Source organism: Psittacula echo (assembly GCF_963264785.1).
Source record: "Psittacula echo genome assembly, chromosome: 12".
Lineage (NCBI taxonomy): Eukaryota > Metazoa > Chordata > Aves > Psittaciformes > Psittacidae > Psittacula > Psittacula echo.
Genome location: NC_137747.1, coordinates 9,079,468 through 9,148,629, shown reverse-complemented (window position 1 = coordinate 9,148,629; position 69,162 = coordinate 9,079,468). Strand labels below are relative to the sequence as shown.

General features: G+C 54.5%; 3 protein-coding genes across 8 annotated transcripts in view; 1 reads left to right on the top strand and 2 right to left on the bottom strand.

Moving 5' to 3' along the window:
- STK35 (serine/threonine kinase 35) overlaps positions 1 to 4,606 on the top strand; it is a 15,274-nt gene extending 10,668 nt beyond the window's left edge. The window contains exons 3-4 of one of the 2 annotated variants that reach the window (XR_013957883.1): positions 334 to 453; positions 4,443 to 4,606. The gene's annotated coding sequence lies outside the window, so the exon portion shown is untranslated. Of the gene's footprint in view, positions 1 to 333 lie in introns of both variants that reach the window. The other variant, XM_080628110.1, reaches the window with a different exon arrangement.
- Positions 4,607 to 15,861: 11,255 nt separating this feature from the next.
- On the bottom strand, positions 15,862 to 46,133 carry HELZ2 (helicase with zinc finger 2). 3 transcript variants are annotated; one of them, XM_080627619.1, is made up of 20 exons: positions 46,035 to 46,133; positions 36,436 to 37,575; positions 36,160 to 36,343; positions 35,444 to 35,551; positions 34,336 to 34,859; positions 33,340 to 33,972; positions 31,558 to 32,341; positions 30,814 to 30,889; positions 26,077 to 29,578; positions 25,239 to 25,324; positions 24,745 to 24,876; positions 24,348 to 24,515; positions 23,956 to 24,097; positions 23,156 to 23,272; positions 22,505 to 22,697; positions 21,727 to 21,861; positions 21,370 to 21,588; positions 20,913 to 21,069; positions 20,308 to 20,475; positions 15,862 to 19,725 (listed from the first exon to the last, which is right to left on the bottom strand). In XM_080627619.1, the coding sequence occupies exons 2-20, from the start codon at positions 37,434 to 37,436 to the stop codon at positions 19,601 to 19,603; spliced, it is 8,454 nt and encodes a 2,817-aa protein (XP_080483745.1). In that variant the 5' UTR covers positions 37,437 to 37,575; positions 46,035 to 46,133; the 3' UTR covers positions 15,862 to 19,600. The 3 variants fall into 3 exon arrangements, with proteins under 3 accessions (XP_080483745.1, XP_080483746.1, XP_080483744.1); XM_080627620.1 differs by lacking the exon at positions 46,035 to 46,133 and adding an exon at positions 42,155 to 42,241; XM_080627618.1 differs by lacking the exon at positions 46,035 to 46,133 and adding an exon at positions 41,821 to 41,909.
- A 1,638-nt stretch (positions 46,134 to 47,771) lies between these two features.
- On the bottom strand, positions 47,772 to 63,195 carry GMEB2 (glucocorticoid modulatory element binding protein 2). 3 transcript variants are annotated; one of them, XM_080627947.1, is made up of 10 exons: positions 63,106 to 63,195; positions 60,231 to 60,375; positions 56,604 to 56,701; positions 55,746 to 55,873; positions 54,098 to 54,201; positions 52,650 to 52,807; positions 51,030 to 51,101; positions 50,348 to 50,485; positions 49,688 to 49,810; positions 47,772 to 49,580 (listed from the first exon to the last, which is right to left on the bottom strand). In XM_080627947.1, the coding sequence occupies exons 2-10, from the start codon at positions 60,359 to 60,361 to the stop codon at positions 48,934 to 48,936; spliced, it is 1,599 nt and encodes a 532-aa protein (XP_080484073.1). In that variant the 5' UTR covers positions 60,362 to 60,375; positions 63,106 to 63,195; the 3' UTR covers positions 47,772 to 48,933. The 3 variants fall into 3 exon arrangements, with proteins under 3 accessions (XP_080484073.1, XP_080484074.1, XP_080484075.1); XM_080627948.1 differs by lacking the exon at positions 63,106 to 63,195 and adding an exon at positions 61,833 to 61,893; XM_080627949.1 differs by lacking the exons at positions 60,231 to 60,375; positions 63,106 to 63,195 and having other exon boundaries at positions 55,746 to 55,868; positions 56,604 to 56,634.
- Positions 63,196 to 69,162: the final 5,967 nt, after the last annotated feature.

Below are 69,162 nucleotides of genomic sequence, written 5' to 3'. Positions count from 1 at the left end.
CAGCAGGGTTGTCACTGCAATGAATCCCATGGGATGAGGCTGCCTTCAGCACCAATCCGGTTACCTTTGCACCTTCCTCCCGGTGCAGTTGGTGTGGGCATTGCTGTTTGGGGCTGGGTAATGAGAAGCTGTGTACTGGCTTTGAGTCCTCCCAGACCTTCAGGATGCTTTGATTAAGACTTGGGAATGAAAGGAGAGGTGCAGGGAGCACATGGAATGAGCAATGCCGATGCAGTCTGGGTTGGTGGCAGGGCGCTGATACAGTGCAGTAACTGACACAAACCCACGGACATACCTGACCCCCCTCTTTCTCCTCTCTTGCTTTTCTTGCAGGTTTATTTACCAGGGACCCGTGATCTCCATTATTTACGTGCAAGGGGGGAAGTTGAAGCTAAGGGAAGATGAGGAGGATGATGCTACAGAAGATCTCTGGTGTCCAGGATCTCTGGCAATGTGAAATCTTTGGGTGTTACTTTTTGTTGGGATGGGGTGTTCTGGGGATGTGGGAGGGGGCTGCAGGGGCCTATGGAAGAGCAGCAGTCGTGCTCATGAGACTTAAACACAATCCAGAGAGCAGAGTTGCCCTTGCCCAGCCCTCCCCTGTCTCCTGTGTTGCCATTTGACTCAGTAGATGTTTCTAGACAAGATCCGGTTCCGTAAGGAGGTGGGAATCAGCCGCCAGGCACCAGCTCTGGGTCTGGTTGGGCACAGCTTTGGGTTTGAAGCTATTGCTTTTGCGGAGGGGAAACGGGAGAAAAGCGATTGCCAGGTCTGTACCAGCAGTGCAGTGCTTTAGAAACAGAGCCTCTCCTTTTAGGTGTTACAAACAGCTAAATCATTTCATAGCCAGGCAGCTGCCGACTGGGGGGATGCTGCCCTGGCTGGGAGCAGTTGACTTTAGGATAGAGCAGCATAACCAAGCTGGGAAGGCATTTAATTGTGATGGGCAGACATTTGTTCTCCCCAAGCTGGGATTTCACTCATCATGCTTGGTACCTCATAGAGGGTGATGGGGGAGCCCATAAGCATGTTTTCAGTGGACAGAAACAAAGCAGTCCACTGCTCTGATCCATTGAATGCCAACCTTCAGCTGTTAGGAACTTGAGAGGGGAGGAGGTTTGGCCTAAATGGCTCAGGTGCTGGATTCTAGCCTCCCATAGAACCCTCTTCCCTGCTAGCTAACCATCTCTAGGAAGCAAATGCTGCTGTTTAGGTTTGGTTACGTACAGTACAGCTCAGGTAAGGAGATTGCAACCTCAGGCTGAGCAGTTAATACTCGATTTCCTTGCCTATATTTAGAGCAGCACTAATATTCCAGGGCTGACCCCATGTTGATGGTCTTTAGACTTTGCTCACTGTAAATGCAATGTAAAGCAGCACCTCTTCACCACCCTGCGGGTTCTGAACCAACTAAAGCCATTTCTCATCAGGCTAAAACACCAGGTTGGTCTGACCTGGGTGCTCAGCCGGGGCCATGGGCAGCACAGGGTCCCTGTGACCCCTCATCCCTGGCTGTGGGAACTGCTCCTTGCCTGTGTGCAGGCTGCAGCTTTCCTGTGCCATCACTGGATCACTGAACTGGCAGCACCTCCTTGTATCCCCTCAGTGTTACCTTGCTGACCTCATGGGAATGAATGGGAATGGGGGAAATTCAGGTGGGTTGAGGCAGGGCTAAAGCAGGGAAAGAGGGATGGGTTTCTCTTTCTGTCTTCCATCTATTCCAGGACACAGAGCTAAGGCTGTCACTGCAGGAAGGCCAGGTCCCTCTTAGGAGGATGATGCCAGGAGGCTCCAGACCCATCTGTCTGTGACTTGTGAAGGTTTGGACAGCACAAACTCAGCACCAAGCCCCTGTTCTCACACTGCTCTTCTGTTGTTCCTGGAGATGCTGCTGTGGTCTGTGGCCAGCCACAGCCAGCCCTTGCCTGTACCCATGACCAGGCTGTGAGCAGTGTGGAGCTGGGCAGCAGGCACTGAGCAGCACTCTCAGGGGCTTTGGCTGCTCTCATTTCTCTCTAATGAGCAGCAGATCCCTGCGGTGGCTGTGCCAAGCTCCAGAGCCCTGCATCCCACAGGAGGGCTGGACCCACAAGCACAGTGTTAATGCCCTGAGCACTGGACCACCCTTCCTCCACCTGACAGAGCCTTTGCTCCTGACTGTTACAACTGTTAGAGCTTAACCTTGGCTTGAATGGGTGCAGCAAGAGGGCTTCTTTACCCTCCCAGCCCTGCTCATGTGGCTTTCCCTGCTGGAAGAGCCGCCCCTCACCAGGCATTACATCCCAGCTGAAAGGAGCTTCCTAGCAGGAGGTTTCCTTGTGTGGAAACCAAGCCTGAAACATGGGACATGGAGGCTGGTGAGTGAGCTGCTCACTGGGACCACTGCCTCCAGCCAGGTGCCTGTACCTGGCAGGCAGCTCCCATTTGGAAGTGGGCAGGAAGCATCCAGGCAGGCCCTGGGAGGGTCAACCCTCTTGCTCCACCCCTTTTTACAGGCCATCTTCAAACCACACGTCTCCACCTCAGCTTTTGCATTGCAGATGTGTTTTTCAAGCAGCTTGATGTTAGTGAGCTAGACCGTAGTGCCTTACTTAGGATTTAGCAAACACTTCCAAGGATGAGTCGCAGGGCTGCCAGCCTTTCCAACGTGGATGTTCCCCTCATTAGTTTGTTCTAGGAAGAGCATTTTCTCCCTGAATGATTTTGCTGCTGTTTGTGCTCGACTCCCCAACACTGTGCAGGAACAGGAGCCTGCCTTGTTTACAGCTCCCAGCATCTCTCCTCCCAGTTATGTTGACCCAGCCCAGCATTCCCTCTAGAACAAGGTGGGAACAGCTCAAACCTGTGTGTGCTGTGGGATGGAGGATGTTTAGGCTTCTCTTTCCAGGTGGGTCTATCTGGGCATCTCCTGCCCAGCTCCTCCAGGCTGAACTTCTCCCTCTGCTGTTGGTGTTTGACATTAGGATGCGCCGCTGGGAAAACTCAAGCTCAAGGCAGCAGCACTGAGCCTGAAGCTCATTGCTCAGCCCAGAGCCAGGCTCCTTCCATCTCTTCCTGGCCATGCTGAGCCTGAGCATCCAGGGCAGTGTTAGGGGACCCTCTCATGAGCCCCAGCTGGTGCCTGCGCCCAGGGAGTGATTGTATGAAACTGTTTACTTCTGACTATGCTGTTTACAAGAGGGATTGGGGGGAGGGGGGAGCAAGCCAAGCCTCAGGAGGATTGGGAAACGTGTTATCTGCCCCTGCCTGCAGCCAGGCTGACACCATTGGCATCACACAGGCGTCGCGGGGATCTTCCAGCCAGCTTTGGTCCATGGGGAGGAGAGAACAGAGGTGGCTCTGGCCTAGAGGGGTTAGATTAGCTCCCCCTTGTCCTCTTGCTGCCGTGTTTGAGGTTCAGCAGTGCTAGTGACAGATAAGAGTTACCCCTGTGGTCTTCCTTTACTCCTCAGGACCCAGCTCCTTCACATATCAGAGGCTCCCAGAGCCCTTCTGGAGCAATAAGACTGAAACTGAGCATTACCATCATTGTGGAAATCCTCCGTGGTGTGCATTGTCTGTCTCCTCCGTATGCAGTACTGAGTCTGGGTTTAAGCCTGCCAAGAGCCATGGAGCAGCTGCTTCAGGGCACAAACTGGGATATGTTTCCCTGCACTTTCTGCAGGTCATGAGAGCAGGGAAATGTTGCTGCTTCCATTCATCATCCCAGGCCCAAGCATCACACTGCAGCTGCTTGGGGCCAGGGGTTCCTGGTCCCTTTTCGGTGGTGCTGCTGCAGGATGGGTGTGCTGGTGGGATGGGATGGCAGTGTGTTAGCTGTTATCCTCCCATCCCATCAGCCATGCTCTGCAGAGGGGCAGCAGCTGGGAAGGGGAGCCCCTGCTCTTGTGCTGCTGCAGCAACAGCTCCATCACTAAGGGAGGTGTTGCTGGTGGTGGGGAGAGCAGCGCCTGCAGCTCTTCTGCTTAGCTGATACCAGCACATTCCAGCACGGGGTCCTTTGCATCCCAGCCCATTCCACCCCTCGGAGAAAGGCACTGGGCACTGCTGGAAGGGAAGCACAGGAGCTGCTGTGTTCCAGCTGTGACAAGTCCTGTTTCCTTGCAACCTGCCCAAGTGCTTTTAACTCCGAGGGTGATGCCCAGGCTGCTGGAGGAGCGCACAGGAGTGCTTGGTGTCCCCATTCTGCTTGGCCCCTCCAGCAGCTCCTTCAGCTTGTTCCTCCAGAAAACAGCTTTTGCAGTTGAGCTGCTTCCCTATGGAGGGAGCTGCTGGAATCCTGGAGTGAGCCCTGGGCCAGAGACACCCTGACCCTGCTCTGGGGTCTCCCTGCAGCCTCTGGGCTGAGCAAGTGGGAGCCAAGGTTTAAACCCAGACTCCAACCTAAAGATAATGGTCTTAGTAAAGGAATCTGTATTTCTCTTTCTTTTTGTTTTGCACAGAAGCTGGTGATTTAGGACCTACGTGTGAACAACTTTATAGACATATTTTTTGTACTTGGTTTACTCGCATTGGTATGAGACGTTCTATTTAAGTTCTTTGAACACTGTGGTTACCCTGATGTGTATGAGTGGCAGAGGCTTTGTAAGTTAAAGAGACGTTTGTGTGAATAAAAGCTATTTGATGGGGTTGAAAAGCCACACGCAACTTGAACACTGGATCTGTGTGTTTGTTCCTCCACCAGCACCAGGTTTGTAAGGAAGGAGAGGCCCTGAGCAGTGATAGACACACCAGGGCTCTAAACTGGTACCAGCTCCATGCTGCAGAGCTAAGCCTAGGTCTGGCTAAGCCCATCCTGGGCTATCCAGCCTGACCCAGGGTTTAGGGCATTGAACCAAGGCACGGTGGCTGGTGCCAACCAGAACGTGGCTCCCTGGTTTGCGGCTCCACTGCCGTTTATCCTCACTGGGATTAGGATTAGCCCTGCTCTCACTGCGGACACCAAGTAGGCCACAGTGATTAGTGGCACAGGCAAGCTCAGCCTCTGCCTGCACACTGCCCCTTCCCCGGCAGCCCTGTGCATTGGGAGCCAAGGGATGAGAAGCCTCTTGCTCACCCACTCCAGAGGTGGCTGCAGACCTAGCCAGCAGGAGATGCTCTGCAGAGCTGCTGCCGTAGGAGCCACAAATAATCCCTTTGCACAGATCCCAAATTGCAGATGCACAGACCCAAACCAGGCTGCTCACAGCAGCTGGGAGCTCCCATAGCCCCATTTCCAGCGGGAATCCCAGTGCCACGGCTGACATCCACAGTGGGAAATGCACAGCACGGCTGAGCCGCATCCTGCAGCCATGAGAAGGTTCCCTTTGCGCAGGGAGCAGCAGCCAGCGCTGTGCTGGGTGTCGAGCACCCGGAGCTGACGTGGGACTCGGGATGCCCCAGCACACGGAGCCGTGCCCTGTGCTCACCACTCCTTGTGTAACAGCCCCAGTGCCTGCACTGGGACGTGCTCAGCAGCCTGTCCCCTCCTGCTGCCCCCCGGCAGCCCCAGCACTGCCGCCGCAGGCTCCCCCCGCACCACATCAGCATTGTGCTCCCTAATCGCTGCTGACAGGCACCTGAAATGGGTGGTTTCGGCACAGTGGGGCCCCACTGGGGCTGGTTGGCCACAGTCAGTGCGATGGCTGAGAGGCCGGAGCTGCCCTGTTCACCCACAGGCAGCAAATGGGGGGCAAGCTGGGTTTCCAGTGCACTCCCAGCTTCCAGGTGAGTTATCTCAGGGCTGAAGGGCACCAACTACATGGCACCCACTGTGAGAGCAGCGCTGGGTACTCAAGCATCTGCCCCAGTCCTGCCCAGAGCATTGTTCCTGCAAGCAGGGCTCCAGTTGCATTGGGACAATCCCTGATGTAGTCCCTATCCTGGTGACAAGTGCGGATGCAGAGTGGCTGTGTGATGCTGCTGTTCCCCCCCCTCCACAGTCACCTCCAAACTCCCCAGCACAAACGCTGCTGCTGCACCTCCCTGAAGGCTGGGTTTGCTCTCAGGACTTGCCCGGTTTAAGCTACATCAATGGCAAGGATCATTTTGCCGCGTTCCAGGTTCCTGGCACCCATCAATCCCCTGCGGCCGGACACGCAATGTGCTCCCCGAGCTCCTGCAGCCCCTCCTAATGTGAAGCTGAAATCCAGCAGGAGCTGGGGTGGGAGATGCTCAAGTCCCACGTGCGCCGCAGGCGAGCAGGTGACCTCACAGCACGGGAGCAGCTTTCACCATCATCATTAGCAGGGCGGTTGGTGTCAGTCACCACGAGGAATGTTTCACTCCGGATTTGCTCCCTCGGGACCTGGCATTTCCTATGCAAAGAGGTTCTCTGAACGCCACAAAGATGCTTCACGTACGTGATCGCTGACAGAAGCACCCCAGCACCAGCCCTGTGCTCCGTGGGGACCGGGAGGGGGCACGTGCTGGGGTAGAGCTGCACGTGGCTTTGCCGCAGGCAGGCAGAGCATGGGGCAGGCAGGAAAACCCGACCACGAGGCCACTTTTGGCCCCGGGTACCAGCTGGGCAAGGACCATCCTCACCCTGGAGGGATTTAGCATCAGGTGGGTGCTGCAACCATCTCCTTTGCTGTTCCTCTCCCTCCTTTCACACACAGGAAGAATGTTTTCAAGAGCCTGCTTTCCGCAGATCCCTGGCTTTGTGTCTCACAGCAAAGCACTAAAGTCAAAGCCATATTTCTTGTGAGATCTCTTGAGCTCCTCAAGCAGCAGCCACTTAAGCACCAGCTACTTGAGCTGGGAGGAGGAGAGCAAAGCCTGGTGTATGGGGACAGGACATTCATCTGCCTCATCTCTGCATTGATGAATAGCTCTGGTTTACCCGTGTCAGGCTCCAGCAAAGCAGAGGCTGAACACTAAAGCTGCGCTTGAGCCCACACATTCCATTTAGCCGGGAGATGACTCAGACGAGGCTCTTTGTGCGGGTGGAGGTGATGATGAAGCGCGAGGGTATGGAAGGGAGTGGGGGCCCTGCTCTCCCCACGGGCCACAGGGAAGGATGGACCCTGCTCTGCTGCAGGACAGTCCCGGGGGTCCTCATGCAGTGGAGATGGCATCAAGCCATCACTTATCAAATACCTTTTATCCCATTGCGCATCACATCCCAACTCAGACAGCAGCAGTGCAGCCACCAATGTGTGTGGGATGGCTGTGGACACTCATGCTTCCCTCCTGCTGAAAACACAGGCAGCTCCAGGGATGCAGCCCCAAGGACGCATCTTCAGGGATGCAGTTCCAGGGATGCCACTGCAAGGGTGCAGCCCTTCCCAGCATCCCACGGCTGTATTAGGGCAAGCAACATCATCCAAACCAGCCCCCAGTTCCAGCCAAGGCTTCAGGAAAGAAAGATGCCCAAGTCAGGAAGCCCAATACATGCTCTGCCTGCTGGCTGCCCCGAATGCCCCTATGAGGCTGCACAAGGCACTCACCCCACACACACTGCCCCGGCCTCTCCCCACAGCAGCACCGCACATGGCAGGGGCAGCAGCTTCTCCCCCGAGCCACCCAGGGCAGCCTCAGCTCAGGAACAAAAGCCACTTCTCATCTCCAGCTCGTTAATGGCCTGAGCTCCCCTGGGGATGGGGCTCTTGTGAAGCCGAGCTGGGAGGCGAGCAGCAGGGGGGAATGGAGCCCTCGTTTCCTGTGCAGGGCTCAGCTCTTTAAACAAGCCCAGAACTTTGATTCCATTCCTCTTTTCTCACAGGTTGTGCAAAGGGGATCTTGTTCTCCAGAATTGCATCCGCCTCCAGCCCCACTTAGGGCTGCCAAAGCTTCTGCTTCCCCCGGGACCAGCCTGCGAGCAGCGGAGATGGAGGAGCTGACATGGGCATGACTTCACCCCTGCTGCCCTGCTGCCGGAGCCAGCGGCTGTCGGCATTCCCAGAGCCACCCCCCCGTGCTGGCAGACCCCAGCTCCCCCTTGGATCAACCACATGGAGCCCTGCCCGATGGAGCTGCAACCCCCCCAGCCCAGTGGCAGGGCTGGATGCGGTCCTTGGGGTGAGCATCCCTGTCAGCATCAGCAAAGCCTGGAGCAGGGGCACATGGCTCCAAGCTCTAACTCTGCTCCCTCTGCATGGATCCAGCACCATGGTTGCTCCTGGTTTAACCCAGGAAGGGGCCAGTACCTGCAGTCTTGTGAAAGATGCTTGTTTTCCCTCTTAAAAAGCCTTGTGGGAATCAGTGAGAGGCACTAAACCGGCTGTGCAGGATTCACCTCCCCTCTTCCACACCCCCAAGCAGGTCATTACCTTACTGTGAGCCTCAATTCCTCCTGTAACACAGTCTTTGCCCCTGTCCCTGTGCTTAGGGAACACAGACAAACGTCCCCCAAACCACCATAGCCTCCAACAGCAATAAATCAGTGCCCCTGCCTCACTTATGCCCTGCGGGGTTTGCAGCCCCCCCCTTTGCTTGGAGGCTGCTGTGGGAACCAATGCTTTGGGCTGATTTATCCTGCACATTGGCACTGCAGAATAACACAAGGGGTGGAAGGGAGTGGGAGCCAGGCAATAAATCACAGTACGTGGCTCCAGCCCTGCTGTGGGCTCTGCCCACTGGTACCAAAGGTGCCGCTGGTCGCCATGATCCCAGTGGGATAAATGCTGGAATTTTGGAACTGTTTTCATATCCCAGGCTTCAGGGAGGGTGGACGCAGGGCTCCTGGCATTATCCTGACCGTGCTCCTGGCCAGCCCCAAGCAGGTGACAACAAGGGACAAGGATTCAGGCCCAGCAGGTTTCCCACTTCCCATCTTTGCTCTGTGCCACATCCAAGCCAATGGAACCCCTGCCAGTGAGGGCTGTCTCATGGGATGTGGGATGAGACAGCCTTGAACTCAAGGATGTTTGCGTTGCAAAGCAGAGCACAAGGACATCTGAATGGGCTTTTGATGCACTCCCAGCAGGATAAAGGAGCTTCCATGACCCCCATCCAGCTCCTGAGCTGGCTCATCAGCAAACCAGCCCCTGCTGCAGGCTGCATCCCACACACGTGTCAAGGACCTCGTGTCACTGCTCCAGAAAGCAGGGTCTGGGCCCTGAGACTCCCTTTGTGCCCACCCATCAGCACCAAGCAGGGGAGGGAGGCAGAGCTGACAGAGAAGGCTCAGCCCTGCAGCAGCAGATCTCAAGGATGGGCATAGACTGAGGAAGATTCTTACCCCAAAACAGCCTCCAAACACACAAACTTCTCCTTCTGCCCCATACTGCAGCAGGTCCGAGCTCTGGGGCTGCCTTAGTGGGTGTAATGAGCTGGGGATAATTGCTGCCTCCGGGACACAATTAACTCCTTCCTGCCCTGGCCCAGCTGGAGCTTGTGAAAGGCAGGAGAGCAGCTCCCCCATTCCAGGTTCCTTAGGAAACATCTCTCTTCCTTCTGAATCACGGCCTGACAGCAAAGCACCGGTGAGTGGCCATGATTTAGAGTTGGGATATATCTGGAACGCAGGATTTATTTCAGGTATATGAGGCACTAAGTGCAGCTGGGAGCAGGCAGTGAGTAAATCAGTCACACTTGGTGATAATGGGCTTTGGAGCAGGTGGGTGCAGCTGGCTGGTGGGCAGCCCTGAAAGCCCCACTCCCATGGGACCATGAGCATTAGGAGTTACCGGTGCCATTCAGGGATGCAGGGATGCTGCCAGGAGCCCTGGAGGAGGTGGTGACACTGGGACACTGCCAGCAGTGGCCGTGGGGACACAACCACCAGCAGAAAGGTCTGTGATGAACAACAGGAGAGCCCAAAGAGCTGCTCCAAACCCATGCACCCTCCATCACCTGCACTGTCCCATGTGGAAGAGGCAGCACCAGGCGCAGAGTCCATCCTCCTCCCCATCCCTGTGGTGGTTTCCTCTGCAGCAAACGCCTGTTTCAGAGCTGCAGCACACGTGAAATATGGAGATAGAAATTGCCAGACACTTTTAATTTGGGTCCTGCCAATTTCTCTGTTCCAGCTATTGATTCTCCATAAAGATGAGTGCCCGCTCCGGCCTCTTGCTGACAGGCACTATTGGGGTGTTTTGCTTACCCCAAGAGTGGAAATACATGTTTTATTAAGTGTCAGATCTCACTAATGAGAAGAGGGAGAAAAATCAATTGTCTGCTTCTATCTGGAGCCCAGCGACAGGACTAACGAGTGCTTCCTTTTGATGCTGTGGACAGGACAGGGCACAATGACAGACGTGGCAGACGAGGGCTGTCAGCTCCGCTGCAGACAGCTCAGCTGATTGGAGAGGGGGGGAAAGGTGCTTCAAACACATTTGGGTTTGTATTAATGCAAAGAGGTTCATGGAGTGCTGGAACATCCGGTGGTTGAATCGATCCCTGGTGCTGAAAACAGCACGATTCCAGCTGCAGACTATGGGCAGGTTTAAGCTCATATTCCTAAACCCAGGACAGCAGCTCGGGCTCTTTGGGTATCCCATTTCTCCATGCTAAATTTGGGATGCAGCTTAGTGCTTATGACAGAACCCCAATGCAGAAGTCTCTGCTCAGCCCTAGGGATAAACCCTGACATCCAAACCCTGCCAAAGTGAGGAGCAAAGCCCAGGACCTCACCTCTGTGAGATGCTGCTCTCGGCTCTGCAGCACTTTCATCTTGTACTTGAGCCTTTTCAGGTCAGTTCTGGGTACAGGAGCACTGTGACCAGCACAGAGCTCACCAGCTCGAAGGCAGACAGAGCTCTTCAATAGGAAGACAGCAGCACATCTTCAGAAGCTTAAACACCTCCCTCTGGGCATTGGCCATGGCTGGAACAGCAGCTGGAGTTACCCAGACCTCCACAGGACTCTCCTACATCCTTAAGCCCTGACACCACCAAGACCAAGGGATAAAGGAGAGACCCAGCTCCTAGCACACACAGCCCGAACGACAGGATGGGGATGCATGACATGAGCGTGAGCATTCGCTTCCTGCAGTAACCTGCCATTAATACCCGCAGCTGATCTCTGCTAACCCCCCCTCCAAGGCAAGGCCATCAACCTCCTGTCATTCCCATTTGTTATCGTCCCTGTCTGTTAGAAATCACACCTGACAACTGCAGAGTTGATCTCTTGGCAGCTGTGGAATGAAACGGTAAGCTCCAGCTGCCTTGGGAAGATGCATTGATTCCTTAAACTGACAGCTCGCCTCCTCCCTCGATGCTCACACAGGAGCTCTGGGCCACCCTGATGGATCCTGCCTATCATTCAATTAAACAGCCTTAGCAGGGAGGCACCGCATAAGCACACGAGCCAGCACCAAGGCCAAGCCCTGACCCAAAGGTCTCATCGCAGGGAGTACGGAGGCACCTTCAGACACAGGAGGCCTGGCCAGGTTGCTGATGAGCACAGCAGGCGTGTATTGAGCTTGTTGCTGTGACCCAGTCGAGCCAGTCTCTTCTCCATCATAAACCAACCAACTGGGCAGTCCTGCAGCAAAGCCGAGCAGGGAAAGCCCTTCCCACCCAAACGGTAGCTGCTGCCCTTCATGGAGCAGTTCATGTTCTGTTTCAGCGTATCTCTAATAGGGATTATGTGTTTAAGTTCACAGAACTCCTGACACTTGGTGAAAAAGCCTCATCTCACTGTGGAGGTAAGCGCTGGAGGGTGTCTGGCCTCAGATGTAAAGACTACAAAATCACCCTCAGAAAGAGAAAATCCCCCCCCCCCAGCATGCCATGGAGCCCAGCAGATGCCATCAGTGCTCCAGAATTCCCAGTGGATGAATATGAACATCCTGGATGAATATTAACATTGGCAAAGCAGCAAAGAGCAAAGCTGAAGCACATCTGTGAGTGTCTCTGGTCCGCCCCATGCATGACCTTAAGGCTTCCCAGGATGGAGCTGGCTTCCCTATTCCACTGCACCTTGTGCTGAGCTAGCATTTACCATTGCCTGGCTGTCATAGAGTGGTTAGAGTTAGAAGGGACCTTAAAGAGGGTTGGAAGGGACCTTAAAGGGACCTGTCCTGAGGCCGTATCCCTGCAGTTTTCTGTTGAGGTCCAGGCTTGGTAAAAGAGAACCAAGCTTTAACCCATCCCACAGCAGCTCAGCAGCTCCTTGGAGCCGGGGCTCATAGAAGGCTGAAGCTGCTGGCTGGTCCCATGGAGCAGAGGTGAAACATGCTGGAAGCACAATGGGGAAGCATTCTCATATGGGGAAGCAAAGCTTTGGAAATCAAATGGACACAACCCTGCAGTGCTCAGAGCACCCAAATTCGCTGCACTGGGAGCAGCATCACGCTGAGATCACAAGAGCCGGGCGTTCCGTGCTGCCTGTGTTCCGTACAAGAGCCATTGTGGGATCAAGGAGGCAGAGGGGCAGCACGGCCGCACTCCTCACCCCGTGCACCCACATCTGCCCCCGGCTGTCCCTGCACCCACCAGGAGCTGCATTTCCTTTGGGGCTGGAGAAGCACTTTATGAGGTGAGGGTACCAATGATTGATTCTGGGGCCAATAGCCCTGTCAATTGTTGGGGTCTGTCCCTACACATGGGGACATTGGCTGAAAGGCTGAGAGAGCTGGGCTGGGTCAGCCTGGAGAAGAGAAGGCTCCTGAAGGGGAGACCTTAGAGCAGCTCCAGTGCCTAAAGGGGCTGCAGGAAACCTGGAGAGGGGCCTTGGACCAGGGCCTGTAGGGACGGGACAAGGGGGAATGGCTTTAACCTGCCAGAGGGGAGACTGAGATGAGCTCTTAGGCAGAAGCTCTTCCCTGTGAGGGTGCTGAGGCGCTGGCACAGGGTGCCCAGAGAAGCTGTGGCTGCCCCATCCCTGGCAGTGTTCAAGGCCAGGTTGGACACAGGGGCTTGGAGCAAGCTGCTCTAGTGGAAGGTGTCCCTGCCCGTGGCAGGGGTTGGAGCTGGAGGAGCTTTAAATACTCCTGTGATGCTGTGATTAAACCACTGCTACCAAGAGCAAAAAGCACCATGGTGAAAAGCAGAGGCTTGGGGGGAGATGATGGATGCTGAGGGCCCAGGACCAGACACCACAATGCATCACCATGGCAACCAGGGCAGCAGGAGGAAGCCACAGCACTGGGTTTGAGGTGTGGAAAGGTGTTGGGGTGCCCCAGCTCCCCTGGGTGCCCCCCAGTTGCTGTGGGTGCCTCCTTCCACCCCATCCAGACTCTGGGTGATCCCAAGGCAGCGCAGCTCCAGCTTGGGCAATTGCAGCCTCCTGGCTGCAAACAAAGCGTGGCTACTGGGAAACCAGCCGTGGCAAGGAAAATAAAAGGGGTATGAAAACAGAAAGGGAAAACACGCACAACCCCAGCTCTGTCCGTGGGCAAACAGGCTGCTGGAGAGAGCCAAATCACTCTGAGTGCGGGGTACCATAACCAGCATGTGCTGGCCCTGATGCGCTCCATAGGGGGATGCTGGGAGCTGGCTCTGCTGTGGGTGAGGTGGGGTTTTGGTGTGTGGAATGAAAAGGACAAGGAAATTCCGCTTGTTTCTGAAGCTGACAGCTCCCTCGGAGAGCAGGTTGCTGTGAATGAGTGAATTAGCTTAAAGCACAGCGCAGCAAAGGCCAGGCAGCTGACAGGTTTACAAACACTTGAAACCCCTCCAAGGCAGTGTTATATATACATATATATATATATATATATATAACAGAACCAATAAGTTCTGTTGTGTGTTTAGGAGAAATAAGGCCAAGGAAAGTGGCTCTGTCAATTCGATAGCACCAGGCAGCTCCTACGAGCCAGGTAAGAATTGAAACACCCCGGTTAGGTACACCAACCTCAGTAATTACAAGCAGAAAACCACATAGGAGCAGAGTTACCTGTCGCTGGGTTGGGGTGGCACAGGCTGGTCGAGGACACAAGATCTTGCTTCCAGGTTTCCCTGTGTCTTTCCTTTCCAAATTAAGTGCCCGCAGCTTGTGAAAGCCACATTCTTGATGCCAAGCTGGGTTCTCCTGATGGCATCACCAACAGCAGGGCATTTATTTAGCTCATTTCTGTCTATGAGACATAAGCTGTAGGAGCACCACAGAGAAACCCTTCTGCCCTGGCACCACCAACCAGGGCAAGTCTTTGCCAGTAAATGGAACACTGAAGGCTGAGGCAGCAGATAAGGCATTGGGAAGGACCACCACCTAAACGCCTTCCTAACAGCCGGCTGTGATCTGTTCACAGTTGCTTTCCATGTGTTTCATTCTCTTACTGTACATCGTTTAGAGACTGACAGCATCCTACAAGAAAGCAAGGAGGTATCATGGTCCGAGGTGATGATATAAGCTAAAACCCAAGTAAGGGAAAGCAATAAAGCACTGAAAACACCAAGTTACAGCTGTCAGTCCATTGCTGAAGGTAGAGGAGCAAGGAAAAGCACCAGCTTTCCTCTTGAAAGCTGTTGTGAGGCAGCACTCGGTGTACTGCATGGCTCTGGCTGCTGAATAGCAGCTCACGTGGGGGGCAGAGGGTTAATCTGAATCACCAAGGTGATTATGTAGCTGTAGAACTGGGTTAGAGGATGGGTCGCAAACCTCAGCAGCCTGGCAGATTACAGAGAGAGAAAAACAGACATCTCCAGAGATGTAACAGAATGGAAAGAAATTGCTTACAGGAGTACAAAGGCATCTAATTAGAATGGAACAGAAGATAATAAGATACAGAGGAATTTTGGCAGAGTGTATAAGAGAATAGCTCCTGACAGAGAATATTATTAAGCAGAGGTAGAAATGCTCAAAAGGGGGAGGGTAGAAGGAGCCCAGCTAGTTGGAATATGGAAAAGCAGACTACACAAAACATCAGAGAGTATCCAACCAGAAACTGGAACTCCATGGAGTTTAACAGCTCTTTCCCATCTAAAACTGATCAGCTAAGCTTGAAGAGAGAAGAGTCACAGTTATACGCCCTCACAGCTGCTTTTCCTATGGTCCTTAATGTCGTTATTGCTGTTTTCTTACGCAGCAACCGAGCTTTGGAATCATGGCTGCAGTTTCCAATGAGCCTAAAAGCAGCTTGGAGAGCATTGCGCATAGGGAAGAAAAAGGCAGTGCTGCCTGGGAGCTGTACTTGAGACGGAGAAGCCTCATCCAGCAGTTCCTGCACTCCAGCCTGAGCCTCCGCTACCTGCAGAAGCAGCAGGACAAGGTTCACATTCTGAAGAGGTGTTCCTTTTACTTGGCTATTGAGCCCAAATACATCAACATGACAGACCTGACCCATGGGACGCATCGCACCGAGATCCTGCAGCTCATAGACCACCAGCGGCTCCAGAGGATGCGGAAGATGGGAAAAATCCAGACCCAAATCCAGCTGTTGCTCCTAACGGAGCTGTTGGAACAACTGCAACAAGGTTGGGAGGAGCTGAACTTCTATGTAGAGTTCTGTGACATGAAAACTTTCTTTTCCCAGTGGGACGCGATCAGGCAGAAACTGTCCAAGCTCACTGGGTTTATGGAAACTCTCCTCTCCTTGGAGTTCCCAGGGAAGATGTGTGTCAAGCACAGGCTGGTGTCCCATGCGGACCTCATGGGTACCAGACCCCCCAGCATCAGCCTTTCCCTCTATACCAAGATGCCAGTGGTTTTCGATCGCAAAGAGTCTTTTGCGCTCAAGAACTGGGCCAGGCTCAAGTGGTTTACTGAGAATCAAGAGTCACACCTGGACCAGTGCGAGCTGAGCTTTAAGCTACTGACAGTCGGGTTGGAAGTGGGATTCGGCAGGACCCACCAAGTCAGCTCCAACTCCCGCATAGTGCAGAACCTGAAGCCTGGCAGATCGTACGAGTTCACCATTAGAAGGTCACCCAAACAGACCCTTGTCCTTGAGGAGTGGCGCGACACCATCATTCTGACAACGTGTACTGCTGAAGACGTGCAGAGCAGCGCTTGCACCCCAAAAGGATGAGGTGACACACAAGAACGTGCTTCTCGTTTTATACATGTGAAACCATATGAATGAGAACTATTAAAGGCAAACCTTGTTTTTAAGTGTTAGGAGTAAACTCGACCTCATTCTTGTTTTCAATGACAATTTTAGAAGCATCTTCCCCAAATCCTTCCATGTTCCAACCTTCTCACATCCTTTGGCAGCATTCAGGACCCAACACTTCCCCCTGCCAGAACTCACAGGTGGGAGCACTAAGAAGTGGGCAGACACCTTTGAATTAGATGATCTTTAAGGTGCCTTCCAACCCAAACCATTCTATGATCCTATGCAAAGCACAGGACAAGGAAGCATCTCCATCATCCACGGCTTGCCATCCACTGGAAGATGCCCAGTGCCAGCTCTTGAAACAATGCTTTGTTTCCCCCTGCTTCCCCTCCTCTAAAACACCTGAACTGAGCCCTAAGCTCTCAAATCACTCCCCTTGACTTATCTCCATCTCTGGTTCCTCTCACCCTCTACACACTGACATGTATTGCAGTTAATGCAGTACCATTTGGTTCAGTCCAGACAGCAGTCCCCACACAGATTCCAGTCAAACCATCACAGAAACAGAGCTTTTCATAATAAAATTTATTCTTTAAATAAATCTAAATCATTTTTACAATTATGGCTTAAATATCAAAAAAAAAAAAAAAAAAAACCAAAAACAAACCAGGAATGTTTGAGGTTCATTCTTATAAACAGTAGAAGCAGGTAAAAAAATCTGTATCCAAAACATCATTTGAGGTTTGCTGCAAGTCACAGACGTACAAAAGATAAAAGCCTGCCCCATCTAAAGTTCCTCAATTTTACACTTCATGACACTTAATATTTCATTTCTATTTAAAAAAACCCAACAATTTATTGCAGTAAATTGATTGTCCTACACACATCAGTTCAATCCCTCAGGAACAGTCCTAGGGACCTCTCCTTTGCCAGCCAAGGAGAGGTTTCCCTGCTCTGGATGGCTGTGGGGTCACCGCCAGCCCAAGGAGGATGGCTACAACCCCATGGACCACCCCAGGCTGATGGCTGGCACATTGCTTCCTGCTTGCACAGGCTCCCCTGGCTCAGCTCAGGCCCGAGCTCTAACTAGTGCCAAGGAAAGGAAGTTTTCCTGTTGGATGAATCCACATTTGTGTCCTGCAACAAGGTTCTTTTGTCTGTGACCTGCAGAAAACAGAGCCTGGGGTTGGATAGGTACCCTGTGCCGCCAGTGGATTCTATTGGAATTACCAAGGGTTTGGTAATTGAAGAACGTGTACTTGAACAGAAAACTCTTTCAGGAGTACATTCCAAGCTCTGTGTGCAAATGAAACTGGACTGCTTGGAACTCTCTTGTCTCTGTTCATGTCAATGATTCTCTGTCCATGAGCACAAGGACAAGGACACGATATAAAGCTGTCATTAACAGTCTATAGAAAGGTGGATTAATTGCACTTCCAGCTATCCCTGACTCCTGCAGCTGCAGGACCAGCTCTACAGGTACCTGCTCACAGCCCAAGCAGCCCAAGAGTCCAGCCCAGCTCGGGTGGACTAGGGCAGTGTTTTCCAAGCAATGCCTATAAAATGCATGCTCAGAGGGAAAAAGAAGACTTATATTGTCCTGCAACACAGAGGTGACCAAGCAAAGCATCTCAGGACCCTTCAAGGAGTAGCAGTAAACACTTTTTCACCACTGAGGGCAAGGGAGATGCTTTGTGAGGTCTCTTTCCTGGTCTATACAAACACATGGGCAAACCCCACACAACAGCACTGGACTAAGCCACCACTCTTGGGGTGAGTTTGTGTTATATGTAATGGAATAACCAGCAAAAACCACCAGGGAGGAGCCTCCACACTTACATTAGATCAGGAAAATGGGACCCTCTGGTTCTAAAGAGACCAAGGTGACTTTGTCAGAACAATGCTGGGACCATGCTCAAGTATTTAGCCCGACAATTTCAGCATCTTCTGCAATCCTCCGCATCACCTTGGAGATGATTGCATTTCAGTAGTCCACAACGAGATTCCCATGCAAGCTTACTTTGGAATTGTAAAAACCAGGCTGGCACAGAAGAAGATCCCAACCAAGATGACTTCAAAGAGGAACAATGAACTTTGCATCTTCCCAGCTTTCATCGAGCATCTTTAGAACCAGCAGGAGATACTTCCTATGGGCTTTTGTCCCTCATGGAATCACCAGCCATATGCCTATCATTATGCTTCAATAAGACAAGAGCAAGCCTGGGTGGGCTCTAGTGTTCAGATCAAGCCCACCAGATGCACAAGTGCAGGAAGGCAGTTTAAAATAAGAGAACAACAGAATTTCTCCATAGTTCTTGAGTCAAGCCTAACACAGTCATGAGAAGAAACACAGCGTTCAAGAAGGACTTTTCCAGACCCAACGCTTCCTTATTGCACATTCCTCCACACTGGAAAGAGCCACGCTGCATTTTCGGTTGCACGCACAGGACAGAATTCATCCCGGCTGTGGTGCTGTGAAGTCCTGGGGACCCCTCACTTGCACCAAGGAGGACTCAGCTCCCAGCACAGTATATACTTGGTCTAAAACCACCGTGATTGCACCTTGGCTCCATCCCACATCCAGAGACAGCCACGTGCATGGTCCTGGGGAGAGCTGAGGCAGGCACTTCATACATTCAGGACTGAAATGAGATCTGAACTACCGTGCTTCAAAAAGCAGCTCCGTGATTCAGCAGAGAGCTCTACCCCGGTGTCAGCCACACGTCACCGGGCGACAGCAGCCTGCCCTAGTGAATCACAGCGTCCAGCTCACAGCAGGTTGGCCGCTCAAAAACAAAAGTACATGATACACAGGTAAGCTGTGGGCACATGGATCCGTTCTCCATCACTACGCTTAAAAACTCAGGCCGTAAAACTGTGAAACGAATTCACAGAGTTAAAAGTCAATAAATTAGAAGCAGCTTTAAAAAACCATGGGGCAGGAAAAGGGGGGGCTCCCCCAGGAGGAGATCCCAAATGGAACCCAGGAGAGAGTAAAATACGCTTACAAATGCCAGCATTTCCTGGAAGAAGTGGTCCTTGCTTTTCATTCACGTTACACTGCTGAGGACGACCTCCTTTGTACAAAGAAGAAGTAAATCTATTTACAAAACCAACTCTGCCTTGGCTCTGTGGTATTTACACGGTCAGAGAACAGCGTTTGAGCTACACAAAGAGCGGAACATGGTTCTCTCTTTGCTTTCTTCCTTCACTTAAAAACAACGATTAAACAAAACACATTGGTTTTCTGCTTTGAGAAACGAGAAGCCTTAAAAATCCCCTGGCCTTGGTTTTCAAAGGAGTGGGAGCACTCCGAAGCTTTGGTCCCCTATGGCAAACAGCAGATTGCTGCGTGGCTCCATTGCACACAGGAATTCCACCCTCAGCAAATGGATTGAGTATTTGGTCCCCAAAGCTGGCAGGTAGGATGGAGGCTCCGCTGAGCATCTTCTGGTTAAAAACCAGCATCACCATCGATCAAGTCACATCCCCATCCATCCGTTTCCAATGTTTTTTGGTTTGCTAGAGCTGAAAGTTCCTATCCAAGGTTGCACTGATTTAAACACCCCAAGATGCCAAAGCACGCACTGAAGCGGAGCTGTGGCTGCGCAGGAAACGTCCTGCACATGGCATCTGGCTCCATGGGTGATTCAATAATGGCAAGACTCCGTCCTTCCCAAGGCACACGTAACGCAGTTCAGGTAGAGAGGGAAGAGCTTGTGGAGGTACAGCCCATCCTCACCGGTGGAAGGCTGAAGTCTTCCAGACTAAGACCTCATGGCCTGCAGTGTAGCAGTTTTGCTGCCTGTAATGCTGGAGCAGTCTCCTCCACAAAGGGTTGCACTCCAGGAGGTACCGGTTCCCTGGTGGCACAAAGAGGGGGGGACAGCAGGTTAAGGGCCAGAAGAGGCTTGAACAACATCACCCACCAGCCACGGAAACTCCTGTCTGACCCTTCCAGCCTAACAGTGCTGGGTAACTCATAGGGACATCTCCTTGAGCCAGAGCTCTGCGAGATCCCGGCTCCCTTTTCCGAGCTGTCATGTCTGTGAGCAGCTTCCCTGCACATCGCAGCCTACTCGTGATTAGAAGGAAACTAAGCAGCCAAATTCTGTTAGGAGATTGCTCCAGCCTGCAAGTGACAGAAACCATGTGGTCCCAACCAGAGGGTGAGAAAAAACAATAGTACACATTGCGTACGAGCCGTGCATGCTCTCCACTTTCCAGATTGCCCAGGCACACCAGTTTCAAACCCATAGACATCTAAAAGAATAAAGCAAGACCATCACTTGTACTAGTCTGGACCTCCACCCCTTTACCATAAAATGGTTTGGGATGGAAAGGACCTGAAGATCCTCCAGTTCCAGCCCCCTGCCCTGGGCAGCGATGTCTCACACTAGCCCCCTGTTTCCCTGCAGGCCTGCGCTCACTTCCAGGAGACCCACCTAAAATGCAGAGTCCTTCCTGAGCTCGCGTGATGCCGACATTGACCTGGTTTGGGTCAGTCACAAACCCCAGGTACTTCTTCTGCCAGCTCTTGGTGGGCTTCCTGTCAATCTCTGCCCGGGGACAGGAGCGTACAGTCGACATGATCACGTATCTCCACTCGCTTCCTAGAAAGCGGAATTGAACCATGGGTTTGGAGAAGGAAGCATCTAGCCACCCCTCCACCCTACAAGACACTTGGGTCTCTACAGTGAGACCCACAAAACTGCTGCCAGCACTTGGGTTTCTCCAGCTTTGGAGGCCAGCAAACTCCTGATGGTTGCTCTCCACAGAGCATGTGTTTTGGCAGCTCTTTAACACCCCGTCAGGCATCCTCCACCTTCGCATCTTCATCAGTCTCACCCTGTTTGAGCACTCCGAAGTCTTCCAAAGGATTTGTTAGAATCACAAATTTTGCAGATATCTGGCCCAGGGATGCTTCCTCCATGGCTGAAATGACCCTGGTGTCAGATTTGCCCAAAGACTCTTTCTGTGGGGTGTTTCTTCAGTCCTCAGGAAGGCAGGAGAGAACAGAACCAACCCTCCCCTCTCCTGCCAGCCTCACCTTGACTCTTCATGATGGTGCAGACGGTCACACCACGGATCATCATCTTCTGCAGGCTCTTGTTGATCTCGGACACCTGAGCGTTGTAGGGGCTCAGGATGGCGATGCTCTCCGGCCGGATGGTGCCATCTAGTGTCAGCTGCTTCGCTATCCTCACCTGGGGAGACCAGGGTCTTCCTCACCTGGGAGCGGTGGCCAGAGGGACCCAGCGTTCCAGCACCCTGACCCCAGAGCAGCGATGGTGCCTGGCTGTGCTGCTGCCCCTGCTCTGCGTCACCCTTCCCTATATCTGCCTCTGGGCAGGGGCATCCTGGTGTGCTCCAGACCCGAGAAGACACCAGGCAGACACTGCACCCCATTGATCTCTATCCTGTAAGGCTACTCATTGTCCCTTCATGATCCCAGCGCAACAACCCCTGCTTTTGCATCTCCAGCAGTGCCCCAGGACCCTCCTCACCGCCTGCTCCACTTCTTCCAGGTTTGCTTTAGAGTTCTCATTTCCTTCCTCAGTAGAAATCATGAGGCTCTGCTCCTTGCCCTCCACGTGCCCGAAGATGATGGGGCAGCAGCTGTTATCCTTGTGGTAGAAGACGCTGGGCTTACAGAAGAGCTGGGGGTACGTTTTCAGCCGCATGTCATAAAACTCCTTTGATGGGAACTTGCAAATGCTTTTGTGCTGGTAGAGAAAAGAGGAGAAACCAAGGTGAACAAACCCCAAGGAGCTCCTCAACCTGTAGTATCTTTCTGGGCAGGTTGTGCCTGCGATGCCGTTGTGCTGAAGCTGGCAAGAAGGAAATGCACTGGAGGAACTCACCATGCGGTACTGCATGTCCAGCATGTATGCCTGAGTGCGGTAGCGCTCAAAAAGAGATGTCTCCATGCCAAGGGTCTTGCAGAAGTCATTGTTGACCACAGGGCGCAGTTGCTTGTGATCCCCAAGCAAAACAACCTGGGAAGAAGAGTGGACACCTCAGGTATGAGGGTGGAGGCACCGCTGAAGGCAACCAGCTCTTTGAAAGGCTGCTTGTACACAGACATTTGTTGCTACCTATTTATGTTATGGTTACAGCAACCTCAAGCAAAGACTGTGTTGTGCATTACATACAGATCCTGATCTGGATAATGCAGAGTCTTGTTCCCATCTGACAGGAGAATGACATCATCTAGTAAGCCCACTGAGATCTGCTCTATGCTTCTTGTCATGTTAATACTTTGTACATAGAATCATAGAAGAGTTAGGGTTGGAAATGACCCCAAGATCATCCAGTTCCAACCCCCCTGCCACAGGCAGGGACACCTCAAACTAAACCATGTCACCAAGGCTCCATCCAACCTGGCCTTGAACACCGCCAGGGATGGAGCATTCACAACTTCCTTGGGCAACCCATTCCAGTGCGTGAGGACATTTTTTGGTAGGAGTGATATCCACCCTGTAAAGAAGCACCAGGCTGAAACATTGATAAACCATCACAGATGCTACCTTAAAACCTGAGAGAACTTGGAAGAGCAGCATGATAAGAGGTGAAAGAAATGCAGGAGTTTGAGAGCCCTGAGCGGCTCCTCCTAAAGGCACATCTTTGGAAGGGACTTACCTTCTCAGCATGGCGGTGGCTGACCAAGGGGATGAGGGTCTCGGGCTCCGTGGACATGGCACACTCATCGATGATTATCTGCTTGACATTGAGCTGCTCCAGGGAGGGGGCAGATGCGGCAGAGCACGTGCACAGGATGACGTCGTGTCGTTTCAGTTCATACGCACGAGCAGTCGACAACAGGATTTTGTACCTGGTGGTTGATGCACAAGACACCAGGTTAATGCATAAGGAACACACCTGAAGGTTCCTCTTGCAGGAACCAGGCAGAGGCTATGCTTTCCTAAATGATTATGGCTCCATCTCCTTCCCTGGAATGAGCTGGTGCATCCAGAAAAGGGTTTTGGATGGATGCTGTAGGAAACCTACTTGGGCTTATGGCGGAGGATGCACGTGTTACAAACACATAACAGGACTTTTGGTCCAGGTGAACAACAGCATCAGAGCAGAAGTGTCCTTGGCTTCCATAAACCAGGACAAACCCACTGAGTTTCCCCCAGTCTATGAGTTTGTGTCAGCTGAGCCTTAGCAGGTACAGCCCAAACCTCCTCTCACAGGGGCAAGAGATGGCTGCACCGCGCTCCTCCAGGCAGTGCTTGAGGGGTGGGACATGGCCAAGGTCAGCCACCTCTCACCAGGGTCTCTACTCACTTCTTTGTTTCGTCTTCTGTTATCTGCTCTCCTTTCTTCATGCGGCAGTCGAAGTTGTAGATCTCCCGCCAGTGAGGGTTGGGCGGCCGGCGGATGCGGTGGTGCAGGATTATTTCACTGAATAAAGAGCCAGTATATAAATAACTTCCCCCAACGCAGACCCAAGTGATCTCTACACTGAAGCGACCTCACCCGCTATGTAGAGAAACCCCATTAGCTAAAGCTGTCACAGCCAGACTGTTCCATCTCTACAGACCGCACAGTTCACCCTTGAGGACACAACATGCAACCACTTTTCTGCAGCAGTTGCAAGGAGGAATGAAGATCTAAGGCAGAAGCTCTTCCCTGTGAGGGTGCTGAGGCACTGGCACAGGGTGCCCAGAGAAGCTGTGGCTGCCCCATCCCTGGCAGTGTTCAAGGCCAGGTTGGACACAGGGGCTTGGAGCAAGCTGCTCTAGTGGAAGGTGTCCCTGCCTGTGGCAGGGGTTGGAGCTGGGTGAACTTTAAGGTCCCTTCAACACAAACCAGTCTGGGAGGCTTTGATTCTATGAACTCAGAGACTTTTAGAGCCATTCAAAACTAAAAGATGAAAACTCTAGGATCTTTTCAACAACCTGGCCTTCCTGACCAGGTCCTACATTAGACTATCCACCTTCAACATGGAAAAACTAATTACAAAGCAGGTTAATAATGCTGCTCCACAGTAGGAAACCACATTTGTTCTGGCTTGTTGAGCTTTACCAGTGCAGAACACATCCCTCCCCAGCACCCTCAGAGCCTGCAGGGCCACGAGGTCCTACCTGAGCTCGTATTTTGGTTTTGCATCCCGCAGGGCTCTGCGGTAGAGGTGCCGATTGCTCCCTGGGTATGGGTATTCCATCGCCTCAATGGCCTCCCCATAGACCCTCAGCGGTTTCAGGCTCTTCATCTTCAGCAGCATTTCTGGGGAGAGAGACCAGGTCTGCTCAGACAGCACCAGGCACTGGTGATGCTCAGAAAGCTCATGGCCGGTGAGGTGGCCTCTTCTCCCCACCCATCACTCATCAACCCCACCTTCTCTGGTCCTCACCCTGCAGCGAGGGGTCTTCTGTAAGGACCAGCCCTGCTTTCTATCCCCCTACCCCTGCTCACAGCCACATGTTCTCCTTCCCACCAGTACAAGCCACTTGAGGAGCTTAAAACCAATAGTTACCGGCAACAACATCAACAGACTTGTTGGATGGGCCACAGTACAAGATGCACTTTCTCCCCTTGGCCATTTCTTCATCAGAAGATAGTATTTTCTCTTTCTCAACGCTATCCTCATTCAGCTTATGGAACCAGTAGACAATATGAGTTCCAACAACGGTTTTCCCTGTGCCTACAAAAACAAGGAGGTTGTGAGAACACTTTAACCATGACACCCATGCTCTAGATCAGCATCTGGATGATCAGCCATGAAATAAAACCAAGAACTGAGGGGTCTGCCTTGAACAGCTCTGGGAAATGCCAACCCACACTACCTCCTCCTGTAGCCAAGGGTCCTATGGAAAGCAACAGATGAACCTGTCTCTCATAACAACATACTTGTGCTGTCCCTCCAGCCTTACCTGGTGGGCCTTGGATGAGCGTGAAGGACTTCCTCAGAGCATTCAGAATAGCCTGGTTCTGACTCTCGTTCAGCTTCCTCTCGCTGCCAGGGAGGTCAAAGGATCTTCGCTGCAGGATTTTGGACGTTGTCACTGTTGCAGCAAAGAGCCAAGAAAACAAGTTTAGAGAGGGTTACTGGAGACACACGAGGGATTCAACAGGGGGATGCAACAGGTACCGAGTGTGCCCCATTTACAAGACCACCTAAAAGGAATCCTTGCCAAGATGTTCTGCCCATGAGCCTTCCCTGTGAGCCCTGGGGATTAAAACATCACCCGTGCTGCTCTCCGCAGGGCATTCCCTATTACCTTCACTCTGCCAGGCCAGCAGCTCCTCTCCTCCCCTTGCCAGGGAAACCTCTTGGTCTGGGAGTGGAACCCCAATGGCAATGACCCCCAGAAGCTGGCCAGAAGCAAGCAGCCACAAGGTAAGAAAAGTGAATATTTGCACCTACCTCTTTTAGGAGGTTCGTGGCCAAGGGCGATGCTTTTCGCGAGCTCAGAGGCATAGTTGAGCTTCCAGATTGCCTTCTCTTTCCGTCTGACAGACAGGGCAAAACAAGAATGAACGGAAAGTTGCACAAACTACTAACAACTAACATACAGCTTGGTACAACTGTCCTGTTTATCCTTTTCTCTCTGCTATGGTGTTGCATTAAATCCTTCCTTAAAGAACTTAAACCAAACCAACTGGTACTCTGCTCTTTTGCATCTGGGACTATTTCTCAACTGTCTGAACAGCTGGGCTTGTAAAGATGTTGAGAACAAGGAGCACAACTTCCGTCCCGGCTCCATTTTATTGTGGCCCACCCCATTTTATTGGATTAGCTTCCAATTCTTTCCTAAAGTTCCCACTACAAAAGGAAACACATTCTGGTCTGATAAAGGCAGAGCAGTCACGGGCGCGTACAGCCCATGCTGTGTGCAGAGAAGGGAGAACTAGACATCAACTTGGCTTTAACAAGAGCAGATCTCGCTTCACAGCAACAACAAAGCGGAATGATTGGGAAGTCAGGGAGCGCTTCTAAGCAAACCCTGATCCAGTGTTTCCCACTGCATTTTACGACATACGCTGCAGCAATCCAGTAACACCAGAAACAGATACCTGGGGAAATCTCCCCTATCTCCCCATTCTCAAGGTCAACCAGAAGAGCAAGTGGCCATCTGGATTTGTCAGGGGACCAGCCACAACGGCAAGCAAAGCCTTTGTCTGGATGCAGCTAAGGAGTCCCACAGGAAGCCGCTGCTCTGCATGGACGTGTTCACCAGAGCACAACCACTAAGCACACTTACACGTCTGGCAGCATCTTTGGGATGAGCTCCACCGTGAACCTGGCAGAGGCTTCCAAGATTTCCACCGGGATGTTCTCCATAGACATATAGTGGATGTAAAAGTTCATAGTATGCTGGCTCGACCTGTCCGACTTCTCCTCGTCGCTGAACTCTTCGGTCACCCCATGAGCCACCCAGGTGTAGGTATCTGGATCAACCACAAGTTTGCTCTCTGCCCTGCCCTTGTTAAGAAAAGTCAGATTCTGGAGGCTGTGGCTAAGGCTCTCCTCATCTCTTTGAAGCTTCAGCCCACCCAAGCGAATGCACAAGTAACAGTGGCTGAAGTCCACTTCGATGGAGCACTCCTCCAAACACATTTTGTTGAGCAGGAAGCTCCCCTGCAGCTGTCCTTTGCTCGTCCTTTGCTCTGCCCAGGTTATTTTGACATCATGGAGGACAATGGAGTCGTTTTCAGCCACGGCACACGAAGCAGACTCCATGGCACTCATCAGCATCCACACCTTGTTATACTCTGCTGCGTTCTTGTACTTGTCTTTGGACGGCAGCGTGGCGTAGGCAGAGAAGCAATTGATCGGCTTCTCCGTGTGCTGCAGGCAGACATCGAACCCCGGCGTCACGCACCACAACTGCACAAAGGGCACCAGGAAGCCCCGGTAGACATCAGTGGTGAGCTGGAACTGCAGCGTGTCACCAGCTTTCAGCTCCAGGGAGAGCTCCATGTAGTGCAAGCACCGGCTCTTCTGTACCGAGCCCATGACCCTCTGGCACAGGTCCTTGCTCTTCTGAAGGAGGGAGGCAGCCTTCCCAAAATCCTCACTCCTGATGGCTGCAAGCACCTCTTGCCAAGTCTGGGTGCCCAAGAGGGTGACACTGCAGTTGAGGAGGGGTCCTTCCCGCAGGCTGTGCTCCTTCATCTTCTCCGCAGAGTACACCCTCCTCTTCCACGTCAGCCTGATGCTGTTCTGCTGCTGCATGAACATGGGCTGCTCTATCAGCTGAAGAGACCTGTAGTTAATGATCTGCGGGTCTGGGAGACTCTCTTTGTTCAGTGGAAACAGGACTTTAAAGTATTTGTTCACCCCTTCGACATCCACCACGAAGGCCACTTTCTGCAGGACCTGAGCCTTCAGCTGGGTGCTCATCTGAAGGCAGCGGGCTCTCTTCTCATACATCACTGCCTGGGAATTCTTCCTGTTGAAGTCATGACAGAGAAACTCAATGTCGTCCGAAGAATAGACGATGGGCTTATTGCCGAGCACAGAGTGAAGGTGCCGCTGGATCACGACATCCACGTACCGACGGATGGGAGAGGAAGCCCACGTGTACGAGTCCACGTGCAGGGAGTAATGGCCCGCTTTTGACTGCACAGTGGAGTTGGAGCGACTGAAATAGGAGCGGCTGAGCAGCCTCCTGAACTCCAGGGCCACCGGGGCCAGCTCTGGGTGGATGTCATCAGTAGCAATGAGGTCCAGCATCTTCTGGAAGTCACAGACAGTGGCGGCTGACTTCAGGTGCTCCCAGATGGGGACCAGGAGGCTGAACTCCATGTTTCTACAGGACTCTTGGGCAGGAGCCACCTCTCCCAGGTGGTGCGAGAGGTGAATGGACAAAGGGAGCATGTGGCTGTACTTGTTTTTCATGTGTATTAGCTGCTGAGGGTTTGGCTCACACTGACACCGGAGAGGAGTGATACTTCTGGTGTCCTCCTGGCTGGTGAGGAACTCAGCCACAAAACTGTTGAACATGATCATTAACTCCTCTATCATCTGATGGGATCCCCTGTTCCCTGGGGAGCTTTCCTCGTCCAGCCGGTCATAGAAACAGTCCTCCTGCAGCCGAAACTTCCGATGGATCCTGGAGAAGTGATAAGCCACCGCTATGCAGTCCTCCAGGGTATCGAAAGAGAGGGCCCCTGCTGGTCCCTTGTAGTGGTCTTTAATGAAGAGCTCTGCCTCTTCATAGGACAGCTGCTTGTCAGAGCGGATCACAGAGAGGGCGAAGACTTCCTTTAGCATCTCATCAGTCCCCTTTTCTATGGTGACAAACAAGGAGATCACCCGACGATCCTTCTGCGGCAGGAGGCTGCAGACGTCTTGGCTAATGTGGGGTGGGAACATGCACAGAGGCTCCTGGTTGGGAGCGTAGTAGGTGATCCCCCGCTTCTTTGCTTCCAGGTCCAAGGCACTGCCTTTGGGAATGACGCCAGCTACATCTGCAATGTGGATCCCAATCTCGTAGTGATGCCCAAGATCCCTGACACTGACAGCGTCATCCAAATCCTTGGCACCTTCAGGGTCAACGGTGAAGGTCAGGTAACTCCGGCAGTCCTTCAGACTTTCCTTGCTGAAGCTCAGTTTGCTGCTGGAGAGGTATCTGCCTGCCTCCTTGGTGACGGCAGCTGGGTATTTCTTCTCCAGACCATACTCTAAGCCGAGGATCTTTAAGCCTTCTTCCAAAGTCAGTGCTGCATGCATAATCTCTGTTATTATCCCCAAAGGGTAGTAAAACCCTTCCCGCCAAGAGATAACCTGGACACAGAACAGCTGGCACCTCCTCATCTCCTGGCTGATCTTCTCGCAGCTGACCACTCTGTACTTCCCATTGACAAGCCTGCGGATGGGAATGACGTTGGGTTTCTCCTTCAGCCCTGGGACGAATATCTTGGTGACCGTGGGATCGATGGGTATCATCACCCGGGGATCAAATTCATCCATCATGCAGATGAAGGTGCGTTCCCTGTCCCCGCGCTTTAGGATGCCCACCACCTTCCCCTGCGGACGGTGGCTGCCGCTGTCGGATGTGCTCTGCAGGATTTCCACCAGCACCTCATCCCCGGTGAAAGCAGTTCCACAGTGAACCCTGCCTTTGATCTGAATGGTCATGGCAGGGGAGTCGTTGAGGGTGAAGGCAGAAGCTCTGTCAAACCCTTCTTTGATCAGCTCGCACCTCTTGTACATTTTGGGGTGCATGTGCAGGTACTCCTGCATCACCTGAGAAGAGAAGCTGACGTATTCCTGCCTGTCTTCCCACAGGCTGGAAGAGTCAGACTTCACATTCAGCAGCCCTTCTTCAGACACCGTCACCAGCACGTTCTTGCTCTCATCCAAGAGCTCCTGGAGGATGGGATCATCGGGATTCACGCTCTCAGCCTCAGAGCTCCAGGAATCGGTGTCGCTGTCATCCTCATCCCCCTCCGGGCTCCTCCTGCTCCAGCTGTCCTTGTCGCACGCAGCCTGTTTGATCTGGGCCATTGTCAGGTCCTCTGGGAAGATGCTCCCCTTCTCAATGCACTCCTGGATGAAGCGCTTCCAGATCTTGCTGCACTGGCCATGGGAGCACAAGGCCACCGCGTCCCCCACCGCAACAACCAGCGACTGTGCCCGGGTCATGATTGTGTTGAGCACTCTGGCTTCGTTGAAGAACTCGAGGTGGTGGGAGGCCAAGAAGCGCAGGCTGTTGCTGGTGTGCACCGTGCTGATGATGATGACCCGGAACTCCCGCCCTGCACCGGAGGGGACAAGGGAGAAGTCACTCATGGGACCCCAATAGAGAAGATCCTGCCTATCTATGCTGTGTTATGTGGCCGTGGGCTGATGTAACCTCGCTTGACTGAGTCATGGGAGTGACCTGATGTGATCAAGCAGCTCTTGGGGATCATGAGGGCCTCCAGGCATGAACCAGGTTGGACACCATGAGACCACCACCACCCGCATGCCTGGAGATGGGAGAAAGGCACTGGGGCAGCCCATGGAGCAGCCCAGCGTGCTCAGTGCCACCAGCAGCCCCCACCAGCCCCTCCTCACAAGCACAGGGTTTTATGTGAGTCCCAGGTTCCTCAGGGCACCGAGGGGAACAAGAGCAGTGACAAGAACCCCTCTCCCCTCAAGGACAAATAACAAACAGCAAGAGGCACCCTGGTGATTTCAGAGCTGGGAAGAGGCTGCAAAGAGAGGGGGTGGAGGTCAGAAACACACCCCAGGGGTTGGTTATTCTCACCACGAGGAGTCCTGGCTGCACAATAAAGAGATAATGATAATAAATCCATGGATGAATCATAAACTAAATCCTTGAGGACAAACCGAGCCCTGTCCCTCTCCCCTCATCAGAGCAGCAGACTCCTCCTTCAGTGAGCTGGTCTGGGATTTCTGCTGTGACCGGTACCCACAGCCCATCCTGGTTTCAATTCCCTTCCCTCATCAGCCTCTCCCACTGAGGCTTCACATGATTCACACATGCTCAAGTCCCTGGGATCTCACTTAGGGGGTTTTCACCCTCCCACAAAGCAAAGACTGTGTATTTGAGAGGAGCTGACAGTTGGGTGCAGATTGACTTCAGTGGGAAACCTTATTCACTAAGGAAAAGGCGAAATCAAAGAATTCCCAACCAGAAGGGGATGGAAATCAGCCAAAGGATTTCCAGGCACTCCCTCCTAATCCTCATTCCCTGGGCTGTGGTGGTGGCAGAGCCACAGGGAGAGGAGCTCTGCCTCAAAGCACCACACGCAGCCTCCCAGGGAGGTATTTTGCCATGGGGTCAGCCTGCATTTTCCATTTTAGTGAGGACAACATGAAGATACTGGAAAGACCTCTGCTAATGACCCAGCGTCCCTTCGCTCCATCCATGACACAGCGGCTGTAGCTGCTACAGACTCTCCTGTCCCCCAGCACGACTGCAAAAGAGCCCACAGGAGAGCTCAAACGCAGCCAGGCCTGACCAGCTGCTGCCCAAGACACAAACCTGGCAGGTTTTCATAGTTTTCTACCACCACATCTTGTAGCTGCTTTTTCCTCAGCTCTTGTCTTGTTGCAGAAACCTGGTAAGAAAGAAAGAGGTGCAACTGAACACAGTTCCAGCTCAGAAATGTCCCCCCCAGCACCAAGGTCCCGCACCCTTCTCAGCTGCAGGTTGCCCAAGAAAGTTACTCAACAACAGCCACACGTCCTGGGCTGTCACCAGTGCCCATAGGCTGCTCCATAGTTAACCTGCCCAGAAGATCATAGAATCATAGAATAGTCAGGGTTGGAAAGGACCCCAAGATCATCCAGTTCCAACCCGCCTGCCATGGGCAGGGACACCTCACACTAAACCATGCCCCCCAAGGCTCTGTTCAACCTGGCCTTGAACACCGCCAGGGATTCAGCATTCACAGCTTCCCTGGGCAACCCATTCCAGTGCCTCAGCACCCTTACAGTAAAGAACTTCTTCCTTCGGAGCAATCCCAAGATGCTGAAAGAAACCTTCAACTAAACCATGCCACCATGAGGCACCCCTGCTCTGACCACCCATGACACACGATCCAAATGAGGAGCACCACAAAAAGCCACTGATGGCATTGCAAGACCCCAGCTTCCTCGTTTTTACTAGCACAAGCGATGGGTTTATAATAAATAGAGTCCAGCATTCACCAGGGAGTGTTCATAGCATGGTCACCAGTGCATGTGCAGCCCCTTCAAGTGGGGAACGTGTGGTTCTCCTCCATACCTGCATCCCATGGGAGACCACACAGATGCTCTTCAGATCTCGGACACCCCACTCATCTGGCCACCTCTGATAGATCTGCTTCACCTGCTCAATCACTTGTATTATCTCGGAGGTGTTGTGCCAGGAAATCATGGACAGATCCCTCTCAGCCACACCAGACACATGGCAAAACATGAGCGGGTATATTTCAGGATGGGGTGGGATGTCTCCACTGGCTATGATAGCATTGCCTTTGCCAATGTAGAAGTGCTTGGAAACAAACTCAATGATGCCTGCAGTGGAACGATAATTCGCATTGAAGATGATCCTGCTCTTCATGGCAACCTCATGCTTCTCTCTCTGGTAGAACTGGAAGAGTCGGTTTAACAGAGTGTGATCAGCAGATTGTCCCCCTCCAACAGAGAACAGCTTTGGGGTGATCTGCATGTGGTCCCCAGCAAGGACAATCCGGGTCTCAAAAGTGGCATAGGAGAGTGGAACCAAAGCTTCACACTCCAGCATCTGAGCAGCCTCGTCAATCATGATGTGGGTGAAGTAGCCTGGGGGAACCTTCAAGTTCTTGGATAACATGGAGGTGGTAATAATGATGTGGTGCCTGTCGATCTCTGCCTGCGTGGGGTGCCGGAAGGAGCGCTGGTCTGGAGAGAGGCAGCAGTACATCTGTGTGATGGGGTCCGTCAGGCTGATGGGACGGTCAGTGGATATAATCCTCAAGGGAACAGCCCACGGATGTCCGTTGGTCACGTAGTTATGGAAGTACTCCCGGATGTAGATGTCAGCAGCACTGGAGGGGAACAAAAGGGGAAACCACCAAGGGCTTGTAAGTGCTATTTGCAAATGCTGTGACCATCATCCCAATGTGCTAACTCATCATTCACCAACACACACCCAAACTCTCCCCAAATTTGGCTCACAATATTCTCATCCCAGGAGATATTCACATATGCATGGAGAAGGTGCTGTTTATGCAGCCACCAGTTCCAAGCCTATTTTGAGTATGGTTTAAACCAGAAGCTGACTGTTCAGACTAGGGCATCTTTTGATGTGATGTGCTCCACAAAACCTATTGCCCTGCTGCTCTCCAGGGCCAGGTCACACAGAGCTCTCCTCTGACAGCCCAGGAGGGTGATACAGGATCTGCAGAAGAAGCTTCAGTGTGAGCAGACAGCGTGAAAGAGGCTAAGATTAGCAGCCACCCATCTATTATACATTACAAGCGAAGGCGGTACGAGCCTGCAGGATCAGATGTGGACACACTTTGAGCATAACTGCCCTAATTTTAAGAGTCTTGCCCTGCTTTCTCCGAGGGCAGAGTCAATGGCAGGCACACCGGATCTGCGTTTCCTCTTCCCCAAAGTCTCCCTGGAAAAGTCAAAAACTGGCGTGTGCACAGAGCACAACAGTCTCCAAGGGCAAGCAGAGCACCATGTTATCCCAGCAAGGTCAGCCAACAGCTTCCTACTCCTGCCAGTGCACAGCAAAGGCTAGAAAGAGCTGTCTCTCTATCCCCATTTTATAATGAGGCAGGAACATGTTGTCTCTTCCACAAAGGCTTCCACCCATGCCAGGCTTCTTCCTAGCAGGAAGTGCTACAGCAGTTTAAGACATGTTCAATCAAAATGAACTTATTTAAACAAGTAATTGAAACAAATACTAAGGAAAGGGCAGCTTGGCTCCATCTCATCCACCCTGGCTCCCTCTCATCCCACCAGGCAAGCAACAGACCAGCTCGCTTGGACCTGGCTCACAGCTCTGGTTGCCTCTTCCCTCATCCCTGCTAACCTGTTAGTGTGAGTGCAGATCAGCACCCGTGTGTTAGGCCGCCTGAGGATCTCAATGGTGGCCATGGCCAAGGTGAACGTCTTCCCTGTGCCGAAAGGCCCATAGATGAGCAGAGGTGGGACCTGCCGGCTGCTGACTGTCTGGCCAGTGATCAAGGAGATGGCGAGTTTCTGCTTGCTGTTCCCTTTCTGTGGTGACCCAAGAGAGTAGGGGATAGTGCAACTGGCGACATCAGGTAGAACCAGCTTCTCATCCAGCAGATGGTCCACAGCCTGGTGCCACTGCCGGAACAGCAGCTGGTCGATTTGGAACTGGATTTCCACTTTGTGGGACGTGTTTGCCTGGAAGTTCAGCTCTGAGCAGCATCTCTCTGGTATCTGCAGCCAGATGGTCTTCTCCGTGGTGGCTTTGTGCTCCACATTAACCTCGTAAACCCGATTGTCTACAGGTGGGTCAAGTGCCAGCAAAGCAGTGGGCACAGACCTGCTCAGCAGATACCCCTCGTCCGTGTCCGGCGAGAGGTTGTAAGGGGTAGGCACTTCAGCAAACAGCTCACCAGAGAGGGCAAACTTCATCCCCATTGAGAGGCTCTGCAGCATGGGGGTCAGCGAGATGACAACCCGCAGGTTGAGTCTGAAAGGAGGAAACACCCGCATGAACAGCAGAGAACCAGCCCATAAGCCCAGTAACCACCCTCCCCACTGCAGAGAGGGGATTGCACCTGCACCCAGAGGGGGTCTGCTGGCCCCATGGCACACAGAGACAGAAGCTCTGCTTGGAACTAATCTATGGCCGCAGGACAAGACCCAGCCCTTCTCCTGCTATCACTACCCAACAAGCCATCTTTCTTGGCAGGTTTCCACTTTCCTGGGAAGGCGCCTCAGGACCCAACCCAGAAGAGAAGAGACTTCAGTAGCAGCACAGCCCCAAGGGTTAGCAATGGGCCTTTGGTCCACAGCCACAAGGAACCCCTTCGGATCCAAACCTGGCACTTACTTGGCAATCAGAGCTTGCTCAGCTTCTTCCTCGCGGAAAAGGAAGTTGTGCATCCTCTCCCGATAGCTGAGTCGGGTGATGGGAACGTTTGCACCACCCTCCCTTTGGTATTCCAGCGCCAGAGCAGGAGGCTTGTACTTGGCCAGCAGAACCACATCTTCAGTGGTCCTCGCCACGCTGGGAATGATGATGCGGTTGCCTCTATCCCATCGCACGAGGTTGACGACGCGGCTGCTCTCCCTGCTGCTGGGGACGTGCTGGGGGGCATCCCGCCGGCCCACCTTCACCTTCACCTTCTGTATGAGCACAGGGCGTCTGCCAAAGTCAAACACCACCCACTGCTCGAAGACGCCCAGCGTGCAGCTCTCCATGCAGACCTCCACCAGCGCCGTGGGTGGCGAGGTGGGCAGCGTGGCCACGTGCTCCCCACGGATGTAGTGCAGGCCCCGGCAAAGCCCATTCCCAGAGAGGTAGAAGCTGACTCCAGGTTCTCGCTTCAGTAGTGCCACGTGCTGCAGAGGCATCTGCCAGGCGAGGAGAAGACAGGGATGCGGTGAGGGCAGCCCATGGGAGAAGCCCAGCGGCTGGTGAGGTTCTCCTACTGGAAACTGCTGCTGTGCTGGACCTGAAATACTCCTTAAAGGAGCTTTTTCCTTGTGCAACCCCACAGCAATTATTTTGAGGTCTTAAAGGACCTCAGCTTTCAGTCCTATAGCAATTGAGCCAGTCTGCTGCAAAGAGGAAGCGTTGGGGTTGGAGAGGAGAGTTAGAGCCAGGCTCTTGCCCTCAACACCCACAATATCCAGGGCAGGAAAGGAGCTGAACCTTGTTACTTGTAATGACACATGGGAGGTGATGACAGCAGCCACGAGGTGAGACAGGAGGCACGGTGGCTGCATCCCTCACACACGGCCCCACCTCAGGCACCACCAGAGCCTGATCTGAGCCCGCATCCCCATCACACATCCTCATTTGGACAGCCCCAAATCCCAATCCCAGTGCCCCTTCCAGAAACAAGAATTAACCCAAACAACCCCCGAGGCCCCGGGGCTGTGCGGAGGAGCAGGCATTGGCAGCAGATCACAGCCTCCTGCAGTGCTGGCCTTACCTGGGAGTGCACCCTGAACTTCCACTGGTATTTCATCCTCCTGTCCTCCAGCTGCACGAGCAGGGGCTGCTCACACACCACCCTGACACCCTCGACGTGCTCAGACATCTGTAGGGGAGGCAAGAGAGGAGTGAGACTGAAGGCAGCCCCTCAGGGACCCACTGCAGAGCCCTGCATGGGGCCAGCTGCATCCTTTGACTTCATCCTGCATCCTCCCGGGAGGGGACTCTTGGTAAATCCTCATGCTCAGTCCTCATCCGCTGCTCAGTGTCCCCATGTAGCAGCCTTGGGGCACAAAAGCACTCACTGCAGTGTGGCCAAGTACCCTGAGCAGGCTCTTCTCAAAAGGGGATGCCACATAGAATCGTAGAATGGTTTGGGCTGCAAGGGACCTTTAAAGGTTATCTGCAATGAGCAGGGACATCTCCAACTCGATCAGGTTGCTCAGAACCACATCCAGCCTGGCCTTGGATGTCTCCAGGAATGGCGCATCCATCACCTCTCTGGGCAACCTGTGCCAGGGTTTTATCACCTTCATTGTAAAACATTTCCTCCTCACATCCAGCCTGAATCTCCCCTCTTTTAGTTTAAAACCATCACCCCCCATCCTATCACAACATCCCCTTCTGCATCACCATTAGGATGGTGATGCTCTTACACAAGAGGCTTCTTGTGATGTGCCAGATCACCCCACTCCCACCCTGCCCACAACTCACAATCAACACCTCACTGGCGCACGTCTTATACTCAGCAATGAGCCGGTCCTGGTAGGACAAGAGCCCTTCCTTGAGTGCTTGCTTCTTTTTCTTCACGGCAACCTTCACCCTTTGGATCCACTCCTGCAGCTCCTCCACAGAATGCGCCTTGGTGCAGCTATTCCCCATTTCACACACGTCCACTCTGTCAGGAGACAGGTGTCCCAGATGCTCCATGGGGTTCCCCATGGTGCCAGCCCCCGTCCCCTTCCCCGCTGCACCATGTGCGTGCCTTACCTGCTGCACAGCGAGAACTTGGTGAGCCCGAGCGGCGGTGCGCGGTGCACCCACTGCACGGAGGTGTCCGCCGAGAGCATCTGCAAGTGCTCCACGGACAAGCAGTGGCTCTCGAAGCTCTCCTGGGAGCTGAAGGTCACCATGCAGAACCGGCAGTACAACTGCATCGCCGCGGGGGCCGCGGGCTCGCCGCCGGTGCCGCCGCTCCCCGCGGCCGGCAGCAGCTCAGAGCGGACCAAGCCGTGCTCCCTCTCCGCCTGCCACACGGCCATCTCCACATCGCTGTGCGCGTACTGGCAGCGCTGCGGGCTGTGCTTGCAGGGCTGGCCCCTGGACACGAACCTGCAGTAGCTGAAGACGGGCATGAACTCGGGGCAGGGCCGGATGGCAGTGTACTGCTGCTTCCTCCGGCTGTCCGACACCACGTGCACCAGCAGCGGGTCCCAGGCGCGGTGCGTTTCGCAGAGCCGGCCCTGGCCGCCCGTCGAGATGCGCTGCGGGCAGCTGAAGAAGCACCGCCGGCAGATCTCCTGGAAGCACCCCCCGAACTCGCTGGCGATGTCGGCAGCCGCACTGGCTGTGAGGTGCGCGGTGGCAGCGGGGGGACCCCCGAGCTGCGCCTGCAGCACGGCCGCCTTCAGCCAGCGCCGCTCCAGCTGCTGCTCACGCTCGAAGTTCCACACCGCGGCCTCCTCGGGGCTCCAGGCGAAGGTGCACTGGCTCTTGTGCTTGCAGCAGCCCAGCCCCATCACGTAGTACCGGCACACGGCATACCGCGCCGGGGTGGGGAAGCCCGGCCGTCGGGACACCTTCCTCCACGCCGTGCCGCGGCGGCCGCGGCAGCGGGCCAGCAGGATCTCGTACATGCACTTGTGCTCCACCTCCCGCAGGTGGTAGGTGATCTCGTTTTCCTTCACGCTGCACTTGGAGCAGACCAGGCACAGCTCCAGCTGCTGCTGGAGCTTGCCCAGCGGCACCGCGGGGCCGTTCGCCGTCGGCATCCTCAGCGCTGGCTCCAGTGGAGCAAAACTTCACGGTGAGAAGCTCCTACCAGGCGATGCCGGGGGGAGGAGGTGCCATGGGGCGGCCGTGTCCTAGCTTGCTACGTACCTGCCAGCCATTGGTACGGGGTCACAAAACCTGGCAAAGAAATGAGGAACAAGAGACTTAGCAGGAAGCATCAGCAGGACCCTGGCTGGGCACAGCCCTGCCCCGCTCACCACCGAGCAGCCACGAGCCTCACGCAGCACTCAAACCCACCACGCCGCATCAGCACCCAAGCGCCTGGGTCTGCCCCCTCTTTATCACCCAGCTCCCTTCACCCACCAGCCCAGGTCCCAGGGGACCATGTCCCGCAGCTGAGCACTGAGGGCTCCGCATGGGGCTCAGCTCGGTCCCTGGTGTGCCACAGAACATCAGCATTTACCACTCAGCGCAGGAGCCTGTCCCCAAGGTCCCGGCACGGTCCCCACCAACCTCCTCCCCGACCACACCATCCGACTTCCTCTTCCCGCTGCCGGCGCCTCCCCCGCCGCGGTTGGCTCCTGCCAACTTTCTCTTTCCTTTCCCTGCTTTATTCCCTGGGTCCATCCCGGCAGCTCCGCACCGAGCGGGACAAAGCCAGCTCCAAGCCCCAGCCCGTTCTCCCCTGCGGCACGAAGGTTTAACTGGGATTCATTAACGAAGCAGCCGCCCTCTTTGCTCCTCGGATGCAGCACCCGAGGCCAGGGACCGGCAGGTTGGAACAGAGACCTGCCCGCATCTCGCTAAACACCCAGCCAGGAGAGTCCTGGCCCCGTGGTGGGGAAGGTGATTCGCTGCTCCCTGCCCTCCCCAGCCGCACTCGGGCAGTTTCCTGGGTAACCGGAGGCCAGGAGGATCCCTATGAATGCTGCTGCAGAGCTCTGTGGCTGGGCCATGCAGGGAGCACGCTGGGGCAGATCTGTGGGCAGGGTGTGCTGCCAAGGAAAGCCACCAGCCTCGTGCCGAGCATCCGCCTCGAGCTCCGACCCGCAGCCTCCAATGACCAGCTCCCCAGTGACACAGGGAAGAGCAGCATTTGCAGCTGCAGGGGGTGAACTGTGCTGCTCCTGCAGAAATACAGCTCACCTTTAATTCATAGAACCACAGCCTGGCTTGGGTTGGAAGGGACCTTAAAGCTCATCCAGCTCCAATCCCTGTCACAGGCAGGGACACCTTCCACTACAGCAAATTGCTCTGAACCCCGTCCAACTTGGCCAGTGCTGAAGCTGCTGCTCTGGCTGAAGCTCCAGGCAGCAAACATGGAGCCAGGACCGAAGGGGGAAGCAGCCACAGCATCACCCACCCTCCCAGCTCATCCTTAGCGAGCCACTCACATCCCATCCCAGCACCACAGCATCCAACTGCTGCCAAGTGATGGAGAAATCACCTAATCCTACTCCTCCACCTCTCCGCAGTTTGGACACGCGCTCGGTGGGTAAACACCAGCCCTCTTTATCTCCCAAGGCCTGGCAGCAAGCCTGGCACTGGCACAGTTGTGGTATATGTTTTGGTGAGCTGCAAGACCGTGCATTAGAGTCCCACAGCAGCGCTGCCACTTCCTCTGCCATGGTTTGGGTCACTGGGCTGTGCCAAGACCCAAATCACCCCCCCTCATCTCTGTGCCGTTGCTTCCAAACCTTTACTTGCAGCATCCCCATGCAGGCAGCAGTGTGATGGGCAGCAGGGGCCTGCCATGGCTCTGCCTGGCCTCTTAGCTATGAACTGACCAAACCTACAGCATCAGCAGGGACCAGGGTGGGCCCGCTCGGGCGGCATCCTCACCCCTGCGCTGCATCCTGTGGGTACCCAGGCCCAAAGCCCCACCTGAGCGAGCAGGTCACAGCCGTCCCCCTTAAGAAGATAAAGAAGATGCTTTGCACTGAAATGAAATAACTTGGGAAACAACCAAATCATAACAGAGCAGCTCTAAACAGTAAAAAGGCAGGAGGTGGAGTGGGACACTGTCTGCTTCCCAAGGGATGCTCCACTGGTCCCCAGTGAGACCACAAAGGCAACACAGCACTGGGGGTGCAGATCCTGCATCTGAGGCTGCTCCTGCAAACCCCTGGCCCTGGGAACTGAGGCAGAGGTTTGGGGGGACATGGTCTGTCCTGAGCACACCCCATGCCAGGCTGCAGGAGGGAGGGAGACCCCTGCACCTTTTGGGGCACGTTTCAGCTCCTTTGGACCTAGCAGGGGTGAGCAGCACACTCCCAGCTGAACCAGGGCTAACATCTGCAGCCTTGGGAACACTGCAGTTTCCCTCCGACAGCAGCTTCACCTTCCTTCCTCTGGAATTCTCTTCCTTAGGACAAGCCCTCCTGGGAAAGGCGCAAAGGCACTCACGGCCGGGATTTGTCACCAGCTGCACAGATATTGCACAACTCCAAAATACCTCGGTAGTACACAAAGAGAGGATGGAATCTGACCACTGGCACTCAGCTCCATGGAGCAGGAGCCGAGCTTCCTGGTCCCAGTACATCCACAGCCACAGAGCGCAGAGGAGAAGCAGTCCTGCAGCAGCAACAACACTGACCTGATGGTTAAAAGCTCTAAGAACTACATAAGGACCATACAGGACAGCTGGGCTGTTGCTGGTATTCATGCCTAGGCAGGACATCCCAGCTTGCTAAAGCCAAGAGGGAGCATTCTGCCTTTAAAGGGCCAATTCCCTCGCTGTTTATTTTGTTGAAGAAAGCCTTGGATGTGGAGCAAGCTGCCAGGACATGCTCTGGGGCTGGAGGTGGGAGGGAAGAGGAAGGGGAAGTGCAAACCCCTCTTAAAGTCTCCGCACAGCACCAGCACTGAAGTCAACTTAAAGCCTCTTCCTCTCTACAACCATCTGATACCAGGAAAGAAAGGGGGAAAAGCTACAGGAGCTTTTGCAATCCAGGCCGGGGTGGAGGAAAGATGCAGGCACAAGGAAGCGTGGGGAGGTGCACCAGGAGATAGCTGCCTTACTGATAATAAACCTCTGATATCAACAGGGCAAAATCCAAGAGCCCGGAGGCAAGTGGGAGCTGATTGAGCTCACTGTTTACCAGCCAGCCGCAGACCATGGTTTGCAAGCTGAATTCTGCACGTTTTAAGCAAAGCAACCTCTTCCCAGTGGTCCTGCACATCCCAGCCTGGTGTTGAGAGCCACTTGCACCCACTGATGGGTGAAACAGGTCACTGTGGCTGGTTTATTGTACACCCACCTCTGCACCAACCACAGCCCCGTCTCTCCCAGTTGCACGAGCCCTCAGCAGGCACCAACACAGCCACATGCACCCGCTGCAGCCTCCCGACAAACCGACCCTACCCGACCCGACCCACACCATCGCGTTTCCTTTGCCCTCAGGAAGATGCTCCAGGTCAGGCCCAGGCCGTGCCGTGTCCCACCGCGATCCCCAGGCCCGCGCTGACCCCAGGAATGACCACATCTCCTTGGGAATGGCAAGTGGAAGCTCGGCCGTGGCGGAGGAACGCGCCTCGTGACCGAGCGCTGCCGCTCAGCTCCCGCCGCCCTCCCGGCGGCCTTTTGTCAGGTCCTGCCTGCTTAATGATTAACAGGGGTCAGGCAACGCGCTACGCTGGAGTAAGCCAAGTGCCCCTCGATCAGAGGCAGTGAGAGGGTCAGAGTGCCAGGATGGGGACAGGCCTGTGGCACCCAGGGATGGCAGCCGGACCTGGTTACTGGTCCCGGCCGAGCACCGGAGCTGGTACTTGGGGAGTTTTTGCTTTCTCAAGTGTGAGCGCTCGCAGCAAAGATGTGGGACCAGTGCAGCATCCCCCAGCTCCCCATCAGCGACCAGGCGGGCTGGAGTGGTTGGCACTGGAGGGAAATGAGCTGCAACGCAGGTGCCACCCCATCACCTCCAGTTATTTGGCTGCACAAAAATCGCACCCCCTTTGGTATTTGCCTCCTGGAAAAAGCAACCTTAGAGGCTTTCGGGGCCCCTCCTCGCCCCAGTGTTATCCATCAACACAATTCACACCGTGTCCCACCCAGGGAGCTGGCACCGTGCTGGCTGCTGCCAAGTGACACCGCTGCCCAAGCACCTCTCCCCTCGCTACCGCGTTCCCATTACCCCAGTATAAAAAGTTCACTTTATACTGGGAGCTCCCACCCGCATCCCCAGTTAGGGCAGAGCTGCTGGGATGCTCCTGCTCCCCCTGCCAAGGGCTGCGCACCCCAACACCGTGACACCCCCCGCCCAAGGCGCAGGGATGCTGCGAGCCGGGGCAGGACCGGGATGAGCCCCCCCCGGGGCTCCCCGCGCCGTGCAGCTCCCCAGAGCCCGCTGCAGGGCTATCGGGAGCGCCGATCCCCGCCTCCCTGCCGCCCCGGTCCACCGGAGCCCCCCGCCCCGTTCTCACCGCCGCCGCAGCCTCGGGGGGGGCCGGGGTCTCGCCGCCGCCGCCGGTTTCGTTTCTGGGGCCTCCCCGCATTCAAACCGGGGCCGGACTTCGCGGAAATTGCATCACGGCGGCCCCGCCTCGCCCCGCCCGCGGGCACCGGGGGGAGCCGGTACCGGCACCGGGCGGCGGCGGCGCGGGAGGAGCCGGCGCTGGGCGAGGGCAGCGCCGCCCGCACCCCGCCGCGATCGGGACCAGCTCTGCCCCCCCCCCCCCCCGCCGCGGAGGTACCGGTTTCCCACCCTGGTCTTTCCCCGCCCGCGCATCTCGGTCCTGCCCCGCCGCCGCCGCTCACCCGCGCTCGGTCTCTTCCAGCGCTCGGAGCCGGCTCCGGGGGTAACAAAGCAGAGACGAAGCGGAGCAGCGACAGTCCCAGTCCCCCGGTCTCCTACCCGGCAGCGGCTGAGCCTCCGCTTAAATAGGGCTTCCGGGAGGGGCCCCGCGCTGATTTCCTTTCTGTTCATCAGCATCACTTTCGTTTTCCGTTTGTTTCCCAGCCAAGGTACTCCCGGTTGACAAAGTCCAACCTCAAGCCAAAAACCATCAACACCAACCCCCAAATGAGCTTGGTCACGACGAGGGTTCCCCGAGGTGAGCTGGGTCCCTGCTCTGTGCAGGGCTGCAGCACCCACACCTCTGGTGGCAAGCCCCGCATCCCCATCTGCAGGACACTGCATCAGCAGCATCACCCGATGCTGAGCACCCTGGATGCAGGGGGCTCCTCATCCCTCCAGCATCGCCCCATCACAGCCCCCTGAGCCAATCCTGCAGCAGCTCGGCGCAGCCCTAGCATGGCACAAGTGGTGATGGTGTCAATTTGAGGGTGACACACACGGATGGATGGGAAGTGCAGCAGCCCAAGACCCTCTCAGAACGTACACATCCAAGCAAAAGGCCCAGGACGTTCCTCTAACTCCTCTCCAGCTCCAGGACCACACCACAGCACCGGAGCTATGGCAGAGCCTGGGCATGAGGCCTTGGAAAGAACAGACCTGCAGAGCAGAGGCTGTGCTCAGCAATGCAGCCAGGTCCCAGCCTTCCCTAATAAAGTTACCCTCATTCCAGCAGGCAGCTGCACACCCTGGAAAGCAGCGGCCCAAAACTAACACACCTCCTACCACAAGTGGCTGCAAAAGGTTGCAGGCACCCAAGGTGAAGTTTTCCCACTGGCAGCAATGCTGTTAAATCCGTCCATTGAGGGATGAGCACGTCAGGCTTGGTGACACCATGCCCCGACCCAAAGGCAGTGTCAGAAGGGGAAAAGAAAGGTCATCCTTGGAGCAGGAGGAGGAAGCACTGAGGAGTCAGCAGTGGAGGGGGAAGGAGGGCAAGGACCGTTTCCTGGTATCTGTCAGCACTGAAGGAAGGAGGAAGACAAATGATGCTTTTCACCTTCCAGCTCCGTGGGTTTGCACCCATTGGGTGCCTTGGAGGGACCCTCCACCCTGCTCCCATCCAACATCACCTCAGGGTGCCCCAAGGGAGAGGGGCTTCTCATCAGGGATGCTCAGGTCTGGAGGCACTGGATGGACACCACCAGAGCAATGGGCGGCCATGGGAACCGGCTGTCCACGAACAGCAAACCCGCCTGGTCTGGGCATCAACGCCGCTGTCACTGCTGGAGCTGAGGCCACGCCAGCTCCCAGCAGCAGGGCCATGATCTGCTCCGTGTTCTGTCAGCCAGGAGCAAGCGGGTGGCTCAGCCTCACAGCAGAAGGTGACCCCATGGAGCCCCCACATCGGCTTTCCTGCTCAGAAAAGAGCTTCCCAGCTTTTCCCTCACTGCTGCCATGGGAGCTGCTCAGCTGGGGCAGTGCAGGAGCCCCGTCCCTGCGCAGGAAAGGAGCAGTCCCTGCCCCTGGGAAGATGCAGCTCCACAGCCAAGTGAGGCCAAAGGGAAGCATTGGCTCAGGAAGTGAGCACAGGCACTGGGACAGGCAACAGCAACGGAGCCTGGCCGCGGTTTGCGCAGTGAGGTCAGAAATCTCCCTCTCCACAGCACTGACTCTAAACCACAGCAAACGTCTCTGTAACAGCCCAGGCACCATCAGAAAGCAGCAAGAGCCAGAAACAAAGCACCCCTAGAGCCCCCCATGGTGTCAGAGCCAGGCTCGCCCCAGCCCTGGGGCTTTGCTCGTGTTTTCCAGGTGGGACGGATGGAGTTTCGGCTCTGATTTTACAGGCGGGATACTCTCCCTGCAGCTCCAGCAGCAAACAGCTTTCACTGTCTCACATGCAGCCTCCAGCACGTGTACAAAGGCGCTAGGAACAGGGAAGCAGCCCAGGGAGAAGCCGGGCTCTGTTGCCCCTTACCCTGTGCCCGGAGCAGGGAGGAGGCAGCGCTGCGTCACCGCAGCGACCGCGTCAGGGCGGGGAAGAGCCGAAACCCGGGATTTGCTCATTTTGGACGCGCAGCGAGGGAAAGCCCCGAGTTTCGATTTCCATTCCTGCAGCGATGCCGCCAACAGCCACGGGGGGGGTGGGTGGGTGGGTGGGGTTTACCCCATGAAGCCCTCGCTGCTGCCCCCCCATCCCCGGGCACGCTGATGTGTGACGGTCCGAGAGCAAGCTGGGACCCGGGAGGGCGTCCCATGAGGATGCTGGAGCATCTCCTGCCCTGGTAACCCCCCTAAACCAGCCCAGAGAAACCGGAGGAACCGGACCTTGGCAGCAGCACAGGCAGGACCGCGGCGCGGCTCTGCCTGCACCGCTGCAGGAGGGATGCAGCGGGAGCCTCCCCGGGTCTTTCCTAAATGCTGCCGGATGTTCCGGCGGGTGCCTGGAGGGGAAAACGCAACCGGTCGTGCCCCCATCGCCACAGAATGCAGGGAAAACAGGGACTTGGCACGAGGCATCCGCAGCCCTTACGTAATTCATGGATGCGAGTCCTGCACACCCGGCTGTGAACGGAGCAGCCCTGGCTCCCTCCGAGATGCTGCCCAGCCCCATGATGGGGAGGAAAGGGAAGCATGGCTGAGAACCCCGGAAAGGCAGCACCAGACCGGCAGAGCAGGCACCAAAGACCCCTGGCTCACACCCCAGGTTGACCCACTGGGATTTATACCAATGCTCCACTTGTGGGGTGCACGACACCCCACTGCAGCTCTGGGAGCCCACCCCAGGTCCGTGGCAGTGCTGCCCCCTTGGGGATAACAGGGCTTGGGGGCTCCCCAACACAGAGCCCCAGATCTCAGCGCTGCCATCAGTGCCATGGGGTGACCCTTCCCCTGATCTGCAGGTGGGATGCGCTCCCCATACTTCAGTAGTGATGCTTCACCCCTGCTGCTGAAACCTGGGCTGGAGAACCAGGAGACAGAGCAGCCGTGCACGCCATGGGACATGTACCCTGGCCAGAGCATCTTGCAATGGTCCCATCCCTGCTGCATCCAGCCCAGCGCCAGTGACCCACACAGTAACTGATAATCCCCACTGACAGCTTGCTGCAGGCCACTTCCCCTTGCTTTTCACTCTCAAGCTTCAGCCCCACCATGAGTTACCAACAGCCCTACAAGCACTCAGATGCCCTCCATAGAGCAGGGAAGCATCGCAGCTTGCTCAGAAGTGGCACAGCCACTGCCGGGGCATCCCAGAGCATCCCAGCCTGTCTCTCCAGGGATATGGGGCTTCCCCGAAAGCTGCTGCAAAGGGAGGGGAGGATTGCACCAGCCCTAATCTGCCTGAAGAGCTTTTATTGCTTGGAGAACTGTTTACATCCCTAGGGAGCCTTGCCTTGCAGGGCAAAGGACATCCACACTGGGAATGCTCCACTGGGGAAGTGATCTATAGGCTCCAAAGCAGGTAAAGGTGCATGGAGCCAGGGAAGAGCTGCTGCCTGCTCTGCCCTGGCACTCGCTGCCCACTGCCACGACCCCAGCTCTGTGCACACCGACGTGGGGATGCCACAAACCTGAATTCATCCCCCTCCCAAATGCCCCCTCTCTGATATCCATAAAGAGGAGCCAGGAGATCCCTCCAGCCATATTCCCATTCAAACCTGGCCGTCTCCTCCCAACCCACAGTCACTGGATAACCTGGATGGGTTTGTCTCAAGCAGAAATGGCTGGTGCAGGATGCTCAGCCCACAGATCTCAAGGGCTGGGCAGATGACCCAATGCACTGTAGTGCCCAGCACTGCTGGGGACAGCAGCCCTGTGACCAGAGGGACCTTCACTCACCATCACAGTGCAGGAACAGGGTCTTTGGGGTAGAAATGCACCCCCAGATCCAGCTCAGCACCGCTGCTCACGCTGGAGAGGCTCGAGGCTCACAGTGACCACAACCGTTTATAGCTCCTTGGTCTAAGGCTGTCCCAAGTGCAAAGATAAGAAGGAGAAAAGACACTGATACCTTATCAACAGGAGGCAGGGAGGGAAAAGCCTCTGATTAGGCAAGACTCCTCCTCACGGCTGCAAGTCCTGGGTTCAGGCTCAGCTGAAACGAAACAGAACCTAACACCTTAGAGGAATAAACCTCTTCCTGCTGACTGCGTGTCAGAAGGTTTCTAAACACAGCTTGAGGAGGTGTTATCAGCACTGGGTGCAGCCATGCCATGGAAAACCAGACTTTGGAGCCACGATTTGGGCTCCCCAGCCCCATGCACACCCTGCCTGTGCTGGGGACACTCCAGGGACAGTCCAGTCCCCCCAAAACACCCATCTCAGCTTAACTTCCAAGTTAAAATTGGTACTTTGCAACAGGACCTTATGGGCAGCACAGCAGCAGGTGCCTGGTGCCGAGGCTGCTGCTTGTGCTGGGGATGGAGGCACCATTGAGTGCCACAAGCACCCAGTGAGGATCCTGCCGCCTCCTGGACTGTTTCGGGATGCGGATGTCAGTGTAGGCACTGCTGCAGGGAGGCTTCTTCCTAGGATGCTGCTGCATCCACCCACATTCACATCCCAGGCAAAGGGTGGAAAAGGAAGCCTAAAGTGATCCGAGCATCTCTGAACCAGAGCAGATGCAGAGTCCCTAAAACCTGGCTTTTAAAGAGACTCCTGAATTGCCTCCAGAAAGACTCCGTGGCTGACAGCATCCACCATGGCTTGGGGATGCACAGGCTGGACCAGCGGTGGTCAGTGGGCACGAAGGCAGGATGGACAGAGAGACACCCTCCTGCTTCACCCACCTCAGCCCAGCATCCTTTCCAACTCCAGGCACCGCTCCCTTCACAACATTCCTGTTCGTGATGGCCACATCCATCTCACCAGGGATGGATCTGAGAACAAAACCTCATTCCATGCAAACTCCTGAAAGCCCTGAGGATGTTGGGACATTGCACAGGCTGCCCCATCCCTCAGCCATGATGATCTCCATGGGGCAGCTGTTCTGCCACGCTTCCGACCTTCCCAGTTCCTGAAATTAAAAGCATCATCTCCAAAGAAAACCAAAATAAAACCCTTATTCCATGAACACTTTTGGGATGAGATTGCTCCCACTCAGAGACAGCACCAAAATCACCTAAATTCATGTTTGTCAGGGTCTGTACCGGTGCCAACGGGTTTTTCTTCCAACAGAATCATCCTCTCCTAACGCAAACTCTGCTCTTGTCTTCCTGTAACAAACCCAGGCTTTTTCCCCCCAAATTCCATTCCTCCCAGTGCATCACCAAGCCAGCTTCAGACCCAAACCCCACCCCTTATGGCTAACAACCCCCCCAAACACAGCAATGCATCCCGACCCAGACACTCCTTAAACACCCCAGACACACAAGAGCATCACAATGTGCCCTCAAAGGATTTAGGGCATCCCCCAAAGGATCCGGAGCACCCTTGCACACACGTGGACAGTAACACGTGCATTCCCAGTGCGTTCTGTCCTGTCCTATGCCCCCATTGCAGCCCTGCCTGCCACAGCCAGGCCCAAGAACACACAAAACCAGCAACACTCTCTCAGAAAAATATTTATTAGCTCACCGAAGCGACCTCTCATCACTGCTGCTGCTGCTGCCAGAGCGGGCGGGCAGAGACCCCAGCGCATCCAGCACCCGACTCCTGCCCGCCAGAGGCAGCGTGAGCATCGCTGCAGCCACACGTGGGCCCTTGCCCAGGGCCATGAGACACGCAGCGAGTAAAGGGTCGAAGGAGTCCTGGGGGATGGACCACCCCGCTCCAGAATAGCTGCTCAAATCCAGCAGGGAGGGAACAGCAGCACCTGGCTCCCATGGGATGAGGCACCCCAACAAGATGCTGGGGACCAGCCTGATCCTGCACCCATAAGTGCAAGGTCCTTGCAGTGCTGTTGAGCTCAGCTCCACACATCCAACGTCTCCATCTCCCAGCACATCCTTCACAAAGGGCTTTCCTTAAAAATTGCTGTTTGCATAAAAAAATCCCCACGAATGGATTTTTTTAGAGAAAACAAGAAAGAGACCCTAAATCCTCACAAGTTACAGCTCCTCCGGCTCTCTGGGTTTCCCTCCTTCCTTCCCCCAGCAGAGCTGGGCAACGCATCGTGACCACCATCACAAGCTCCTACTTGTTCCTGCCACCCCAAGCCAGCGTCACACGCAGAAGCCAAGCTCCTGGGGCTTGTGCCCGTGCTGCCATGCACAGCCTCTTCCTGCTCCCGATGGACAACCCGCTCCCGGCGTCCCCTCTTCCTCCCTGCAGCCCTTCGGGATGGAAGCAGCATTTCCCTGACTCCCATCAGTCCACAGCAGCCAGATCGGTGCCTGCTCAGTGCTTCATCTGCTGCTCCTTCCGCTACCTCCTTCTCCCTGCCCTGCATCCCTGCTCCTCAATGGACACTGCTCCAGATCCGCCTGCAGATGAGGCAGGGCTGACGAGCCAGAGCAGAATAACTATCACAACAGAACAGGGGAGGAAAGCTTTATACAAAAGTAAGCTTTTTGTTTCTTTTCTCTCCTCCAAACAGGGCACTTCCACCTTTCCCTTCTCCAGGCATCTTTCCTCCCTCTCCTTCCCTCTGACCTGCCCCTGGTTACCGATGTTGAGCCGCTCTGAGTCTCCTTAACCCCTGCCCCTTGTTACACCGCTCCTCGTCCCACAGCGCAGCCAGAGAGAAGGCAAATTCCACCCAGAGCACGGCCAGCGTCCCTCCAGGCACATCCCCCCTTCACTTCTGCTCCGCCTCATCAGCCACTGCGGTCACCTCGATGGTGGCGGCGGCGTGTTCATCCCCGGTGGCCTCGGTGGCACCGGAGGGGACAGTCACGACCGTGCTCCCGCTGGGAGCCATTTGAGTCACGTTCTGGATGGTTGTGCCGAGTCCCGGCAGCGTGAGCAGCTGGAAGGGGCTCACCACCTTCACAACCGTGCTGCCGTCCTGCACGGCGGCCGTGCTCAGCACCGTCAGGTTGGAAGCGTCCGGGTGGATCTCCACCGTGCCCGGGAAGGTGGAGCCAGCAGAGGCCAGCACCGTGTATCCCCCCAGCAGCGGGGAGGCTGGGGAGCTGGTGGCAGGAGGCTGGGCCGGGCTCTTCCCCAGCACCGGGGGTTGGAGGGTTGAGACCACCTTGCTGAGAGGGAGGTTGGCGAGCTGGGAGACGGGCACGCCGGGGGTGACAGTGAGCTGTGCCGGCTGCGACAGCACCTGGGAGGTGATGGCAGCAGGTCCGGAGGTGGCCCTGGTCAGCCTGGGACGTTTTAAAGGCGCGGGGACAGAGACGGGTGTGAGGGTCATCAGGACATTGTTGAGATGCTGTGCTTTGTGCTTCAGCTCCTTCGCTCGCTTGCGGTGCTCGTCACACTGCTGCTCCAGAGCTGCAGAGGGAAGAGGGATCAGCAGCAGGGATATGGCAATGCCAGTCCCACCACGGCTGGTTTACCATGCACCAGGTTTAACATGACCCCCATGCCCTTGCACTTACCTGCTAAATCCCGTGTGTACTGCTCCCTCGAGCGATCCATCTGACACTTGTGGCTGGCCAGGACCTTCTTGACCAGATCCAGCATCCCAAAGTTCTGGACTACGTTGTTGAGTAAAATGGCATCTTAAAAACAAGACAGAGACCTTGGAGTGAAGCAAAATTCCCCAAGCAAATTAGTTCCAGCTTGGTAAAAAGCCACATGACAGTGAAGACATTCAACTGAGACAGCCAAAAGCTGATGGAGGGTAACACAAGAGGCTGGGGAAGAGGAGAGGACAGGAGAAGTCATGAGAAAGTGCAAGAGGTCACTGGAGTATAAACAGTCCTCTCCTGCTTAGCAGGGCTGACAAGGAATCTGCTGGCACAGGAGCTGGTTGCTGCATCATTATTCTAAAGGCTTAAATTCCACCTCAGCTCCCAAGCCAAGCCCTTGTCCAGACCCAGAGCCAGCAGACTGGAATCCCCAGGCACAGGGAATTGGAGAATTGAGGCCACCTGAAGCACCCCCGAGTGCAGCCAAGAGCCTGCCTGGGGAGCAGCCAGAAGTAGGATTTACTTATGATGAAAACCATGTCCCTGCAGTGCCACCAGATACCCCAGAGGAGAAAAACCCCCTGGCCCCTATCCTGAAATGACCCTGGGCCATGCCCAGGCCCTTACCACCAAGCTGCAGTGGTGGATCCTGTGCTCGCTGCTGCAAGCCCTTCATGGTCTCCATCAGCTCCTGCTGGAACTCCTGGATCACTTCTTCCAGCAGACCCGTGTCCTTCAGGCCTCGCCAGAAAGCAAAGGTGTCATCTGGAGAAAGAGAAAGCAAGGGAGAACCTCAAAATCCTCATAGGGGTTTTAACAGTGATCTGCTCTGGGCCCCCTTTCTGGCCCCACTAAGGGTGAAGACCTGCTTGGCTGCAGGCACAGGGTACTGGGGCAAAGCCCAAGGAGGGGCAGCTGGAAAAGGACCTGCTTTGCCCATCCTCTGGCACACACAAAGAGGACACTGATGCTATAAGAAGTGCTCAGAGAGCACCAGAGCAGCAAGAAGGATTTTATGACTCCTCTGATTTCATTTTGTTTTTCCCCTAAAGCCACACCAAGCCTTTGCTTTGACATCTTAGTGCTGAGGAACACCTTCATCCCAAGACAATGCCGCAGTCACACCTCACACAGGCAGGATATAACACAGCAGTATGTGCCCGTAAGCAGCAACCAGACAATCCCAGTGGATCCTCAAGCAGAGCTGCTCCAGCAAGAGGAATCCTGCACCTCATCCCTGCTGTTTCCCTCTTTCCCTACATCTCCTCCATCCTCTGCAGTGCTGAGCCCAGCAGATCCCAAGCAGTACCTCCAATGCTGGTGCTCCAGTCGCTGGCATCCTCACATGTTTCTATGGTAATCGTAGCTGGGGATCCATTCACTGCAACCAATAGCAAAAGAAGAGAAGAAAAAAACCCCAAATCCTGATTTTCCTGTGTGTTTCACAGGCTCTTTCCAAGGGAAGCATTCCCTCTCTCACTCCTGTGACTTCTCCTTTTCATTTCTGTTTGACCAGAGCTCTCGGAGCTGAATGAGACGTGCATGGTTGCTGTGCCAGCACTAGTTATTTTTTCCACCCCAGGGGTTACTTCTGCAGCCCTTGCACAAGAACACATGCCCACGAGCAGCACTTCCCTCCTGTTCCCTGCACACACATAAGAACTGCTTAGGGCAAAAGTCAAACAGATTTAGACTCTTCATTCCTTTTGGCTATCCTTTTTTCTCCACTCAGTTTGTGGGACTGGGATGTCTGGAGGGTTTCTATATCCTGGAAGGGGAGAGCATCCCCCCATGGCATTCAGGGGGGGGCTCCCTCCCTCCAGCTCTGCCAAATCTCAGGGATTTTGTTACCATAGAGCCAAGGGAACCAGCGTCATTCAAGCCGTGGCAGAAGTGGGATGAATGGGAATGTGGCCAGAGACCCACAGTGCTGCACAGAGAGAGTTTAATGCTCAGCCACTGCCATTAAACCCAATTACTCTGCTCCTTTATCCTGCAGCCTTCAGGGCTCTGGTTATTCCAGCACAGCCCAGCAGCCTGGGAAGCACCTCTCCTTTAGCAAACAGATGTCCATGTCTAACAGGAAGCTTGGACAGGCTGCATCATGCATCAGCACCAGCATTCCCACCACAACCCCGGGCCGTGGTCCCAAGAGGCTCACTCTGTCCTTGCTCTCTTCCCAGACACCATCAGGAGCATGAGGTGTGGGGCCCCTTGGGGGCTCAGAAGCAATAGGAGTTAAGAAACGTAGAAGCTCTTAGAAATCAGAAAGCTTTCCAATAATAAAGCTGCCTGTAATTATAGGTAAAATTAAATTTAGGTGTACAGCTGCGCAGCCACAACAGCATTTAAATCCAGTTTTATGAACTGCATAGATGAGTGTAGATTGAAATAAGACTCTATTGTATCCCCTAGTTCTCTTTAATCTCTCATCAGACAAAGCAGGCACGGAGCCTTAAATGAAAACCTCTGAACTGTTCCAGAAGTCAAGTTACTGCTGGAAGGAGGAGGGACTCCTGCTCTGGCACCCTGCATGGCAGGAAAGTCAAGCTGATCCCTGCTTCCCGGGATGAGCCCTACGGACAGAGTTCCAAGGAAAGAAGGGAACTTCATCGAGCAACCACTATTGTTCTCTTACAGATTAACTGCAGTCTTCTGCTTCAGTTACAGAGTTAGGGGTAAGGCAGGACAGCTCTTCGGATCATGCAGTGTTACAGAGCAACTAGGTGAGTTACTGCATCTCTGCCGAGATGCTCTAGCAACAGCTCTGCTATGGGGAATCCTGCAACAGAGCAGGGAGAGGAAGCAGAGGATGAAACAACCCACAAAGCCAGAAAGAGGCAACAGTATGGGCAGTTGGTTAGGCAGCATTTTTGTGCTTTAGCGCTTCAATGCCCCCGTTTTGGGGGTGAGGAATGGCTGGACGTACCATCCGCAGAGGCGGGAGTGAGAGGGATGTACTCAGTCGATGTCTGGCTGGTCAAGGACACCCTGGCTCCAGTCAGGTCGATTTTGGTGCTCCGACACGTGTTGGAACAGACCTTTGTGTGCTGGTAGAAATCCAGCTCTCCTGAGTCCATGATCTTCCTGAAAGACAGGGAGCAAGCACAGGGACAGGCACATCAGCAGGAGCAGAGAGCTCCGAGATGCAGCTCCTGGCAGCCTTCACCCCCGAACTTCTCCAAGTTCCAGATGAAAAGCAAAAGCCAGGAGAGCAGGCAGAGGCAACAGAGTGAATTTCCCTTGCTGGGACTGGTGAGCTCCTGGCTTGTTGAGGGATGAAGAAAAGAAGGTCCCAGACTGGTTCCACCAGCACCTTCTCCCCGTGCACACCTGCAGCTTCCAGCAGAAGGGTGCCTGAAGTCTCAGCTCAGGATGAGACAGCACCAAGTCTCCTCCTTCCCTTTTTGACTCTACACCTCATAAATAGATGGGGCATAACCCTATTTATAAGCTCAAATAAGGCCTCTCAGCTTAAGCAGAGGAGGTTGCGACATTGATGTATGACATCTTCCCAGTAAGCGTGTTGTCTCCAAAGCATCCCCAGGCTTTGCCAGCCAACAGCAACCTGAGCTTCCCAAGATTTGCTCTCATGGGTTTGCCTCCACACATTCCTCATGAAGCTCTTCCCTTGAAAGACCTGCCTTGCCAAAGCATGCATAAGCCTATTATGCAAAATCTACGTGGAGCAAAAGCTGCTTAGAAGGAATATGGGAGACGCCTGCATTGAAGCAGAAGAATGAAGGCGAAGGCAATGTCACCCTGTGAGATGAGTGCAAACCCACCAGCAACTCCCAGGGAAAGAGGTGATGCTTTTGTATCCTGCCTGCAGGCAGAGCCAGACTTTAATTAAACCACAGTCTCAGGCTGGTGCTCATGAAGACCATAGAGGAATTAAATCACTGTAGTTAAGACTAGAGAAGAGCAATGCTTGCATAAATAAGCTTTAAGTAATTCCTTGGTGCAGAAAAAAAAGGAAGCAACATGAAGCAGACATGCTACAATGGGAGTGTTAGTGGATGACCGACGGACTTCCTTTTGATGGGTGACACGTAGAACCTGTAGACAGCAGAGCCTAACCACCAGAGGCCATTAAAATCTTCAGTGGTTTTATGCCAGCTGGGCACTCAATGTGGTTCAAGTCCTAAAAGGACTGGGGAAATGTTTCTTACCCCAAACTATTCCCTAGGCAGTAGGCACAAGGATAAAGGAAAGCCGTTGGACAGACCACACTTGGGGCCAGGCTGTTATTAGGACAAACATCCAGTGGTGCATTTGCTCCCTCAGCAGCAAAACAACCGTGCCAAAGGCTCTGTTCTAGCCCACCATTATCCCCCAGGAAGAAGAAGCCTCCACTGCTCCTCTGTGGATACAAACCGGAGCATGATCCCATTCATCCGAATCGCCCGCTTCCAATCCTTCAGGGTAGACTTGCCCGCCAAGTGGACAAACTCCTTGGGACTAATGAGGTGATCGTCAAACTGCAAAGGGCAGAAGTGCAACATCAGTGTGACAAGCCATCAACCAGCCAAAGTGCTGCCCTGCGAGCACGAGTCTACAGCTCGTGATGCCCCGATGGCATTTCCTGGTGCTCAGCTCAGTAGGGTGCAGCCACATCACAGCCTCCACGTGCTGTTTAAGGAATACCACCAAACCAGATGGCTGACGCACACTTCCCCACCTTAGAGAACATTATTAAAGCCAAATATTGTTTTCATGGATGGTTAGTGAACAGCTGCTCAAAGCTAAGGCTTTGGGAGGGTGTGGAGCAGAGGAATTTGCTGCATGACCAAGCCCAGGCAGGAAAAACACCCCATAGCTTGTGCAAACTGCCATGAACAGCAGTGACCTGCCCATGCTCCACTCATAAGCAGGCTCACAATGAAACTCAGGCTGTCGCTGGTGACATCTCAGTCCAGGAACACTCTACACCTCACATAAGAGAAGGAAGGAGGAGCCCAAGTGGTCTTTGGCCTCCTGCTACCTCACACGACCATCTCTATCAGGAAAACCTCTGGCCTCTCTCACAGCTCACACCCACTTCCACCGAAAACCAGCTGCAGCAAGTTGGCACACACTGTACCAGCAGCCAGCTCTTCCCCCTCCTTTTATTGCCCTACACACCCAGCTGTGCCTGAACCCATGTGCTGCCCTAAAGGCAACCTGCAGAATCATACAACACCCCGTTGGAAGGGACCTCAAGGATCATCTGGTCCAAGCTTCTTGGCAAAGCATGATCTTAACTAGATGGCCCAGCAGCCTGTCCAGCTGAATCTTAAAAGGGTTCAACACTGGGAAGAAGCAGGCAGTCCTCTAAAGAGCTGCTTTAAAGCCCATCTCAAAGGATTTCCCAAGACCAGGCCTCCTCTTTTCAATGGTTATGTTGACCAGCATGGAGCTTACTCATCATTAGTACACGAGAAACTGCTTCTCTGAACACGTATATGGGTTTCAGTGCAGAGAGAAGAGTGATTTTAGGCAGCAGCAGCATTAACTGCAGCAGGACTTGTCCTCTGCCTCGGGGATGGAAAAGACCATCTTTCTTACGTATGGCAAGGACCTTTGGAAAGCCCTTTTGCAACAGAGCACAGAAGAGACACTCCCTCAGCAGGGTATTGTTTAGCTCATGTACAAATGCCAGCAATGCCTCACTCATGGTATGTTCTTGAATTCATGCAAATTTTAACCATGAGTTATCCAGGGCACAGCAGAAGCTGTTCGCTTGGCCCTCTACCTATAAACTCCTCAACTTTCAAACTGAGCAGACAATGGAAGTGCCCAAACTTCCCAGTCTTTCCAATAATGCAGTTAAATTGAAGCTGCATCTCTCCAGCCAGGACTGCTCAACTGGGCTGAAGAGACAAGTATCAGGTCCCACAGTACCAAAACTTCCTCCTTTCCCACCACAGTACGGCTGTGATGTGAAGCAGATTACCAAAGCTCATCAAAACCAGGACAAGTCAGGTGAGCTGGCAACACAGGCAAGCGAAGGCACCAATCCAGCACCGGGAGGTTTCATTCTCACCTGCACACACTTCACATTGATCCCTGGGCACACAAACTTTCTCCAGATGAGGTTGGCTTTGCTGTCCCCGCAGGTGATGGGGTAAACAATCTCTGCCTCCAAACTGTCCTCATCTTCAGCCATCTTCACTTCTCACAGGGAACAGCGGACAGGACAGATTAAAACGAAACATGAGCCACAGCCCCTGATTCACCACCCAACACATGCAGTGATAAAGCAGTTTTAAAGCTAGCATTAAAAACCACATGTGTAGTCAGCGCATGGTGGGGGGCGATGGGGTTTGTGGCCACCACTCACTTGCACTTGGCTACCAAAGCACTCCCATTTCTCAGGCAAAACAGCCCAGGTGGATTTGGCTGCAGCTGAGCCTGGGAAATGTGAGAAATCAGCAGCCAGGGCTGGAAAAAAGATCAGTTCTTAACAAAAGGATTGGCTGTTTGGGTACTTACAAAGTCACCCTTGGTTTTAAACTGTTTCAAGTCAACTCCAGCCCAGCTGGCCACAACCTTTGCTCACTAAATTCACTTTCACTGGTAAGCAAAGCCAGTGAGTTTGCTGCAAAGCTGAGGTCCCCACCATGAACTAGATGTGCAGGAGCCAGCAACAACAGCCAGGCTCAGGGACTCATCCTACACCAGGAGAGGGCAGCAGCAGCCCAGCCAGCAGCTGCCAGCTCTTGCCACCCAGCCCCTGCCCTTCCTGGGCTCCCTTGGGTGCTGGGGAGAGCATCCCTGATACCCCAAGAGACCACCCCCAGCTACTGGACCCTACTAGCAGCACCAGCACAGGGTTGTGCCACGCTGGGGTGGTGGAGCTGGCACAGCTCAACCAAGGGGCTACATCAGGGGCTGCACCTACCTAGAACTGCTTCCTTCAGATGCGTGGAGGCTGTAAAGGCGGCAGCAGCTGCAGCAGCTGCATTTTCAGTCTCCAATGTGTCTTCATTTATGTCACCACTGGTAAGAGAGCCAGAGAAGCAGAATTAAGCCACATGGAAATGCCACCCTCACATCAGTGCCCCATGGAGACACTGCTCCGAGCCACTCACACTGCATTTTCCCATGAGCTTGAAGTCACCTCTGGTTTTGGGAGGCTCAGCTCCAGTTTTCCATACAGAGATGAAGAGCCCCACAGCACGACCGCTGCCAGCAGCCCGGCTGGCTCTGCCTCTCCTCCCTTTTAATCCCAGCCCCAGTGAGCTGCCTCCAGTGCAGCAGGAGCTGCTGTGGAGGGATGCTGTCAGCACAGCCCCTTGCTCAGAAGTGGCTGCCAGCCCCTGGCAGCTTTGCTTGAGAAGATTTCCCCAGGACAAACATGTGTGAAACATGCTGCTGCTGCCAGGGCAATGGACTGGCTCAATCCCCTGGTACACGGGATGCTTCCAGAGCAGAACCTCAAAGAGTTGCAAACACACTACAAAGGAGTTTGACAAACCCTAAACCAGCAGATCCAAGAGCAGAGATAATGTGAGCTATAGAACTTCATGATCCAGCCTTTGAGCTTCTTTCAACTCGGTACACCCGGTACACTCGATGCATTAGTAACTAGTAAGTGACTATTAGAGCTGGGCTGGTTCAGCCTGGAGAAGAGAAGGCTCCTTAAGGGGAGACCTTAGAGCAGCTCCAGTGCCTAAAGGGGCTGCAGGAAACCTGGAGAGGGGCTTTGGACAAGGGCCTGTAGGGACAGGACAAGGGGAATGGCTTTAACCTGCCAGAGGGGAGACTGAGATGAGCTCTTAGGCAGAAGCTCTTCCCTGTGAGGGTGCTGAGGCGCTGGCACAGGGTGCCCAGAGAAGCTGTGGCTGCCCCATCCCTGGCAGTGTTCAAGGCCAGGTTGGATAAGCATTTGGTGCAAGCTGTTCTAGTGGAAGGTATCCCATGCTGATACCCATATGATCCAATCTGTGCCTCACAGCCAGCTCTCAGCAGGGATCATTCCTGATCTGTTTTAAGATTTGGTTTTGCTATGGAAGATGTCCAATTACCATAGCAAGTTTGTCCTGCAAGGGTGGTGGAGAAAGCAACAGTTAACTCTTCACATACTTCAGCAAATAAACTTCCTAAAGAAGACTGTAAGGAGAAAACAAACCTGAAACTTACCCTGGTTTGGTACCATGTGAACTGAAAGATTGGACCTAGTGACTCACTGGCAACCACACTCCCCACCCATGGTGCCACAGGGACAAGCAAATTCAGGAGCAACTGGTTTTTCTATGCTGGCCTCCTAACACACAGCTAGGGTGGAACTGCAGCTTCAAAGCACCCTTCCCTTGCCAGTTGCAGAGCCGGTACCTGGTGAGGAGCAGCACCCAGATAAGGGCATTGGTGTGGGCAGAGCTCAGCCTCCCTGGGTGAGTAACTCAGGAGATGCTGCTTCAGAGAAGGAGAGCTAAAGGCAGCCTCAGCTGTGGAGGAAAGGCCCAGTGGGACATCACACTGCCCCTGCCCAAACACACAGACCCCAAGGAGGGAAAGGTGATGGGCATTTGTACGTGGGTGAGTGTTAGAGGTAGCAATCTGACATGAGAAAAAGAGAAGAACTGTAACCTGGGTTTTCTTCATCAGTTTGCTGCATGGGTCTTGCATTTCTCCAAGTGCATTTGGAGAAAAGCCAGCAATTCCACTTCAGCAGGGTGCCAAGAGGCAGCAGCCACATCTGATGTGCAAAGCCCAGCACTCCATGACTCTGATTTCCCACCAGATAAAAAGCCTCCACTGACTTATCCAGAAGAAAAACCCCAGCAGAAAGTCAGCACCTGAAATGGAGCTTCCTCCAGGATTCCATTGCATTTACACCACTCCAAAAAGTAATCAAAAGGCATGACTGGATTGGGATAAATAACCCAGCCCACATGTACCACCCCATCCTCCAGAGAGAAACAAGCTTCTACAGCTTGTATGAAAAGCAACCTGTGTCTGCTATGGAGATGTAATTGGATGGGAAGAGAAAACCACAAAAGAAGGGTGAGTTTCTCCACCCTGCTTCCCTCATCCCATTCCAGAGGGACAGACTGAGGCAGATGGAAGAGAAGAAGACTCAAACACCTCCCAGGCCCCAGCAGTGCATCCCACCAAGCTGGTCCTGCCTTTGCTGGTTGCCATGACGAAGCCAGGGGAGGATGGCTCTCATCTTCCTCCCCGGGAGGATCCATCAGCCAGATGGAAGAGAAGAGAATGTGTGCTGATAAAGCAGTGGGCTTGTCCCCTGTCTCCTCCACTCCTGCCTTGCCTGGAACCTTGAGAGAGAAAACAAAGCCTCCACCAGAAACCTGCACTGGGAATGCTGATCAGGAACACAAGCACCTCATCAGAGCCTCAAGGACAGATCCCTTCCAATCGCAGATGAGAGAGAAAAGCTTCTTGCTGGTTGTTACTGTTTTCCCACTCCCCTCTGCCTTTTCCAGTCAATCTTCAGAACACATGAACTAATTAAGCTCTTCACCATCAGTTGCATAATCTCTTTTTTTAAACAGCAAAGCCATACCCAAAGGAGCACTAGAAAGGAAGAGGCAGCCCCCAAGCTGAGCTTGGTTTCTAAGTACCACATAAGACAAGTTGAAAGCCCTCTGCCCATGTGAGCAGAGACTGAGCCAAAGCCGAGGAATCCCAGCCTGTGCTTGCAGCCACTTTTCTTACACCAGCTGGGGCTGCAAAGAGGAAACAGAGGGAGAATGAGGCAGTGCTGCTGTCCGCTAAGGCTATGGAGAAGCCATTGGTGGCCCCTGCTGCCCCCCACCAGCCCCACAGCCCTGCTTTGTGAGGGGAGTCCCAGCAGCTGGCACAACAGGAGTTGGGCAGGTTTTGCTTCATGAGCCCAAGATCCATGTCATTCCCATCAACCTGCTACTGCCCTGGAGCATGGAGGAGCAAGTAGCCTGCCCACCAGCCCTTCTCCAGAGATGCACGGAAAAAACCCAGGGAATCTCTTAGAGCCTGCTAAGATATACTCCACTCTGCTGCAACTAAATAAGATTCATCCTCTCTCCACTGTGTAGAGCTGAATGGCTCCCAACCACCCAGGGGGCATCCAGGAGACGAGGAGAAAAGGTTTCCAAAGAAAAACAGAAGGGGAAATAAGAGAGAAAGGAAACCAAACTGCTTGAGCCAGCCTCTGTGTTCCTGGACAACACCACACCCCTGCACATGGGTCTGCAAAGGCTCAGAGCCACATTAAAACCAGAAACCATTCTGCATCCAAAGCCACATCCCAAGTTTCACATGTGGCTGCCTCTCCACTGAGGGAGCTAAGGAAGTTACCATGGGGCAGGCAGTGAGGAGTGGAGCCTTTCATCCCCACCATCCAAAGAGCATCAATGAGAACCTAACAAGGAATCAGAGACTGCCCAGGCACCACTGAGGTCCCTGCTGTGAGAAGTGATGCAGGAGTAAGGAGCAGGGGATTAAACACACCCAGCCCTGCTCAGTACAACCAGGGTGGGAGGGTTCCCAGCCCATCACCTCGGTGAACACCAGCCATGTCTCTTACCCGTGCTGGGACAGGTTGGTGGTGACCAGCACCGTCTTCACCTCCTCTACGCCACCTCCATCCACCGCACCGTCGGGTGTTGTCACCACCACCACCTCCTCCATGTGAACACTGACATCTGGAGTTGCCATCACGAGGTCTCTGCCTGTGGAAACATGAAGGGAAGCCACATGTCAAGAGGTCTCCCTGCTACGATCAGTCATGAAAGGACCATCAATGTGGTGGGAGCAAGGGGAGAGGAGGCTGCATGGAATCTGCACTCTGAAAGAGAAGGGATTAGCAAATCTCCAACTGCTCCATCCCAAGAGGAGGGATGACAGGAGGCTTGTAATCCAGCACCCGCTCTGCAGGCTGGGTGAGGGTGATGGGCACAGTAAGGGACCACAGGTGGTGAGGGACAAAGTATGGGAGCAGATGTGAAGCAAAAAACTGGTCCCGGCCTTCACCAGAAGCTCTCTGAAGACACTCAGTTTGAAGGTGTGCTTCCAAATGTATTCCAAACTGCCTTGGAAGGGTTTCAGGAGCTCATCACTGCCTCCTCCATGGCAGAAATGGGGACTGTCCCCTCCTCCAAAGTCACACATACAAAAAGATTTAAACTCAAACAGCACTTCAAGCCTGCAACACAACGTGACACCTGAAAACTAAATCAAGGTGTGATAAACCAGCACTAGATTTCAGTGCCTGAAACCCTGCACATCCTAAACTTCATGTGCAAGAAGAACCTGGGGGGAAACCCCAAATCCTGGTTGACTGCAGGCACGAGGAGCCATGCACCTTCCTGTGTTCATGGTTGTGCTCCATCCCCACTGCTGCAGCCTCCGCACCCAGAGCACAGCGCGACACGCAGGGAAGCCCTGGTGCTCGGGAATGCCATCGCCCGCCTCTGCTGCCAGCTCACCCCCGGGCCTGCTTCCCCAGGGATTTCAGGTAACTCTGGAATGGAAAGCAGGTTTTAAGCCATTTAAACAATAGGAGCGGGCAGAAAGGGAAATAAATATCCTTCAGGAACACATGTGTGTGTAAGCACCCTCCAAACACCCTTGCTGTTGTTAACATCATGAGGATAGCACAATAAAATTAGCATAAAATTCAGTACTTAGAGCCATAAAACTTTGCAGATCAGCTTCTGATGGGATCTTCAGCCCTGTTCCATGAGGGAACTATGCCTGCATTACCCCCTCACACCGGAGAGCACACGCATGCTCAGGTATGGAGAGGTAGGTGACCCCAAAACATCTCCCATTGCACCCACAGCACCAGTGCAGCCCCGACAGAGACCGGGAGCCTTCAGCTCATCAAGTGGTCCCCGTGACCAGGTCTGGCCATCCACACACAGAGTCCTTTGGCTCCCACCACCCTCCCCAGCCATCATCAGAGCCATGCAGGGCCCCGACGTGTCTGATGTGACTTTGTAACACAGTTCCTGTCCTGCAGAGCCTCCAGCCTGACCCACAAGATTATTTCCTCCATGGAGGCCACAGGGTGTATCCCAACCAAGCTAAAGGCAAAGCTAAAGAGCTTGACTGTTTGCAGGAGCAAGGAACAAGCTGGACTGAAGGCAAGGTGAGAGAAACCAGAGGATTTGCTACAGACCAGCACCTGAACCACTGCAGGACCGGGCAGGCTGTAGGGCACAAGCTGCTCCCAGTACCCTTGCTCCCTGCATCGGGATAAAAGCCTGTGCTGAGTGCTGCAGTTGTGAACGATGCAATGGATGGCATGGTTCAAGTACTGTGATTTTCCTTCCTGCTCCATCTCTACATCCATCTTTCCTTTTGGGATAAAACCCTTCCTGCAGCCATAGCATCACCCACAATGGCCTCTATCCTGGTGCCTCGTTTCGCGATGCTCCATACATCCCACCAGCACCATGGGAAGGCTTCAACTGCCCAAGCACTCACATGCCTCCAGGCAGGAACCACTGCAGGATGGACTGAAACCGGGCTGAGAACAGCAGCAATGACCAGCAGTGGGGTGCAGGGAGGGGGAGCAGGGCAGGGAGCACCAAGCTCACCCAGGGCTCTGCATCCCCCCCGGTGCACATCGGGTGGTGCTGAGCAAGGCTCAGCGGCTGCAGGAGACACTTGGGGTGAGGTGGGGGGGAAAAGATGAGGGATTTTGGGGTGCACTGTCAGTGGAGGAGCGCACAGAGCGGGGGAGCCATGGCTGCATGGGGAATCACAAGAAGGGGATGGATGGGGAGAAGGGATGCAGGCTGCGTGCAGAACGGGGTGCATGGGGAGGGAGCTACATGGTGAGGGGGCTCCACTGGGGTGCAGGGAGTGCACAGGAAGGTTGGGGAGGGGGTACGAGGGTGCAACGAAGACACAAGGGGTTGCGAGAGAGTGCACGGGGGTGCGGAGGGGGGGCTATGGGATGCACAGGGGTGTGCACAGGGGGGGCGCCCAGACCGGGGTGCACGAGGGGAAATGAAACCACACGGGGGGGGATGCACAGACCGGGGGTGCACGGGGGGGTGGGGGGAGGAATAATCTCGGGGCGCCCCGCTCGGTGCCGTAAGGGCCGGACACGGTGTGTTCCCCCCCCCCCCCCCCCCCGGCGGGTCGGCGCGCGCGCTCCCGGTGGCGGCGCCGGTCGCGAGGCAGGCGGGGGGGGGGGGGGGGGGGGAAGAACAGGGGTGCGGGGGGGGTGTGCGCGTGGGCGCGCTCACGCTGGCAGCGCCGGGAGCGCGGGAGGGAGGAGGAGGAGGAGGAGGAGGAGGAGGGGAGGAGAGGGGAGGGGGGGGGCGGCCGGGCGCTGCCGCCGTCGTCTCCTGCCGCTGCCGTAACGTCCTGACGCTCCGCAGGGACCCGGCGGCCGGACGGCGCGTACGGAGGCCCCGCGGCGGGCGGTGCCAAGGCCCAGCGCTTACCTTGAGGCCGGAGTCCCGCGGGCCCCGTTGCCGGCTCCGGCGGCGGCCGCTCGGGCTGAGCGGTGGGTGCGGGCAGGGGAGGGAGGGAGGGCGGCGGGGTTGGGGTGTGAGGGGAAGGGGGGGTGGGGGGGGAGGGAAGCGGGGCTCCGCCGAGCGCGACTCTCGGCCCCCCTGCGCATGCGCACGGCCCGGCCCGGCTCCCGGGACTTATTTGGCGGGGGCGCCGAGGCCCGCGCTGGCTGTGAAATAGGTACCGGGCCGGCGCCGTGCGCATGCGCGCGGACGGGGCCACGGTGTACGCTGCCGAGGGGGGGTACCCGTGCCTGGGGGCTTTGGGTGCTCTGTGCGGGATCCCCTGGGGTTCCTGCGTGTCTCCCTCCCCCCCCCGTGCGCATCCCCTGGTCCGTGCGTGCCCGCGGCTCTGGGTGACCGCCGGGCCCGTGCGGTGCCGGCCCCTTGCATTGCGGGGCTCCTGCGGCCCGAACGAGCCCCGGGGTCCCCTGTGCGCCCCTCAGCCCCGGGGGGGGCTGCACTCGGCTGTGGGTGCTTCTCCCGGCCCCCAGTGCAGTGCGGAGCTGGGTGGGCACTTTACGGACTGGGGCGGGTTGAGGGGACCTTAAAGCCCATCCAGCTCCAACCCCTGCCACGGGCAGGGACACCTTCCCCTAGAGCCGGGTGCTCCAAGCCCCGTCCAACCTCACGTGTGGATGGGGGGTGTGTGCGTGCGGTTTGGGGGTGCAGAGCTGTGCTTGTGGATGGCTTTGAGACAAGGACCAGCTTTTGGTCCTGTCTTTGCTGATGGGCACAGGGCGTACCGGTCCCCACGGCGTTTTGGGGTGTCCGAGGGGTTTTTGGTCAGTGGTGGGCACACATCATGAAGCAGCCAGACTGGAGCCTGCCAGGACCCAGGGTGGGCATCGAGGTGACCTTCCATCCCCTCCCATCCCTGAAGGGAGAGCCTCAGGCATCCGGATTCACTCTGATTGCAGCCGAGGATTGCAGCGCTGCTTTCACCTGGTTGAAAAGGTGTAATAAACCTGAAGGATGTTCTCTGGGGACTCTTTTGCTGTCCTTATCAGCAATAAATTACAAAGGAGGAGATAAAAGAGCGTGTTTTGCACTTGGGGAGACACCTCCCTCCTCCCTGAGCTGTCCTTTTATGTGAACTCTTAGTCGGGTGTCACGTTCAAAGGCCTTAAAGGCACTGAGAAGTGAGGTTGTACCTAAAGGAGGGGGGCTGCACATGGTACCCAGGGGCCGTGATGTGTATGGGCCCTGTACAACACCCCGGTGCTGCCGTTGGACCCCACATCAGTGATTTTCCTGCTCACTGCATTGCTCAGGAGCCATCCCCGAGTTGCTGCACCCAAGATGTGCTGCATTTCAGCACTATATACTGTATTCTATATAGTGCATATATACACTGTTCTGTATATATATGAGAGTATATATACCCTGCTCCCTGGGTTCCCCCCAGCTGCCTGGAGCTCTCATGGGGTTTGGTGTCATTTCTGCCCTGCGAGCTGTGCCCACGGGGTCCAGGCTTTGAAAGCCTGCAGTGATTTTTCGGGTGGGGGGGACACTTCTCACACGCTCTTGCCACATCTCACTTCTGCTGCAAGTGGGTGGTTAACACGTTCTGGGAAAGGAAGAGCCAGACCAGAGACCCGAAGAGTTGTGAATCCCTCTTTGAAACGCTCACCATGTGGTTTAGATCCAGCAGCTTTTCACACCTCCTCGACAAGTGGCTTTCTCTGCCTCGTTCAGGTGCCTCTCTGATCTACTCGGTGGCATTTTTCATAGCAATCTCTAATGAAGCTGGTAGATTTGTAGTGATTTAGTTAATGCTTATTTGTCCCAAGCCTCTTTTCGTTTCCCATCCTCCCCATGCAATCCAACCATCTGCCAGCTCTGTTTCCCTCGTGTTCCTGTTCGCTTTCCAGTTTACCCAAGCTAATACAAATGATACCTCGCAAGGAGCTGTGTTTCTTTTCCTCCTCCCAGATAACCAGTGGTAACCAGCGATGTCAATTCACAAACTGGAAATGGTGATGCTTTTTGCTGTGGAAGCCAGCGCCGTGATCATCAGCTCCCTATGGACCTACACAGGCAGCTCCATCCTCGTGACCTACATAGGGCGGGATGAAAGGTCACTCTCCCACCGTAACCAGAGCCTGATGGCAGAGGGATTATAAAGAGGGTAAGAAGGCAGCAAACCCACAGCGATGCTGCCCTGCTCCGGTTTCCCAGCAGCCTGTGGCCTCTTGCAAAGCAAACCCTTGCTTTTGCTATCAGGCACCAGCAACAGGAACCTGGCCGGGCTCCTCCCCAGCACCCACAGCGGGAGGAATTCACCTCCTGGCACCTTATCTGTTCGCAGCTCCTTTATCAGCTGATGGACTCGCTTGCAGCCTTAGTGCCAGGCAGGTTGCTGAGGGAGAGCAGCCTCAGCACCGTTAAACCTTTAGTAAATCACTCTGCAAAAACCTCTGTTGTTTATTGCCTGCCCAGATGTGCTTTTTCATTTACCTTCCCCTCACTCAGACATGGGACAATGATGCTTTGTAGGGATCTGATGCTTTGTAGGGATCTGATGTGTTGTAGGGATCTGATGTGTTGTAGGGAGCTGATGTGTTATAGGGAGCTGATGCTTTGTAGGGATCTGATGCACTGTAGGGATCTGATGCATTGTAGGATCATTCCAAGAGTTCCTGAGATATTTTGCTTCCTTGGCCCGGTTTTGATGCTTGAAGAAGTGTTTTGGTGGGCACTACAATCTGCTCAAAGGCTTCAGCATCGAGTCTTTAAACCCTCTCGGTGCTGCCTGTGGGAGCTGGGCCCCGCAGGGTTGCACATGTGGGCAGAGGCTGAGGGTGGTGGGAGCATCACTGCAACACCCGTCCCCCTCTTCCCGACAGATCCCATTCCTCTGCCTTTTTATCCTTCAGCTCACAAGAGGATGAAGGATCTGACTTGAATTAACTGGTTAGAGGGTGACCACGCTTGGTGTCTCTAATACACCTTGAATTTCATGGCACCAAGGATTGTGATTGTTTCCTAAGCCAAATGCAGAGGCTTTGCTTTACCCAGTCCAGTTTTAAGAGCCCAGGCCAGTGTCTATAGGGAGCCACAGAGGAGAAGCGAGCGATGCTGCGTTTGCAGTTAGGGATTTATCTCTAAGATCAGGAAGGGCACGCTGCAAAAATAGAATTCCTGTTTGTGCTGGAATTTGGTTCTTGGGAAAAGCTCCTGAAGCAAAAGCTGCTTTTAAAACAGAAGCGCACGTTTTCCACATCTGGATTTATTGTGTCTGCAATTGCCTTATAGCTTTTCAGTCCTCCTCTGTAAAGGCTTTGAATTCCCTCCCCTTTCCGTAACAGATGTCAGCACCCTTCTTTAAGCATTTGGTGATGTTTTGCCTCTGAAAGCAGTGATAAACTGTGTGTCTCTGTGTCTTTATGCTGGGTGCAAAGAACTCATTCAGCAGAGAGGTGCCCAGAGTCCGCTTTGCCCAATCTTTAGGTCAGTTTTCCATTTAATGCAGTTTATTGGTATTCTCACGATACAAAGAGAAGCCTCGGAACTAAACCAAGCGATGGAGAGAGATGGACGCAGGTTTCGTACCAACTTTATTTCCTTTCTTGTTTGTTTCATAATCACTTCTTTTGCACAACAACAACCTCAGGTTGACAATGAAATGCACGTGGTTGACCGAAGGGAAGCGGACAAGGCTCTGTGAGGGATGGAAAGCCCTTCCACGACCCCACGCCAGCTCCCACCCTGCCACAAGCAAAGGTGTGAATTCTGCCCGAGGTGCTGAGCCCCGGGGTTACAGCTCAGCCTCCCAAACCTCTGCCTGTGGCCATGGGCCGGTTGGTTTCTCCCGGGGTGGCCAATTGTGAACCACGGCTCCGTCCTCTGGGATTTCCCATTCTCAGAGCCCTTTGGATGCGGTGGCTCTCCCGTGGTCCAGCATCAGCATCCCCTTGTCATGGGATAGGGAAACTGAGGCTCGGGGGTGCTGGGATGCCACAGTGGGTCCTGCTGCTTCCCTGGGGACCCTGGAGCACCCAACCACTGGCCAGTGCCCCTCTTCTGCTTTACTTAAAGACAACTGACTACAAAGGTGGAGTTTATTGGCCTTGCTTTGTCCTCTCATCCCTAGCATGGATGGTAAAAAATCTCTAGCACCGTAAACAGCCATTCGCGGACTCATTTCAAGTGGTGTGAAGGGTGTATGTGCACATCTCGTTTCCACGTCTGCATCTGTGTGCACAGCCATGGGGAGAGAGGGAGGCAATACCAGGAACCCCAGGAGACAGGCTCTGCAGAGCCAAGGCCAGAGGCATGCTGAGCTGAGCAAAAGCAAGCAAGCTGAAGGCTATGGTGGAAAGGGAGCAGCGATACCAACCGACCCCCAGGGCAGGATGCATGCAGTGAAGTGCTGCCATCCTTGGGAGGTCAGCTCAAAGGTCTGGGTTACAGCGAGCGGTTGTAATGACTTGGAAAGAAGACAAGGAATAGGCCCAGTCTAGAAGCAGCATCCTTGAAAGCACCCATTTACAGAGAGAGCTGAGCTCTTTGCTCAACTGGGAGCTCATTCAGCTTCAGCTTCTCTACCCAAATCTGGGGCCCTTCTCCAGGAGTGCTCTTTGGAAGGTATATGCATGCATGGAATAAACTGTCACCATCTCTTTGCTCCCTCACCTTCGTGGTCCAGGCAGGGGTGCTGCCGCCCACCTCGAGGATGCTCTCCCTACTGGGCACAAAGTCTCGTGTCCATGTGCTGCTGCAGAAAGGGGGCTGCCAAGTTCCAAAGCTTGGTTATAAACATCTATGGGAATCAAGGAAGAACATCAAGCCTTATCATAAGGAAGGTGGTCCTGGGAACGGGTGGGGGGGGGGTTCATGCCATGTCCATGACCATGGTACATGGGAATGAGGGAGGCTGGGGCAGTAAGGATGTTAATGAGGATACTTGATTAGTCTCAACTGAGGTGTGAAGTATGCTGTTGCACACAACCATTAGCAACCCTGGGATATGGAAAGGCATGAAAGAGCCGTGATCCCTGCCCATGCCACGTGCTGCCAGTCGGGCACAGAGCCCCAGCCACGGGCACTGGTGCAGCCAAAGCAATCACACATTTCCCTGATAGCGTCCAGTGGCACTGGACAAACGCCGAGCTCCCTAAATCCCTGTCACAGGCATCTGCACCGGGCAAACATTGCTCTGCCTCTCCTATGGATGAGGTGGTTTCCTTGGCACAACACATCTCGGCAGCAGGTACCTGACGTTACTGGTGCAAAACTCTCCCTGTGCATCCCTGCAGGAACACGTTTTCCAGCCACATCCACTGTCCCTCACAGCACCGACCCAATGGAGGAGAGAAAAATGAGTTTCCCAGTGCTCACACCATGTGCCAGACCACTCCTGTGCGTTTCCCATGGGATTACTTTTTGCCAGGCAAAGCTATTGCAAGAATCAGTCCCTGCCTGAAATCCAGGCTGGCCTCCAGGAAGCAGGAGGAAGCGCAAAGGGCTGAGGTGGGAGATCCAGGCAGGAACTGAGCCCAGAGAGTCAATGGAAGCTCAGGGGGATGGCTCTAACCAGCACAAGCCACCATCAACCACTTCTCCTCCAGCTCACACCAAACCTCATGGCTCCTCCTGCTTTGCCTGGGCACAGCCAGGACCAGGAGCTTTGGGTTTACACTAAATTATAGGTACTAGAACTGAAGCATCACCTCTGTTCCACCGCTCAGCCCTTCCTGAGGAGCAGCCTGTCCCTGCTCCCACCGCCCTGCCCGCAGGACTCAGCTGCCTCCAGCTCCCAGCTCCATGGTCCAGCATCCCGCCCTGCCCGCGCCATCAGCCGGCCCTCATCCGACTCCATCTGAGCCCCCAGGAGAGAGTGGGAACGGTCGTTTCTCGTGTTTTAAACCCCTGCTCATGAGTACAACATTTCTGGTAATAATAATCATCATCATAATCATCATAATCATAGTACTAAACCCAGTATTTACAACAAGCCTCAGGTCAGAATTACACACCAAGCAA

Coding starts and splice junctions, on each gene's coding strand:
- HELZ2 (XM_080627619.1), bottom strand. CDS start 37,436: ATGCCGACGGCGAACGGCCCCGCGGTGCCGCTGGGCAAGCTCCAGCAG. Junction 29,579..30,813: donor AAACTATGAAAACCTGCCAG/GTTTGTGTCTTG, acceptor CCTCCGGTGCAG/GGCGGGAGTTCCGGGTCATC. Junction 25,325..26,076: donor CCAAAGATGCTGCCAGACGT/GTAAGTGTGCTT, acceptor CCTGTCTGTCAG/ACGGAAAGAGAAGGCAATCT.
- GMEB2 (XM_080627947.1), bottom strand. CDS start 60,361: ATGGCAACTCCAGATGTCAGTGTTCACATGGAGGAGGTGGTGGTGGTG. Junction 56,702..60,230: donor ACCAACCTGTCCCAGCACGG/GTAAGAGACATG, acceptor CTCTCTTACCAG/TGGTGACATAAATGAAGACA. Junction 54,202..55,745: donor TCAATGTGAAGTGTGTGCAG/GTGAGAATGAAA, acceptor TGCCCTTTGCAG/TTTGACGATCACCTCATTAG.